The 72,089-nt window shown below is 38.8% G+C and overlaps 1 protein-coding gene across 1 annotated transcript; it reads left to right on the forward strand.

Moving 5' to 3' along the window:
- The first annotated feature begins 10,231 nt into the window (after positions 1–10,231).
- On the forward strand, positions 10,232–33,871 carry LOC126334717 (splicing factor U2AF 50 kDa subunit). The gene is made up of 11 exons (XM_049997231.1): positions 10,232–10,447; positions 17,386–17,530; positions 17,811–17,923; positions 17,999–18,126; positions 18,205–18,321; positions 18,483–18,621; positions 19,973–20,055; positions 22,600–22,722; positions 31,146–31,304; positions 32,978–33,142; positions 33,387–33,871. The coding sequence occupies exons 1-11, from the start codon at positions 10,426–10,428 to the stop codon at positions 33,516–33,518; spliced, it is 1,326 nt and encodes a 441-aa protein (XP_049853188.1). The 5' UTR covers positions 10,232–10,425; the 3' UTR covers positions 33,519–33,871.
- The last annotated feature ends 38,218 nt before the right edge of the window (positions 33,872–72,089 follow it).

Raw genomic sequence — 72,089 nt, forward strand, 5'->3', positions numbered from 1 at the left:
TGTCCTGTTGGAACAGCAAGTTCCCTTGCCGGTCTAGGAATGGTAGAACGATGGGTTCGATGACGGTTTGGATGTACCGTGCACTATTCAGTGTCCCCTCGACGATCCCCAGAGGTGTACGGCCAGTGTAGGAGATCGCTCCCCACACCATGATGCCGGGTGTTGGCCCTGTGTGCCTCGGTCGTATGCAGTCCTGATTGTGGCGCTCACCTGCACGGCGCCAAACATGCATACGACCATCATTGGCACCAAGGCAGAAGCGACTCTCATCGCTGAAGACGACACGTCTCCATTCATCCCTCCATTCACGCCTGTCGCGACACCACTGGAGGCGGGCTGCACGATGTTGGGGCGTGAGCGGAAGACGGCCTAACGGTGTGCGGGACCGTAGCCCAGCTTCATGGAGACGGTTGCGAATGGTCCTTGCCGATAACCCAGGAGCAACTGTGTCCCTAATTTGCTGGGAAGCGGCGGTGCGGTCCTCTACGGCACTGCGTAGGATCCTACGGTCTTGGCGTGCATCCGTGCGTCGCTGCGGTCCGGTCCCAGGTCGACGGGCACGTGCACCTTCCGCCGACCACTGGCGACAACATCGATGTACTGTGGAGACCTCATGCCCCACGTGTTGAGCAATTCGGCGGTACGTCCACCCGGCCTCCCGCATGCCCACTATACGCCCTCGCTCAAAGTCCGTCAACTGCACATACAGTTCACGTCCACGCTGTCGCGGCATGCTACCAGTGTTAAAGACTGCGATGGAGCTCCGTATGCCACGGCAAACTGGCTGACACTGACGGCGGCGGTGCACAAATGCTGCGCAGCTAGCGCCATTCAACGGCCTACACCGCGGTTCCTGGTGTGTCCGCTGTGCCGTGCGTGTGATCATTGCTTGTACAGCCCTCTCGCAGTGTCCGGAGCAAGTATGGTGGGTCTGACACACCGGTGTCAATGTGTTCTTTTTTCCATTTCCAGGAGTGTATTACCAGGCCCAATACTGTGTAGGGAAATAGCTCACCTTCGAAATAGCTTCCAGTTACCTTGTTGGAATTTATTCTGGCAAAATAGTGGCAAGTTCATGTAACGATAATGGAGATGAATAGCGATCAAGCACTCTTCTCTCAAAGTAGACCACAAACACTTAGTAATACTGAAATCTAGTGAGTGAGGTGAGTCAAGGGCCAAGCGACAGTACATCCTCACATTCACAAAACCAGCCCTGGACGATGTGAACTGTATTAACAGATATCCTCTCGCCTTGGAATACAGAATCAGAGTTGGGGAACAAATCTTCTACAATGTGGTGCACCTGATCAGCCAAAACAGTCGTCTAATCATTGGTAGCAATGTGATCTCGCAGAGTAACCATGAAGTTCATGGAATACAACGATATGGTTACCGAAATCATCACCAACACCTCGCAATATTTCACTTTTGGGGCATAAACTCTGTTAGAAGTGGGAACAATGTGAAACATTACTCATCTGACCAAATGATGTTTTTTCGTTGCCCTGTAGACCAGCTTTTATGCTTCTGACACCACGTCTTCATGTTTCAGGCATTTTCATCACTGATGAGTGGTTTTGGAATTCAAGCTCGCCCTGCAGTTCCCTGCTTATGGAGCTCCTTCATGTTGTTTTGGTGCTGACTGGGTTCAGAAGTGTGACATTCATTTCTACAGTGCATTTTTCAACTATCGTCCTGTCATTTTTCAGCACAATCCCCTGTATCCATTTGTCACGATCAATCAATACATAGTTTCGTCCATGTTTTGATATCATGTTTTTTTCCATTTTCCCTGTATGCAGTAGATAAATCTTCGATACGGCGCGTCTTGAAATACCAAACACTTCACCTCCCTTCATTACACAGGCAACCACCATAAGAACAACAACAATTTGCCAACATTTGAATTCACTTACTTCAAGTATAATGCTCTCCCACCTACAGCAAACTGTGTTCTGACCCAGCTGAAACTTGCAACATATAGACGAAATTGCAAAGGTGCTGTTTGCAGTCAAATACAACGCCACAACCAGCAGGCTTGGCTAGAATCTGTATTTATGTTCAGACAAGCATTTCTGGTCGTATTTTCATATTTTTGTCTCACCTCTGTGTGATGATGTATAATTGAGTAAAACGTCGCATTTACTTCATAAAACAAATACTAAAAGGCGTTGGTCTGTTTGAGATGTCACTTTGTGTCTGGGCTGAGTGGCGGGGTATGCTGAGGGCAAGCAGATAGGCTTGGGAGAAAGAGAAAATGCTGTGTTACTTTCGCTGTCTTTCTGTCCTTTTCCAGTCGAGTCGATTCAGGCACCTGCATTTGGAAGGTAAATGGAGGACAGTGTGATGTGTGATATGAGATTTTCAAACTGGGCTCCTGGCTACAGGACACCTGGAAGACTGTTGTCAGAGGTTGCCATCTCACCAAAATGTTTAATAGTGAAGAATACAGAGGGCAGAACTTTCAGTCACAATAAATTTGTTTCCAGCCTCGTGGACTTGCACTCATGTGGAGGAGGTAAAAAGGAACTGTGTGCATGTTTGTGTGTGAAGCTGGAAGTGTGGAAAATTTTGGGCACTTGTCCTGCCTTTTGGGAAGAGCGAGTCTGAATGACCCCTCTGTGTCAGCTACACTGGTGGGAGTTAAATGTTGTACTTGGCACTCTTATGGTTGAGGTAAAACGAAACTATGTGTGTTTGTGTGTGAGGTTGGAGGTGTGGAAAATTTCGGGAACTTTCCCTGCCTTTTGGTCACAGCGAGTCTGAATGGCCCTTCTATATTAGCCACACTGGTGGGAGATTAAATATTGCTACTAAGATTTTGATTCAGAGCTGTGTCTGCCATCTGCACAGCTGTTGGTTGTGGGTAGGTGGCAACATGGGCTACAGTTAACATTTTAGAAAACTTCAGAGTCATTATTTTGGAACATCTGGCTCGCTACTTCGATAGAGACACTTCCTATCATGATGCTGTTAGAGACTCTTTAACGATAACACTTCATGTTTGAGCGTCTCCTTGAATGGAGTAAGTTTCTGGTTAGCTGTAGCTTGCCAGATCTAAAATCGTCGTTTTCGCTGGACAGACTTCATGCAGCAGCAGCGATGATATGTAGAGGTGTACAGCATTAGGAAGCGATTTCCATATGTTGCTCGCTGACAAACTGAGGGCGCGGCTTATAGTCACAGTCTGTTGTCTGCTGCCACAGCTGCAGATCCAGCCACGGTAAAAATGATGTGCACTACAAAGCACCGAGTGTAGCTTTGCGCAGTGATAGGTGAATTTCAGGGTAGGTAATGTGGTGTTAAGCAGCCAGTAATATGCCTATAGCACAAGACAGAGCTCGATGTGGTGCTACAGAAGAATATTAGAGATTAGGTGGGTAGATCATGTAACCAGTGAGGAAACACTGAATGGAATGGAGGAGAAAATACATTTGTGGCATAACCTGAATAAAAGAAGGGATTGGTTAAGACACATTCTGAGACATCGACAGACCACCAGCTTAGTGCTGGAAGTAAGTGTAGGGGAAGAGAGAAATATAGAATAATGCAGAAAGCAGATTCTAATGAATATGGGTCACAGTAGCTATCTGGACATGATGAGTCTTACACAGAATAGAGTAGCGTGGAGAGGTGCACCAAACCAGTCTTTGGACTGAAGACCACAACAACAATGACAACAACAAAATCCATTTAGTTGTCAATAAGGTCACTGAAGTTATTGACATTAGTATGGTCCTACAACCACAACTTAGTACCATAGCCACTAGGGTTTGCACATCAGTTACTAATTCATGCAGGTTTAGTAATCATTAAAATTTGTGGAGCCCCTGCATAATAAGATCCAGAGTGTCAGGGGATTGATGCAAATGATAACCTGTGTACAGGTTTGAATGGATGTATTAACAATATAAACAGGTCTGTGTGGAGCACTTCACTGTTGCAATATTTGTACATATCTATACTACAGTCAAATGAACTGTTGGCAATCAATGCCAACACTGAAGTACTGTATTTTAAGATTGTGTGATTACTCCCACCCTCGCAAGTTTTGTCGTCACAATATAATCAGTATCTGTTTTTCATTTAACATTCATATTAACATTCTTTTGCAGAGTTTCCTTGTGTATTTTATGGGGTACTAAAGTAGAAACTAAATGTTGAATACATTTCTCTCCGTCTAACAATTATTCACGTATCAAAATTCGCTAAATGTATTTTTAATAGATTTGGTTTTCCCAGAAAGATTTTAGTTCAGTCTTAAACTGCACTACATTATGTTCATGACATTAATGTTCTTTTGATGATTGTAGAATACATTTCCACCTATGCATTTGACTGCTGTCTCTATTAACCTTAGTTCCTCAAAGTCTCTGTAAATTTATGGTTCAAGAGTTGTACTTCCCTCAAAATTAATTCCGTAACTTATTAGCTAATGAAAATATTCAGAGTAAAATATGAAGTTCTGATGAACACAGACACTTGATTAATTTTAAGCTGTTATTTATTAAGTTTGTCCCTTATTTGTAGTTCAAAAAAGTTAAGATTCTCTAATATTCATTTTTCATTGTTTGAAATTAGTTACTGTTTTCCTTTCTTCTGCATACTATGAGGCATATTGAATTGTGTGTACTGAGTCTTGTCAGATGACTTTTTTGATGGTTATCCTCTTACAAGAACTTAAAACTTTCTGCTTCGTTAGTTATTTATTCTTGGAACATTACAGTAATTGAAGGTGGATTAATTTGGACAATAAACCCGACTGTGTTTTTTCCAAAGTATAAATGAACCTATTTATTCAAAAACAGTTATACAATATTCAGAAATACATCGGTTACTATTTTTTTCTTTGACTTTTCTTTGTGCAGCTTGCATAGTGTACAAGAACCAATTTTTTAAAACTTGAACTAACTCTGATAAGACATGGTAATAATTCCATAATCGAAACGACACTGATAAAACATGATAATGGTACCATGATCGAAACCATTGGAATTCCTAATATAATTTCACCTTATGCTGATGATATAAAGCCAGATTCACACACTCAACTAATGTGGTGCCACAGCTTGTGATTTTCTGTTGTTTCATCATGAGTTACTGTTCAGACAGGACGCCATAAATTCCATGTAGCTGCACAGCTTTCAATATTGCGGGAACTGAAATTATTTGAGCACATATTAATGGTATAGTGCAGGTTGTGGCATTACAGCTGTGACATCAGTTAAATATGCAGAAGACAAAACCCAAATGTTGGATCCAAAAATAGATTTTGCACAGGTATAAGTCAAGGACCACAAATACATTTATAAAATAAATAAATCATGGAGACGAAAATGCCATCTGCAGTGGCAGACTAATGAACACCTTGCATGTAAATATTATCTGCAGACATGCCACTCTTCCAAAATTTTACAGTAGTATTTTATTCATTCATATAGGCATTTAGAATAAATAATTTTTAGTTTAACATCTGCCACATCAAATTCAGGAGTTATTTTCTGCACATAATCCACAATTTATGAAATGTTTCGTCCCGCAAAATTACGAAGATTATACGACACGCTTATTTTGCTACATATATAAAGTTTGTTTATTCATTCATCCGAAAATCTTAAGATTGTGGAATATCATTGGTACACACACACACACACACACACACACACACACACACACACACACACACACACACACACACTACTGCAAACATAGTTTGCTGTTCTTATTGTTCCAGAAGCAGTGAACGTGTGCCTGTCAACCGCTGTTTTCACTTTTTTAAGGAATACAATGAAAACATACTGAGATCGAATGGAGTACAGCAGCAATTACTGCACTATTAACACGACAGAATACTTGTGTTTTGAAATACTGCCACCAGAGAGCAGTAGTGCCAACGGTGTTGATGTAGTGGTAACATCAATTAGCGTCGGATCACCAAAGTGCTGTCAGGCTGAACTAGTACCTGGATGGGTGACCATGTGGTCTGCCAAGCGCTGTGGGTAAGCAGTGTGCACTCAGACATTGTGAGGCAAGCTGATGAGCTACTTCATTGAGGAGTAGTGGCTCCGGTCTCGTAAACTGGCGTGCATCCGGGACAGCAGTGTGCTGACCACATGCTCCTCCATATCAGCATCCAGTGATGCCTGTGGGCTGAGGATGATGCAGTGGCTGGTCAGTACCATTGGGCCTTCGTGGCCTCTTCGGGTGGAGTTCTAAGGAACAGTGGCGGAAGGAAAGTGGTGTAACAAAGTACAATGAAGTTGAACTTTTTGTGGTATGACAGAAGTGGCTTCTATTAAGTTTCGCCACAAAAAAAAAGGTGTTCACATGTGCAACTGAAATATGCCGCCACCCTTTTGTTGCGTGTGTGAACCTAGCTTAGTGTCCCTCTGTGTAGCTTCCTGCATGATATTTCTTAAATATAAACTATCCAAATCATGTGCTGAAGGCTGTATTACACATTAAATGTAGCAAGTAATTTTCTCATCTCAGATTTTTTGCGCGTATTGTAGTATAGTTGCAGTGTGATTTTTGAGGAAAATGGCAGAAATGGTTCCCTCATCGGCTTCCTGGTAATGTAACTCATAGGGCCAGCTTACAATCCCCGGTTAGAGTCGTTTAAGCTCTATTCCCAGAATAGTGCGAGAAACGCGTTGTATAGACGCAGAATAACTGCTAACCAGAGAATAAACTCTGGATAACTTAACCGACGATTTCTCGCGAATTAGCCAACTTAACTGCGATGTAAGTTTTCAAGATAGCAGGAATAGTGACATGCACTTGCAGACAGCAATGATGAGATTTTGCCAGAAGTATGAACAAGGGAACAAAGTGAAACAACGCCGATTCTGAATTTATATCCAGATTTTGCTTATCAAAAGAAGCTGTAGTTCATCTTCTCAACCTTGTAAGTGAGAAACTGTAACATATGGACAGGTGCGACTATTTCTCTGTTTTCTAAAGTAATACTGTTTATTTGTAACAATGAATTTGATTTCACTACTTCTTGAGATTCGTCATGCTATTTATGTAAACTACACACATTAAAATGACGATTGGTGCCAAAGTAGTCTTTATTTATATAGCTTGTGTTACAGCTCTTGCTGTAGTTGAAAAGACTGTTTCCTTTAATTTAGCAGTGCCAGAATGGACCAAATTAAAAACCACACCACTTATGGGTAATATATGTATTAACAGTTGTTTCAGTTTTAGAAATAACATTATGATATTTCATGTTGCAAAACGTTTTGACAAAATGGTAGTGTTCCATCCACTTACGTTATGTCAGAAAATACTGTTCCACTCTACTTTCGCCTTTTAGTGAAAATGTTAGGATTAAGACCCATTAATGTTTAGAGCAACAACATTGTCTTCCACCTACCAATATTCACGGAAGCCTGTGAACTATTTGTGCTTACTCAAGCTAAATTTAACACAGTAAGATTAACAGGAAAGTTGGTATTTAAAAGAAGGGTGGCGCCGCCTCAGCTACAGAATATAGCTGTTGTATTTCTCAACAATCAGTATTATTCACGTAAGACTATCCATATTTATCATAAAATAAAAGTTATATATGATAAGAGCAGAGCAGGGATCTAGATAATGAATCCACATAGTTGTAGTATGTGGAAGAAATGCCTGGAATGCTATGTTTTTATCTTTCTTTGAATATAAATGTATTTCCAGATCCGCTTTTATTTAAGACTGTAGCGAATTGAAGGTAACTTAAACAGAAATATGTTATATTGCAGTTATGTCAAGTACCATTTTTTTCTGAAATTGGTGGCTTATTGTAATCGTTTAACGAAACAAAAGATTTGATACGACTCTGATGTCTCGAGTTCACTCAGCCACATCTATAGCAGAAAATATTGTTCACTATTATCTCCGATTGGGACTACATGTAGATATTGAACTTTCCAACTTTTAATAAATGCTTCAGAGTAACAAAATTGTCCATCACCTAGCATTATTCCCATGAACATTTAAATTATTTTTGCTTACTCAAGCTAAGTTTAACACAGTAAATTAACAGGTATGGCTGTTGCAATTATTAGTATCATACACACAACTTCATCCATATTTATCGTAAAGGAAACGTTATCTATGTGTTATAAGACGATAAGTACTTTTCATTCACCTAACAGGAATCTTTAGTTATTGAATGTACATAATCATAACAGTGGCTGGCAAGTTATGTTTTTAAATTTCTTTTGAATTGTCACACAACTTATCTCATGCCATTCTTTTCTTTCTTTCAGAAATTACTCTGTTCCATCAATGAACCACCTACTATTCATACTCATATATAAAAGGATGTGTATGATACTGGAATACATGCATAAGAGAAAGTTTTATTAATTATTTCAGTTCTCTGATGAAATTAAATAAAAATGAAATGAACAAATGTATATTGATAAATATATTTTAATTCTGAAACAATTCTTTAAATTTTCATTTTCTGATCCTAATTTTGAGCTTTATGCTCTTCTTTTAACCAGTACAGTTCTTCCTCTCTTCTCTGGTTTCTGACATGCTATTTTTGAAGCACCACCATCTGCAATTCTGTTAATTGTTTCACATTTAAGAACAGGTATTTTTATTGTAAAAACAAAGTTAGCAGTTTTAAGCTGAGATGACTGTGGAAAAGGTAGAACACAGTGAAGGTGTCATGTGTCCAGTTACTTCCCCTTCCCTACCTGATTACAAACAGCTGCTTAAGTTCATTGCAGAAGCCAGAATTATGTATGAAAATAGTTACTGACCCTTAAACTAATGTGAGATACAGTAACAACAGCCTCCAGTATGGATACATGCCATATGTATATTTCTATTTCTACCCAGGATGATAAAAAAATTGCGGCTTTTATTGTAAATGTTGGTATCTTATTCTTCATACATGTGCTTATATAATTATTAATAATATCATGGAAGCATGGACACACTCACACACACACACACACACACACACACACACACACACACACACACATATATATATATATATATATATATATATATATATATATATATATGCCTGAAAACTGCAAAAGTGAATGCACAATGTTCGATAATTCAGCAAAGATACTTTTTGTTGATCACCCCTTGCTGCTATAATGTGTTATCATTCTAAGATATAGATACAACAGAAAGCTAGCCAGTAACACTTCATAAGATTGTCAATCAAATCAATCTCAATAGTGACTCAGTTGCCACTGTCTGTTGAAGACACTAAAAAGATCAATCATTTTACAAAGCAGATGGCATTTCACAGTTGCTTTTATATTATATCCTACTTGGACTGTGGTGCCCTTCCCTTGACAACTTTCATTGTACGCAATTTTGCAACTTACATTCCACATATGGGGTGCCACAGATCTGTAGCCTTTGCTACCTTTTCTATGCATAATATTTATGTGTTTCTTTCTTGCTAAAAAATCGTACTTGTGTTGTAGCTGCTTTATCGATCTATGTGAAGTTGTTTACCAATGCAAACTGTTGCATTTTTACTCAGTACTTTATTTGGAAACCTAGATAGATCTCTTGTTAGTGAAACAACAAATACCTGATCCTTTAATTAATTTTACGATAATCCTTGTACTGTTCTACATCCAAGTACTTTAAAAACATAGTTAAATGTTTGCACTAATGTTTTCATTGAATGAAACCGCAGCAGTTTTCTACTACACTCTTGAACTCGTCTACAGTATCCACCAGCCTCAAAATATTCTCAAACAAATAATTTTGGAAGTTGGAACGGTTATCACTCACCAATGAGTTCAATACTGATTGAGCTTATTGGTTAGATTAGCTATTCGCGCAGACGACGACTAATGTAAATATGAAATGTACGTGCACTTGCCCAGTGTGCTGTTCAGCTATTCCGAGAATAACTAACCAGGAATAAAATGGTGTCCGTACAACGCGCACTCCAAGTTAACTCGTGGTTAGTGTATTCCTCGGTTAGCTATCCCTGGATTTAGCCCTAGATTGTACAACAGGTCTATTGTCTTGTAGGCTAAATGATGTGCTACAAATTTAAAATGTCTTCACCGTAGCTCTCTTAAGGAATCTCTCAGTGTAGAATGGACAGAAACACTATATTCTAAACTGTTTTTATCGTACGATACAGGATTTCTACGTTAAATTTCGACGTTTATGTCATACGGCAATAGCGTGACTGGTTTGTTGAGCATCTGAGTGTTTCTGATTTCAGAGATAGCTGTTGAGAATACACAAGAAACAATTCGATCGAACTAGCCAAGTGGCGCCTCCAGCCATCTTATTTCCGGTTTCGTGCGTCCATTTGCCGGGTTGGAGGTCTTGGACGCTGAGGTAGCTCTTGTCGTTTGGATGTGTAGCATGATTTCCCGTAGTCACATTTGAGTATCAATCTCTTTATTTGAGTAACCGTTTTTGAAAATGGGCGAAGAAAATAAAGGCGGTAAGTTTCTACTATTAAATATGCTTTATCGTTTTTCAGTTATAAAGATGGCTACTTGTTCCATGAATTACGCGTAAATTATCTGCTTGCTTTGTAGCTATACTTTCAAGCAATAAGATTACGACTGCATACTGTCTTTTTTTAAAATCTGGACTGTTTACTTGAAATAGTATGTGAAGGAAAGCTAATATGAAATGCCGTCGAAATGTTTGGAGATGATTGTGTTAGTTTAACTACCGCCAATACATAAAATTTGTGAAGTTAATATTTTGGTATTTTGTAGACCCGTCCTGTTAAAATTGTATGTTGTGGAGGGTCCCGAAAATTTTGATAAGTTGCTGTGGAGACCTTGAGCTGGGGTTGTGCTGTAATAATCTAATATTAGATTCCTTAAAATTCAAAATATTATGTTGGGATAATACGGTAACACCTTTAAAGTTGCTCCTGCTGGTTTACCAAATCGTAGAAATCTTGCCTGTAGCATATAGTGTACCAAGAGAAAGGTTCTTGAAATTGTAAAAAGGTCTGTTTCACGTTTTGGTATTTGTAAGGAAGTAGATTTATGTATTATTGTGGCATTTGCTGTAAAGCTTAAAGAATTACTAGATGGTGACGGGGTTTTTCCATCCAGTTGAGTTTTATGGATTGCATCTCAATACTTCACTATTTCCCCAATCCACATTTTTTCCAGAATGTTGATTATAATAGAGGAAAAAGAACGTTGATGTATAGAAACATGTTATCTATCAGGCAACAAAGTAAGACCACGTTTGAATAGGTGGACAATTCTTTCTCTGTAAGAGGAGTTCTAGATGTACACTAATTCACATTTGTGGAGAGAGAAATCAGCAGGGCATAGACAAAGATGGGAAACTCCCGCCCCTCCCAAGCAGAAATATGCTGTCTAGTGATGAACGTTGGCACATGCGCGTCAACTGATCCATCATTGTTGTTTGGTGTTGGTTGCGTGTTCTACGTGACTTTTACCAAACATGGTGGAATGATCTTAAATGTGCATCTGATAAGACAGTAAGTTAGTGCCCCAAAATTAAACTGTGGAATGCTTAACTATCTTCATACTTTCAGTGTTATTGATGGCAAACTAATAGAAATGATGAGGGTATTTGAGATAGAATTCTGCTATTTAGTGATGAAAAACTTAGTGTAATATTGGACCCACTGAGAAACTTTAATGTGAGACTGAAGTGCATTGTAGCCCAATGTCTTGGTTCAGTTGAAAAATGTTCCATGTATCATTTTGGTTTGCTAGGGTTTGGATTTTCATGCACTATCAAATTGTAAACCATGTGCATTCATGCAGTACATCGGTGAACCCATGGAACGAGGCAGCAAAAACTATAAAAATTTGGCGTATCACAATTCAGTTATATATTTTCTTCGTAAACAATGCAAAACAACAGATTTCTCTAAACTTTCTTCCTTATTCATATGTTTATAAGGCAAGCCACGCTAATAACTCCAAAAGTGTCCACAACTCGAAACTTGAGGGGGGGGGGGAGGAGAGATTAGGTGGCAATAATTTAAGGGTTTGCAGCAGAAGGAAGTAAACAAATGTTAAACTTGTGTTAATTCATGATATTTTTTAACTCTAAAAGCTGGCAATATTGATCCAGGTATGCCAACTGGTTAAAATAGGTTGTCGTGGCAGAGCTACATATTTCAGGCTCTGTAAATGAGGAATCATGGGTGGATATTTCAAGAATACATACCAGTGATAGGAAAGGTAAGCATATGTTTATCAATATGCTGTTGAGCTATCAAACCCTTGGACTGAAGTTTACAATGGGCCACTCATATTCATATATTGACAAGTCCTGTATGTGTATGGTTGAGTGAACATTTATACTCTACCCTTCTTTATTTAAATTTATTGGTATGAAGTATATTGACTTTTACCTACATCTACTGAACTGAGCTAGGGTGCCTCAGCTAATATGTTTACGAACCAACAATTTGTGAAATTACTCATATTCAGCATGTCTGACGTAATTCCTATAATATAATAAAAGGTGCTCTCATGCAAATAATTGCACTGTATGTGCTGAAGCCAGAAATAGTTCTTTAAAATGTATGAATTAATTGTTACATTGATGAAATCAATGATATATGAAAGAGGTCATAGCATGCATTAGTGTGGAAATCAAAGTTAAGGGAATAATTTTAGTTGGTAAAGCAAATGAACTTGAATGTCTTTGGGGTTCGCTACTGGATCCCAAAATCAACTGAGTACTCTCCTGAAGATGGTGAACAGTGGGATCGCTGAAATATTGAATAGTTGATTTTAGGATCTAGCAGCAAACCCGAAGAGACTTAAGACTTATTACACCTTTGAAAGCCTGTGAAGAACTTGACTGCTACATATAGTGGTAACAGGTGTGTCTGCAGTATAGGCTTTGCTTATGTTCTTGCCATCTTTAATACACTTTCTGTCATAACTAGAAATGCGTTAAATTCGATAAACTTTCGTTACATAATATATTTGAGGATTTTGATATATCTTCTGTACAGAAAAAGGGTGATCCACTACAAAACTTTTCTCTAGTATAGGAAACCAGGACTCTAGTATAGCCTAAACAAAAACTTTTCTCTAGTATAGGAAACCAGGACTCTAGTATAGCCTATACAACTGGATAGCCAGATTCAGCTTGCTGTTAGGTTCAGTCTGGTCGTGGAAGGAATTTGTGGCACCCACGTTGTACTCCGCCTATAACATATTTTCCGACATTCACCATTCTGTTAATTTTATTCTGGTTTGGCTTTGTTTATAACAAATTTATAAGTTCAAGTAATTCATACTTTTAAACTTCATTTTAGTGTCACAGAAGCAACTCATGGCCTTGTGAGACATATTTCTGGACAAATATTTTAAAAAAAAAGTGCTGGTAGTGTCTGAACATTAACATACTAAATTTTGAATACACTAAGGACCTGCTTATGGCCAAAAATCACAAAGATACTCTTAAATTCCACGTCTATTGTGAATGTATTGTAACACTGCAACTGTTAATATTAAAGCTATTTTATGATGAAATTGCTGCAGTGAGTTACTTTTATTGTTTATTTTTCCATGACATTTAAAGATGCATGGCACCCAATTTTCACATGTTTACACTTAGTTTGTTTCTTTACTAATAGCATTGCAGAATTTTGTAGTGGAAGTTTTTAAGGCTGCAATTGTGAAACATAAGGCAGTTCACGACCCGGGAATTAATGTAAGTGTTGTCAGCTACTATGAGTTGGCTCCAATACAAACAAGGAAGGAGAGAAGTTATGATGACTGGTGGCAGGAATCCAAAATGAGTTGCACATAATACTTTAAAATTAAGACTACTTTATTTCCAAAAAAGAAAATATTAATATAGATTCCAAGACTTACAAAGCGGGAAAGCGCTGGTAGATAGGCACAATGAATAAAACACACAAACACAATTTTGAGCTTTCGCAACCGGCGGCTGCTTCGTCAGGAAAGAGGGAAGGAAAAGGAAAGATGAAAGGATGTGGGTTTTAAGGGAGAGGGTAAGGTGTCATACCAATCCCGGGAGCGGAAAGACTTACCTTAGGGGGGAAAAAGGATAGGTATATACTTGTGCGCGCGCGCGCACACACACACATATCCATCCATATATACACCATATATTTTTCCTATGTGGAAGTTTCTTTCTATTTTATTTACATCAAAAAAAATATTAACTTATCCTTGGGATGGTTTGATGTTCTCCTTTGTCTCGGACGTCCAATTACATTTATGCTTTGTTACTATGTATTGATGCTCTTGATGTCTGCAACCAAACTGGGCCCAACCAGTGATGGGTGGCTGGTTAACTCTGGTTAAGTCAGCTTTGGCATGGGTTGCTGACGAATCTTCCTGGAGGTATGGCACTGCCTGCTTTTTCCATTGGTGCACGGGTCAGCACCTTCTTGATTTCGTTCCATATCGCTGTGCTGGTTGGTGTGCAATCGATGCTTCATGACTGCACAGTAAACATTTTTTTGAAGATTTGGTGAACATAAAATGAAGTTTGAGACACAATTTGTTGGCATTGTGTATCAGGGAAGGGGTGTGATTTGCATGTTGTCACGGGCGCCATAGCTTTTACTTTGAGCTAGGAGCACTGCTGTCGTGTCACACTACGACCTGGCCCACAAACTCGAGTATGTGAATCAGACTTCGGGGTTCACCAAAGGTTGCCCATGCCTGCTTAATCCCTTGAAATTTTCTAAGATAGGGAGTTCTCTTTTAATGAAGTGTTGCAGAAGTGTAGTTTAACATTTTTTACATATTGATGAAATTTTGGAGTACCTCTTTATCGGCATTAGTTTAAGGGCATTTCTTGTTTCCAGTCATTGAAAGGCATATATTCAGATATCATCAAATACCTCTTGTAAAAAGACATCCTGTAAAATCTTTGGTGTTCTGGGTACTCAGATCACATCTTGTACAAAAGACAGTGTGGTGCTAGCCGTTATAAAAGATTAATCAGAGGACTTTAAAATTATGATATTGACAGATCACACAGACAGATTAACAATGTTGCTGGTCTTGGCTTACGGTGTCTCGTGCCAGGCCACTATACTAAGGCTACAGACAAATCTCCACAACATGCAAGTTGTATTTAGTATTAAATATGCCAGAATAAGAGGTTTCGTTATTTTGCAGTAGAAGTGCAAACAATTTTTAGTCTGGGAGAACATTCAGAATTTTTTGTTAAATATTTGCAGTAACTAATTCTAAAATTACAGGCTGGATGTCAGTGTGTTTACAGTTATCTGGAAAGTACTTGCAATGAGATGACTGTCAGTCTGCTTTCAAATAGTTTTCTTCTGCACTGCTTCCTGTCATGCGTATAATTAAATTTCCCGCTCATTCTCCCACAATGCCTGCATTTTCGGCTGCCTCAGTGATGAGTTTCAGGTCTCGCGGGTTACATTGACAGTTTCACAGTGGTATAACATTGACAAGTAATCCTTTTCATTTTTGTTTGGAATAACATTATTTGCATCCATACACCTTCAGTTGTTGGGGAAAAGTGAGATTCCATTCTTATGACTTTAGGGAACTCATCAATTATGTATGTTGAAGACCATAATTTTCGTGCCACCGTTTCGAGGAATTCAGCCTACAAATCTTCTGAGATCCACATCTACTTTTCAGCCGCTGTTTGTGCTTCCAAAGTTAGTGACCAGTTGTGAATAATGTGATACAGGGCATTATACTTAACAAGCACTGATCAACTTGTCAAACTTGTAATAAGCGATGTCTAACCACTTCTCAAAATCTATACTGCTCATATTGTCTTGGTCATCACCTGTCTTTTCCAAACAAATCATTAATGGGCCGTTTGGCACAAAACTCTCAAATGCACCTGCATGTAAAACCGTAATTTCCCCACCATTTCCAGCAGGCACTGCCATTGTTCCCATGGGTGCTCATCACTCCAGCCTCTACATAATGAATGGCTGGCATTTGGTATTATTCAGTCTCATCTAGCCACATTACACTTTTCAATGTCACACTCATGATCTTGCACAGAAAATCAGTCATGCGCCACCATCTGTCCTTTCAATTAACATTTTACGTCTACTAAACACTGGATACATGAAGCCTGTCTTCGAACGCAGTGAAAATTTGCTGCCTTTGAAAGATTCTTTCGGAAGTGATGAGCAATTTAGTGTGGTGTGCTCTCCTTTGTTATAGTACATGAATGGCAGTCTCTTCGGAAGTTGTTGAAAGCTGGCATCATCTTTGACTGCTTATTTCCTGGTGTTCTTGCTGTCAAAGCTTCCTCTGCAACCTAACAGGAAATAATGGCTCATCTTTTGTTCTTTCTCATAGTGGTCCCTTACTGAACACACACATTCACAAGTCTAGCTGTATTTTTCTTCTTCAGTTTCACTTCATCTCGGGTTTGCACAGATTGTTATACTGGATGAGGGTTGAAATGAAACAGTTAATAAACACCAAAAATGAAGTATACTACAAACTAGATGTCTAGTTAGACAAATGACAGCAGTGGTTACAAGCAAGACACTCATTAGTACATTTCAGGCAAGTGTGTCAGGTTTGCAGTGTGGCATTGTGGTTCGTGGTATCTGCTCAAGTGCTTTCAGCCATTGGCTGGCTTCCTGTGGTTGACAGACAACAAAACAATGTTGCTGAGCTGTTTGTCTTATTGCTACTAATTTTCTTTCTGCAGTCCAAAACAAGTCTTGTTCCAGACAGAATGTAGTGCATTTGCTTTAAAATTTGATGTCCCAGATTATTAGTGTTGCTCTAAGAACAATAGTAACTAGAGCATTCTCACTACTCATTTATGGTGACCTTGGTGTTTGGCTTCAGAATGGTGGATAATTTGAGATTATGATAGCCTGACTTAATAATTTGTCACAAGTACAGTGAACACAATTAAATTACTTATCACAATTTTTCAGAAGGTAATATTTACCTGAAATCAAAGAATTTGGAAGAAACTTGTAGAAACAACTTTTTTAAAAAACTATTTGCTTCTGTAGTCATGGCATTCTTTTCTTTCACAAAACCTATGTATGAGGCCTTCATTTGTTTAGTCAATCCTAACTACTTCAGTTACTATTGGATTAAATTTTATGTTTCACATAGGAAATGCTTACACACACACACACACACCACAGAGGTTTGAGTGTGCATATCAGGAATTAAAGCTTTTGTCAGCGTGAAATTGTCTTTATGATGATTATTCGCACATGCGCGTCATCTGATCCATCAGTATTGTTTGGTTTTGGGTGTGTGTTTTACATAACCATTACTAAATAAGATGGAATGATCTCATTGTGCATCTGATAAAGACACAAAATCAGTATAAGCATAAAAAGTGAAAACAAATTAAGTATATTTTTAAACTTTAAATAAAATAGTTAATGACTTGTGCTTTGTTTTTCAGAGAGAGATAGGGACAAAGACAGAGATAGAGATAAGGATAGACGAAGAAGATCAAGATCTAGAGAGCACCGAAAGAGGTCCCGCTCAAGAAGCCGTGGTAGACGGTCTCGTAGCAGAGATAAACGTGACAGGGATAGACGGAGCAGGTATGCACCTTCTGTTACTTTAGTACTACTCCCATAGCTCAAATAAAATATAAATAAAATTCCCATTGACTGTGGGGGAGGGGAAGTACAATTTTGCTTGTATGCAACCAGTCAGGCTTTAAAGGATGTGTATTCGCCTACAAAACACGTTAACTTGAGGACATAGTGTTCAAAACTGAAATTGCCTGGCCCAGACTAGTCCAATCATTGAAACATCTTATCAGTTATTTTAAGCAATGGGTATAGCTTAGCAGGTGATAATTAAATTGTTACTGCACAGGTCACCTAGCAAAAAAGAGAAACGGTCAAGACGGAGGAAACCATCTTTATATTGGGATGTACCTCCACCAGGCTTTGAGCACATTACACCCCTCCAATACAAGGCGATGCAAGGTAAGCTTGGCTTAAAAATTGGATCTGAAAGTATTATGTTAGCTCACTCTAAAAAATCTTAATTTTATTTTGTAGCTGCTGGCCAGATTCCAGCTAATATAGTAGCTGACACACCTCAAGCAGCAGTGCCTGTGGTTGGTTCAACAATTACTCGCCAAGCTCGTCGTCTGTATGTTGGCAATATTCCATTTGGGGTCACTGAGGTAATTTTAGTTGAAATTTCAAAATTTGGCATTGCAGTGTCTTTGGTATTGTTGATTAATGCTTTTTTATGTTTGTAGGAAGAAATGATGGAATTTTTTAACCAGCAGATGCACCTTTCTGGTCTTGCTCAAGCAGCAGGAAATCCAGTTTTAGCTTGTCAGATTAACTTGGACAAGAATTTTGCATTTTTAGAGGTGAGTACTACTGTAATCAAGTTGGGTTAATTTATATTTTAAGAAGATATAAATAGTAGTACTCTGTAGCAGATAGTAAATATTATATAACTGTATTAAATCATTTCCAAAATGATATAGTATTATATTAAGTATAATTTTTTGCAATTCTTTTTTTACAGTTTCGGTCAATAGATGAGACCACACAGGCAATGGCCTTTGATGGAATAAATTTCAAAGGTCAAAGTTTAAAGATTAGAAGGCCCCATGACTACCAACCAATGCCAGGGATGTCAGAGAATCCATCAGTTAACGTTCCTGGTATGCTTGAGTTCTATGCTAAAATACATCTTCAGAGCTCACTAGCATTTCCTTTTAATAGTTTACTTGTGCTTGAATACACAAGTATGTTTATATAGGGTAACCTCTTTGCCACTGTGATTTTTGAGGAGTCACCATTTTAATTCAAAAAGTGGTTTTGCTGTTCCTCACAGTTAGCAGTGGTACAGTGGTTAATAAAAGGACAGTGCTGTGAGCTGTACAGTAGGACAATCTGATTTGGATATAAAAATTCTGCTGATGGTGAAACAAAACAAAGATAGTCTAAAGTACATTAACTAATAATTGAGTGTTTGAAAGCTGAGAGGCTTACTTTGAGATTACATACACAACTGATGTCTTCGAACATCATCAGAACTTCATAAGTGTTTCATTTCATGTCCCTGCACTGCCTCCTCATAATATTTTTCTTCTGTACTGGATGTCCACAAATCTCTTATTTCAGTCATCAAATTGTTTTCCTTTACATTTGTCACTTCATCATATTCCTATTTAATAAAATTTCATCTGTGTTCTCTCACTTCAGTAGTCTTGTGTAATAGTGACTTGGATAAAATAGAAGTAAATATGAAAAAAAATTTTCTATTTCTTTTTGTGTCTTGTGAACATCCACTTTAATATATTGTAATCTGTATCCAAAAATAGAAAATTTCATAAATAGCAGTATCCATATTCCCAAGCATAAGGGTCGTTACAAATTTTACATTTTCCGGCCCTCACTTCATTATTTCTGTGTTCTCATTTGTTCATTTTTGAAGCGGTGTTTCAATCAATGTTAAGAAAATTGCAGCATATGTGATTTATGTATATTTTGGCAGAGGAAAGTCCTGTATGTTGTGTGATGTAATCTTTTTGTTTATTTACAGTACATGGTCATGCTGTACTGCATTTTAGATTCTACTTAAACGTAAGATCAGTTCCCAGAGTTTCATTTCATGTCGCTGCACTGCCACCTCATAATATTTAAAACATTGATTTGCTAAGTTGAAACTTGTTGGCACCATTTGTGACCTGAGGGTGAAATATATAATTTCGCAAGGCAGTCACAGTTCTTTTGCAAGGCAGTAAGCCTAGTCTGTGCAATGGAGGAAGCTTGTGATCCTTATTGCTGAAGTATATAGATGTATGAAATTGCTGTGTACTGTTAACTGGTATTATTAATGTGGTTTTTAAATTTTTGTAACTAGTAATATTAGGTTAATAATTGTACTTTGTTTCTGTTTCACCTGTCCCAAATAAGATTGTTCTATTGTCATACTATATTTAGTATAATCTCTTGGTCAGCTATGAAGCAGTGTTTTGCCACTAAGGGGTTGTCTTGTGTATTGCTTAGCAGGCGTGATTAGCACGGTAGTCCCGGATTCACCGCACAAGATCTTCATTGGTGGCCTTCCCAATTACTTAAATGAGGATCAGGTATGGACTGACATTTTTGCTTTCCTGATAAATGTATCAACAAATATTCTTAAATTAGCTGAGCTTGAAATGTTTCTTTAATTTTAGTTGAAACCATAAATGTTAAGCTAATGAAAGCATATATAACAAGATATTAATTTTGATTCTTGAGTCTTTATGAAGGTTGATGAAAACCATTTCATGTAAATGCTAGTGTAAAGTATTTTAGAATTGTTTCTTAAAATGTTTACTTTTACTTTGTTTATGAGAATTTGAACTGTTATCAACCTTGTTGGAAGAGATTGTTTAAATTGCTTGTCTGTACAGTTGTCAGTTTTCAGCAAAATGGTTTTCTCTAATCTTTTTGTAAGTAGTTGGTCCTCTTCGAGTGTCACACTTCATTGAATGTATAACATTTGGATACTGTTTTGACAAGGTTAAGTTTTAGACCCATGAAAGGACCATTGGAAGAGCAAACAGTTTTGCTGCAGAATTCTTGTTTGTACTTTTGATGATCTATGCCGAGAGATGTTGGGTCTTCATAGCGCAAAGTGCCTTAATGAAGTTGCGTGATGTATTAATTGATAGCTTGGGGCAGTGCATGTAATCTGGCGTTTTAAGATCATGTAGCTGCTAATTTCCTGTCTTCATGTGTGTAATTTTTTTCTACCATCATTGAGTACTGTGTTGTGATCCCTCACTGCCCCAAGTTCATATATCCCAGGTGAGTACAAATTTACAGTACAGAATCCATTTTGCTTGACGTCATTATTGCCCAGCGTTGGTGAGACTTTTGTTATGCTGCTGTCTGCATTTAGAGCAGTGTTGTGTACTGTTTCCATCACAATTCTTCGTGGGGAACCTTATCATTCGAAATCCATTTTGTTTGCTATTGAACTATGTAGTTGTGTATTGGTACATGGCAACACAGCAGCAGTTACTGGAGATAAGGAATGGAATAATATGGATTGCTGCTGGGCTCTTCATTCATTTTATCTATTTTATCATGCTGATACTTCAAGCCCCTCAGTCTTTAACCTTGATCTTGGTCAGAAAAACTGCATCTTTTGCACAAGATTCTCATTATTTTGCAGGTTGATGAAAAACTGAACGAGAGGCAAAATACTTTTTCAGCAAAATGATATTGTAGCTCTCCAGATTTGTTTCATTTTTTTTCCAGGCCAGTGATGTTAAACTTAACATTTTCTTTCAGAACTGTTTTGTGGCCTATTACATTAATGAAATATAGGCCTTCCAGGTAAACACCTGTGGCAGTTTTCAGGATACTTTATTATTTGTATAAAGTTTTATGAATTTCAGCAGTACTTTTCTTCCCATTTGACGTTGACACGTCTGCATTTTTTCCAGCAATTACATGTATGTGTTTGGTGCGTACTTAACAGTACAGTGATGTGGATGTTAAATTTTCCTGGTCTGTCAAGGATATAAATTTGTCACTTTCATAATGTAAATTTGTTTGATATTTTTTTCCTTCTGTATTAGGAATAATATTGAGGTTATATATTTCAGTTTAACAAACCTTGTATTATTCTTGGTACAAGAAAATTGGCCAGTATGTTACATCCATGTACCCATATGTCTAAGTAGCACTGAAACATTTACATGTATTAGTTCATATTATATAGATAATTATAATTTAAGAGTTTCGTCGATGTTTGAAGTTATTTTTGTAAAAAAAAAACTCGGATACTCATCTATGCCTCTGCTTTCTTCCCCCCTTCTGTCGTAGCTAAGGTTTCGCGGGTAGTAAGACCCATCCTTTGCTTGTCGATAATATGAGAGAGCTACAAACACGCACAAACACATTATGGGATCATGAAAGGCAAGTTTTCTAAAACATTTTATGTTTTGGGGGAACTAGAATTTTCCAGCCCCCATTGTGGAACTCATGACAACATTATGGTATGTATGTTTAGTTTTGTGTGTGGTTCATTGTGACAAGTGTTTAGGTAAAAAAAAGTGATTGGTTGGATAGTCACATGAAATGTGCCAGAAGTTTGTCATTTAGCAGCTAGTACTTCATATGAAACCCATGTGGGCTACTAATAAAACTTGTCACAATGCAACCTTAAAATTTTATCTTTCAGTCCATGGCTGCAGCTGGTACAGGTGGGTGGTTTAGTTACTAAGTTTTTGTTATTGATTGCATTGTGTTTTATGGGAACATAATTTTATATGAAGTAGTTTTAATGAGTGAAGATCAATAAAAAATAATAAAGCATGTTAACAGTTTGAGATTTACATTCATTTCTTATTCTTAAAATTTATTTTGATCATTTTACTATTTGCACTTCATGCAACTTTACTAAAAGCGATGGGGAAGGGATATCATTTTGAAAATTATTATTGCATTCAGTTCCAAATTATATAATTGTAATATAACAAACATCCATGATTTTGTTAACTGTGAATTTGTATTGCTATTTTCATTCAGAGGTCATTTGCTCAATATAGTGTTAATTCAGTATAAAATGTTTAATAATTCATGGGTGTTTAAAGTGTTGCAACAAATATTTTTGCTATTGTTAATATCTCCATTTTCAGGTTAAAGAGTTACTTATGTCCTTTGGACAGTTACGTGCTTTCAACCTTGTGAAGGACTCAGCCACAGGGTTAAGCAAAGGCTATGCCTTTTGTGAATATGCTGATGTGACAATGACTGACCAGGTACGTCTGCAGTGACATAGACATTTAATATCACTGTATCAAGTAATTGATAGGGATTTGCCGTTGTTGTTTCAGTTGGATTAAACTAATTGCATAATATATATTAGAAAAATGTGATGCTTCAGTGCCATGCTGAAATTAACCCTTTGCATCTAAACAAAAATAATTTTTTTATTAAAAGATGTTGTGTTGACATACAGACAAATCCAACAATTTTATTATGAAATTCTACTAAATTTTGTGATCTCCAAAATCATTAGGTTGCTAAGAGAATTGAGATTTATAATTAGCGGATTTGGTAATTCCTTAATTCTGTATTATATCATTATGCACTTGACTTGTGTGATTTATCACATGCTGAAATGTTATGAAGATAACACATAAATTTATCATGATCTACTCACATCTGCATCCAAGAAATATATCTAAACTGATCTTTGGCTACACATGTGGTGTGCATGTTGTCAAGACTGCTTTCCCACCTTTCATTAGGTCACTGCCTCTCTTCCCTTACTTTGGAACCCAGCTAGGGCTTCTTTAGCCCATATGTTATACATTTTTCTGGTATGAGGACTTTCCCATCTTACTATCAGTCATCTTCTACTCTGGTTATTTACTTGGAATGCCTGCCTATTTTCAACATTTGACTTGTACACTTACAAACTAATGTTTTTGAAGGGGAGCTGATATCACATTATTGAAGCACCAAAGACACATTTTTGAATATTTCCTCCATAATGGTGGTACACACTGATCGTAAACTTTACATTTCATACACTTTAAAAGCTTAGTTTGGAAAACTTATCAACACCACTCTGGGCCATCAGATATTTTACTTTTGCTGTCTATACAGTTCTCTGAAATACAAAACCTTAGTTGGTTCTGTAGTTTCATTGTCAAGATTCAGATAGGGTGAATGACATTTAATTCGTTTTAATAACATGTGTAAGTGTGCTTCCATTTTCTATTATTTGTAAGCATTTGAGCACACCTTAATGTAGCAGATCTAGGAAGCAGGGGAAGAGGGTGGGTGATTAAATGGGTTGAACTACAGTTGTGTAAGGTACCAGTACAAGTGGGCATGTGCTATCATGTTTTGACACTCCCAAATCTGGCAAGCAGTTGTGCAGTAGCTGTTGTAAAAGACTTTGAGTATTTTACTTCGCTGTGTGTCGCTTTTGTTTCTTATTTTGTAATGAGTAAAGACTAGTCCTGGTCCATCACTGGGCTCGTGTGTGTCTTACCAGAAGGGATTGACGACCATTTTGATGAATTGAAGACCATTGTGACCATATGTCTGCCTGCATTTGCAATATCCTCTCCCATTTAAACTAGTGGCCAACTGCCGCATCAGTGTTCGCATTTTACCAAATAATTTCTCTCTGATCAAGGAGCTCTTGAAATAGTTTGTTGCTAATATACATTTTTCTACAAAGCTATTCTGGTAATATTACCTGTTACCTAAAGAAAATACATAAAACACATGGGTGACCTATATTTTGTGCTCGATTGAAAGAATATTGTCCCACAAGATATCCTAAGAAAGACAAAATGTTACAGTAGCGCCACAACCTTCTGACTTGGATCCAAATAGGCCTTCAGCAAAGCAACTGTAGCTTTAAGAACATTGGATGCGGCATTCAGATATTGACCAACACAGTAAAACAGAGTTACCATCTGCAGGCATTGTCTTCACATAGGATGATTAAAATAAGCAGTTCTGTACATGGTTGATGGCATAATTGACTACTACTTGAAAAATTTATTACATCTGTTTTCAGTACAATGAAATATCAAAACCCTATGTGATTTAATGAACTTATAACACAGTTCGCTTCATTAACCAGTTGTATTGCTTGTTATTATAAAAGAAAGTTGCTCACTGGCTGTGTGCTACTTCTTGCATTTAAGTCTCTTTCTTTGTAGAGCATTTGTGTAACCTGAACAACTGCTTTTTATAGAGTTTTGAGAACCCTGAGCCTTTAAGATGGTATGAAGTACTGAGATTGTGGATTTATTATTAATGTTCTGCACTCTCAACAGTTGGCCTGCATGTGTCCCCTTGGTCACTAATTGCTTTATAATGTGACAAACTTTATAAGGGTACTACTCACCAAATCCAAGGTGTTCAATAAGTCGCTTGTACCCACTGGGTCATGCTAAATACCAAGAACCTCGGGGAGCTCATTTGTGTAAACACATGAGCTTGGTGAGTTTTCAGGAACTGGGGACTGGTCAGTGTTTCCAGACCTGTCACTGTGTGCTCTGGGAATGCTCCAACAACCACGATACAGTGCTGCAGTGGGATGTTGTGTGCCACAGGTATGGAGGATATTGGCTTAACTGCCTGGATCACAAGAATGATAAAAATCTCTCTATAAAACACTGCATGATCTCAAGGTGTGCTATGTGCTGATGAAGTGATGGCTCTTGAAGAGGGACAGTTATTGAGTGGTAACCTGTGAGCAATCTGCTACACCTAAGTTGTATAAGGCTTGCCCAGGCAGTTGGAACTCTATTGAGGTGGACCGTAGCTGCCTGTGGGAACACCAGGGCAAATATAATCGATACTTCCAGCCCCAACATGATGGCTGTGTTGTCTGGGAATTCTCGCAATTACTCACCCAAATGAATGATGGAGGCTAGTCGTGATAAATTGTACTTAGTACTGGGGCCCATGGAGTTGCAAATTTTGTGATAAAGAGGAAGGAGGGGACATTTGAAAAAGTGCCCCCCCCCTCCCCTCCTGTATTCATCAAGTATTGGAAGGACTTGCTGGTATCTTGGGGCATATTAAATGTTTGCAAATTGGTTCCTTATTGATTGAGGATAACAGGCAAAGCAGGTGCAACTTCTTAGGAAGTCATAAAAATTGGGTTACAGTGATATAATTGTCCAGTTGTCTAACTCCCAAGTCAAGCACGGGTGTGGTCACATGCTGTGATATTACGGACATAGACATCTCAGAACTCGATGCGGAGCAAATGATGGGAAGGCATAATGGCAAAATTGAGAAGGTCACCACCTTCGTGATCTTCAATTCACCAGCACTACCTAACACATAATGGCAGGGTTCCTCAGAGTTAAGGCTAAGTTTTATGTACCTAACCATAGACATACCAGCAATTTGACCCTAAAATGCCAAGTTGCTGAGGTTGAAGTGACCTTTAGAAAATGTGGAAGGGCAGCCCATGAATCTCTGTATCCAGCTGTGGGAGCCACCCTGCCTGGAACCAAGACTGCCCCATTTTTGCTGAGGAATGCAAAATTCAGGAAGGTGGATGACATAAGCAGAAGCCAAGCTTCTGTGGAACCTGTTGAAAAGATGGACATTAAATTGCAAATGACATCCAGCAGCAGCTCCTTTTGCATGCCAAAGCAAAGTGGGCATAGTGAACCATGCGATTATGACAGGTGAGACTGGTGACTTTTTCAGTGAGCATTGAGGAAACACCCCCCCCCCCCCCCCCCCCAGCAGCAAAGTACCTGTCAATGTCCCCCAACATATTCACAGAGAGTCACAACATTTGAGTCAAAAGCTGTCCCAGGCACCATTCTGACACATCTGACAGTTGAGGACATCATAGGAGGATACCTTGTCACCAGACCCAGGCAGCCACTCCTTTCCCCTTTACTCTAAATTCCTCACCACTCAAGCACCAGTATATCAAAGGCACTCTGCTGAAGTGGCTCTCTTACTCCAGTGGAAAATGAATGACTACAGAATTTGTGTGGAGGAATTGAAATTCCTTATACAGGGTAGACCTTTGTGTGTCTTGTCTAAGAGACTCATTGTAAACAGACTAACATGACTATGCTTGCAGGCTGTCCTCACGACAGAGAAGACTACCTTGCTGGTGACAGGGTGAAAGATGGGGTAGCAATGTTTGGCACATTTTGTTCCTTGCCTGTGCCTTTAACCACATCACAACCAATTTCTGTTTGTATAGTGGCCCATGTTACTGTTACTATGTAGTAAGAGTCTGTTAACAGTGAGACCCACATACACATTCTTTAACAACTGCCCTCTCCCATTCTCCTTGGAGGGTAGTGCACAGTGTGCTGTGGTGACTAACACATTTTGCCCCAGGTATTAAATACTTGAAATTCTGTCACAAACTAGACAACATATTGATGTATGTGGGTCGAGCTATACATTTTAGCACTGCTGTGTTCTCTCTACAACCATGGACCTCTCCTTCTGCTCACCTGCCTTTGCAGAAACTGCTCAATATGGAGTGGATGATGACCTTCATGGTAACAATCATTACCCTGTCTGGAGCCATCTGCCACATGGAGCAGATCCTGACAAGATGTTACTTAGGAAAGGCTGACTAGGTGCTGTACAAGCAGTTAGCTGTTTTCAAGCATTGTAGAGGTTTCTGGAATGGGTGGGTCAATTACAGGTTTGAATTGCCATACCACTGACACATCCATCCCAAAGCCCAAGGCGATATCTGGGAGGCAGCCTGTTGTTCGGTGGAATAATGAATGTCGTTTTGCAGTTGGGAGACAAGAGGGGGGGCTATACGAAGCTTAAATTAGTGGCCTACAGACACGAATTTTTCAACTTTTCAAATGGCGAGGGCAAAGGTAAGCAGAAGGATTAGAGTAAGCAGGTTTTTAGCAATAGTTCCTAAACTCGATCAGTAGGTACATACCCACAAGTAAAGTATAGTAAGCCATCAGGAGGATCTCAAGGTGGAACTCAGGTCTGCCAGTCCTGAGAGCAGGTGTGTCGTAACTTCAAGGAGTGTTGCTCAGACAATTGCTGAATCTTCTTATTAGAACCAATTCTACTCATGATCCAGCTTTTTGTCCTTGTCTGGAGATGCAGGAGAGGGTTGGCTGTCGTCTCCAACCCACCAAATTTAGGACTGTAGCCAGCCTCTCTCTTTGTGGGAACTGAATTTCCATAGTCAGTAGTTTGTGGTAATGGACCCGGTCATCAGCTGACAGTGTGCAGGACAGTGAAACAGTTTGACTCAGTTGGAGCAAATCCTCTTTCAGCTCTTTAATGGACTTTTCCAACTTGTGGAAAGTAACTTAATCCAAATATTAAAACCAGGGATCAGACTAACCCCTGTAGTGATCGTAGCATTAGTCTTCTAAGCTGCATAGGAAAGACTGGTCAATTGGTGCCGATTATGTGTTCTCAAAACTAAGTCCCTACTATGTAACCCTCAGTGTGGTTTCAGGTGGTGTCACTCCACACTTGACAAAGTGACACTGCTCAAAGCAGCAGTTCAATAAGCTTTCCTCTGTATGCAACACCTTATCAACGTCCAATTTAGTTTGAAAAAGGTTTATGATACAGCACTACCTGGAGGAAAATTTATTTGTTGCAGCTTTATCAATGTGTGTTCAGTGGATAACTACCCACTGTCATAAACTCATTCTTCTCGGACAGGTATTTTCCGTACAAAGTTGGGAATGTCCTACCTGACTGTTTTAAGCAAAATTGTTCCTAGTTTGTGGATGACTTCTCAGTCTTCTGTGCGTGCTCGAACCTTTCAAGCTACTCGGCAATTGCATTTGACAATAAAGTGGGTGGAGGAATGGTCTAACACTACAGGTTTTAAATTCCTGTTTGTTGTAATGGCTTCTGGAATTTTACCTCTTTTGAAACTGGGGATACTGTTCTCACTTTTAAGAAACAATGAAGTATTATCTTGGCATCACTTAAAATGAGAGGTTATTGTGGCTGCCACACAATAAAGAACTAACACTAAAATACTGTAAGGCTTTAAACATCTTAAAGGGGAGTGTGCAGAGCCTGTGCAGCTAAGTTTATGTATCTGTCTCTGGAGCCAGTGAAGATGTAAAATCATGTCCATGTTATTTGCTACTGAAACAGAATTATAGAGATGAGATACAAAAGAACAAGATATATAAATTTTCAGAAGTATGCAACTCTTGTCATGAAAACATGTACATATGTCCATAGATTCGTACCTATTCAAATTGCTACTGAGATTCTGCTTCAGTAGGTACAGTGTTATATAGTAAAATGGCCTGGAATGTTTTAATGAGGGGTAAAATTTTTAATTTGTTAAATTACTTAATTTTAATTTAATAAGGGGTAAAATTGTCCCCGTTTCCAACATTAAATGTTTATACGCAATCACTAACTCCCTCCTTCGGTGTATTTAACCCTACAAACACATTTTTGTGTCCAGATAATATTATCAGGATTCTGAGTCTGTCCATGTATAAAAATCAGAGGTGGTATGAGTGTATTAGGTTCCCATAAATTTCGAACAATGTAAAACTCAGGATGGAATGTAGCAATATTATGAGAAGGAAAGTTGCTGCTCGCCATATAGCAGGGTTGCTTCATCGCAGATAGGCACAAGTAAGACTCACAATTATAGTTTTCAGCCGTTGAAGGCCTTTGCAAACAACAGACAAAAATATGCACATACCCCGTACTCTCATGCAAACGCAACTCTCACAAGACTGCAGTCTCAGTCAACTGGCGCACAACGAAGTTCTGCAGGGAAGTAGTGGAAAAGGAGAAAAATTAAAAAAAACTGGATGTGGTGTTGAAATGACAGGGCGGAAACCGGGAAAGGGCTGGATGGGTGAACGACAGTGACTAACGAAGGTTAGTCATGTGTGTCGTGTTTAAGTGGGTGGGTATGTCTGTTTATTGTTGACCTTCGTTAGTCACTGTCATCAACCATCCAGCCCCCTTCCCTGTTCCCATCCAGCACTACCTCCCACCTTACTATCCCTCCCCCTCTCCACTCCAAACCACCTCTGTACCCCCACCCAGTTGTCACTCCCATCATGCACTGGTGCTGCTGCCTGCAGTCTGGTTTCAGTTGCCTTAGACTACAGTTGTGCTTGTGATTTGCGTGTGTGGGTGGGTGTGCGCATGTCTGTCTATTGTTGATGAAGGCCTTAATGGCTGAATGCTATAATGATGTCTTTTTGTTGTGCCTATCTGTGACTCAGCATCCCTGATACATGGTGTGTAGGAATATTGTGCCCATAAATTTGTTTGATGGCTTCCATAACAGCTTCAGGAATGGAGTGTTAATGTTCAACACACACTTCCTGGAACTTTAGCCTATTGGAATTTACACTGATTCGTGTCCAGATGGGGAAAGTGAATGTATCAGTTTTGTCGGTTGAGAGTTAGTGAAAGTATGAAGTCAAGACTGCTTTCTTCATGCTTTCCAAATCATTTACATTATTCCTGAAGGTTGTTCTATAATACTGCTGAAGCTGATGTATTTTGTCAGTTGACCCTCACTGACTTTTCCATCTGACAGTATGTTGGTGCAAAAAGTTTCTTTTAATTTTCTGAGGCCGGTTCCCATCCTCTTTTCTACAGGTCCAACTCTCTCCAGTTTCTTTATATTCACATTTTCATGCAGATTTGATTCAACTACAGTCTTACAGGCTTTAGAATTGCATTTAAAGAGAATTTCGCATGGATAGGTGTAAACAGGTGGATTTTATTGGCTGCTGTGTCATGTTCTTTAGTATTGCCCTCAGGGTAGTGCTCCCAGAGCAGTTTTCCATATATTATATGGAATTGTTTGCCATCCAGAGCAGATGAGATGATGCTGTAGCAAGAAATTCATCTGCTCAGATTCCTGAAGTGCCCTGCTTGCTATTCATCAGACCAGATGTTGCAAGAATTGCAGAACACTCATTTGCAAACATGGAAAAGAAAATAATTTTCTGCTGGGTCCAAGGCTTATAGGAATCCAAGGAAATGAATTCACTTATGTGACCACCTAGGAGCCTCACGGATTGTGCTGCAGGGTTTTATATCCTTTGTTATCCAAAAGACCCTGTGTTGATGGCAGGCTCAGTGGCTGGAAGTGTAGAATAAGAAGCTACTTCCAGTCAAACCTTAAGAGTAACCCTGGCTTATCACCTTCCTACCACAAAGAGCTGAAGTAGTCGCCCTTACTACATTTAAAGTAGCATATTGTTTTTGATAGTTAGCTTTCTTCTAAGTCGTGAGGAGCCATAATGTGTCAGTCACCCAGCTACAATTTTTTCCCTTTTGTCTTTCATGGCGTCTTAGCCTTAATTTTTATCTGGTTATTATGCGGTGTTTTGTATGACTTAGATTGCTCATTCTAACTCTGTAATGATTATGTTTTCACTGATTGTGTGTGGATACCACATGGATTTATATTTTTTCATTGGTTTTTCACCTGCCTCATTATTCTAACCAGGTGTGATTAAGATTTACCAATTTCATACATTTTTACAACTAGTTCGTTATTAAAATTATCAGTAACAATTGAATTTGAAAGCTGGTACTGTACTTGCACTGTTAAAATGCTTTCTTATACACTTGTTAGCAGTGTTGGATGCTACCATAAAAGTTAAAATGTTTCAAACACAGTTTTTACTTTTAATTCTAATGGGAAACAATGTTGTTTCTTGTATTCCAGGCTATAGCTGGACTAAATGGCATGCAGTTAGGTGATAAGAAATTGATTGTGCAACGAGCAAGTGTAGGTGCAAAGAATGCACAGATAGGACAGCAAGCCCCTGTTCAAATCCAAGTTCCAGGTTTGACAATGGTAGGAGGTGCTGGACCTGCTACCGAAGTGAGTATCCTTGAACATATTAGGAAATCCATTGTTGCTGTTGTAGAATAAAAAGTACAAATTAAAGGAAAGGAGCTTTGTATAAAAGTGGATTAAGCATATACTTAAGCAATAGATAAGAGGCAACACAGTAAAAAGATTTCAAGAGCTTGATCTATCTGTTGTATCACAAAGGCTTTGGTGTAAATCTTGTGTTGAACAGCAGTGGATAATCTGCCTGTGGTGAAATTGGCAACACTGTTAAACAGTTTTCTACACAAGTTGGTTTACAGCTCCCTAAGCAGAACCAAATACATCATTGTAATTATTGTTTCCAGTAGTAGTTGCTTTCATAGCAGATACCACTGGTACCAGTTTATGTATGAAGTCTTAACCTCTTAATTTTGAATATGATCTATTTGAAGATTCAGTGATTTTGAAACCTTGAAGTAGTTTACACTTATTTATAATTATTAATTCTAGATGTTCTCAAAAAATGTCAGTTGTAAGCTCGGCCAATTTATAATGTCTTGGAGTTGTAGTAATCAATATACATAGAATGGAAAAGTACATTGTTTGTCCAGAAAGTAATGCATCACATTTTTTAATTTATTGATTGGATAGATTCAACAATTTAAAATTCTTAAGAGTATGGCCCTTCTGCATCAATACCTTTTTGACAGCATGATTTTCATGCATCATAAGCTTTCTTTGACTCCTCAACCTATGCTCTTCAGGGAATCTGTCAAAGTTGCTTGCATGTTGTCCAACTTCATGCTTTCCTTTGAGGCAGAAGAAACAAAAGCCTGTTAAGGTTATGTTGGAACTGTAGGGTAGTTGCAGCACATTGTCCCACCAAGTACAGATGTGGTGTGAGCCGTCATATTGTTGTGGCGCAGATTTCATGAAGGACAGAATTCATTTTGAATGCAGGTGACCTTGTGATTCAGTCTCTGGAGCACTTCCTTGAAAATTTAAGTCTTTGTGGTTTGAACTCGTTAGTCACTATCATTATTGCATTAAAAAAAAACCTGATCATGAACTTCAGGATGTGCTCGTATTAGTCTTCTTCCAATGCAGTGCTGTTGTGTGCCATTCCACAATCTGCTTCTTTGACTCAAGATCATACTGAAAGATCCATGACTCTTCTCCAGTGATTACATTGTCCACGAAATTGGGATTCATCGTCTTCACAGATTGCATTTGACATCTGTGTTCAGTGACTGACATTCATGAGTCACACGGTTGTGTGTTCATGATGTTGGCATTTATCCTGAAGTAACCTCTTCCACACTTTCTCCAAACATTTTGTGCCATCTGCTCTACTGCAGTTTGGAGAGACAGTTATCCCTGAAGGCTTCCTTAATCATTCTGGAAGATTCCAGCAGTGTCCTGTTAAGCTTTACAGGAAACTATATTGCGTAGCATTGCTCTAAAGTTCTCCCTGTCGCAAGGTGACATGACCACGAAGTACAGGTTCACACCGTGTGTGTGTGTGTGTGTGTGTGTGTGTGTGTGTGTGTGTGTGTGTTCTAGATAGTTCCTTATAGCAAAGCGATTAAACTGCCTCGGAAATGTCAAGTATTGCCATAGAGTTCATTAAATAGTGGTTGGTGAAATACATTAATTACTGGAGTAAATAATACAGCTAGGTACATTATTTTCTGTAGCTAATGTTACATTTTGCTTTCTAGGTCCTTTGTCTGCTCAATATGGTCACTCCAGAAGAACTTCGGGACGAGGAAGAGTATGAAGATATTCTTGAGGATATAAAAGAAGAGTGTAACAAATATGGAGTTGTGAGATCGGTGGAAATTCCAAGGCCTATTGAAGGTGTAGATGTACCAGGATGTGGAAAGGTACGTGTAATTGTTAGCTTTGTGAAAACAGTGAAGCATAATGTGTTATTTATTGCATGTTGTGATGACAGATATTGACAGAAAACTTTTTGCTGATTTAATTGGCTTAATCTTTTCTGAACATGCATAATTCCATGTTTACATTACATTAAACATGAAAATTTGATAACTATATGCTTAATTAGTGTGAAACCAAATTCTGATGTTATACTAATATCCGTTGTTACTTTAATTCTTGTTGCAGGTTTTTGTGGAATTCAATTCAATTATAGATTGTCAAAAGGCCCAGCAGTCACTGACTGGCCGAAAGTTCAACAACCGTGTTGTGGTGACGTCTTACTTTGACCCAGATAAATATCATCGCAGAGAATTTTAATGTAAACAAAACTAAATAGCCTCTCTTGATGTGTATGGCATTGGCTAGGATGTCCACACGGAATATGGACAGCCACTGCACTTGGGTAATCATACTTGGCTGTTGAAGCATAGTATCATGTTCTGTAACCATTACTATTGGAACTTTTTAAAGGGCAGCCTTGATTTGATATGGGGAAGTTGCAGTTAATTTTTGAAATCTGAGACATGTACACCAGTATTTCATTTTTGTGCATCTTCAGTTAAGACTATATGCTAAAATGAAATCATTTTGTTCTTAATTTAGTAAGAACTGTCTGGCCTGCATTTTTTGTTACTTTCCCTTGTGTAAATAAAGAGTAATTTACCACCTCACTTTCTGTGTCTTTCTTATTTGTCTATCTACTAGGTTCTCAAATGTTAGATAGAAACCAAATACAGTTTAACCTCGCTTTTATGTTCCTGGAATCAATGTTTTCCCATTTTTACAACATTTTTTATCGTTCTCATCACATTTCTGATATCCACAATGTTAGTTTGCACCCAGTTTTGCATCAACATATTTATAATTTCCCGTGATTTACACCTTACGAAAAAATTTGTTGAGTAAAGAAATGTTGGCTGTGCCTCATCTCCTGCTACTGCCAAGCAGCTTGGCGTGATGACCTCTTGTTCGAATAGAGGTATCATAACCATTCGCAATCATTTCCAAACTCTGTACTGCACCAATGCAGTTTAGTGATTGTTGTGATCATCGTGACACCTTTGTTGGACCGTATTTAGCGTGTTTCTGCGTTTGGCCTCTTGTAGTGCTAGTTGATGCCGTCATTCACTGTGTGTTGCTCAAATGTTTTTAGTTTAAACACAATGCCGGTTACATATTTTTGTATGCTGAACACGAGGTCTTTAGAGAATTCCTCATTGTCAAGTGCAGTATTTTTATTTTTTATCTTACGTAAACCGTGTGAATGAAAGTTTGCGTGTGTGTGTGGTTTTCTACATAACTGAGGTGGCGCAGTACCTGATAATTTCAAAAAGATGACTCCAGCGCATGTACATATTTGCACTTAACAAGAAAAGTGTTTAGTTAAGCATGAAAAAATACGTAACTACTGCAGTATTTCATTATTTAAATAATAGACAGCTGCAGGCTTTCCAAAAACATTGTTTACGACGTTTGAAATTCTCAAATGTTTCTACTTTTCAGTTAGTTACCAATTCCAGTTACATCAGTGGTTTTTATTAGATAATAAGTCCCTGACAAGTCTTCTGATGCTTGTTATGTACATTTATCATACATAAAGTGTGAAAATGCAAGGGGAATCCAATACGTAACTTTTATAGTTTAAAATGTTATCTCCCATATTTTACATTTTCCCACATTTTACACAACTTTTTTGATGTCACTTGAAAAGTGTAAAAGTGGGCTTTAAATGTAGTACAAATGTGATTTAGTTCGACAATTCTTTCAAACTATGGGTGTGTGTTTGTTGACTATAGTTAACAATGCACCACCAATTACATGAAGCACTAATTTTAAACTGAACTTTTGACAGTTAAACACTGTATGGTACATATTGCTGTCTGGTTTTTCTGAAAAGTTTGTCAGCCATTTTGCAATGGGATTAAAAATGTTATGGGACTATGCACTGCTCGATGAAACCTGTGTAGCAACTGAACTGTAGTTTCATAGTCTTCGTTAAAGGTCTGTTTCAGCTACATAGTATTGGCTAGAAGTAAATCAATGAATAATTTACTTTTACAGTTTGAGGATTCTATTTCACTTTGCCATTCATGCTCAGAATATTGATGACAGTCCTAAAATTGAGCTCTGCCTGGGGCAGTTTCAACATTTCAGCTCTGCCATTTGCAGTCACAGGATAATAGGAATTTTTGTTGGCACAGTCAGCTTTGCCATATGTATGTACATTATTTCGTAGATATAATTCACTACCAATAGCTCTTGGCATTGGTCATGTTTGGTGATGTGGGATGCTAGATAGTCCCACTTCTCAGTGATTTACATTTCCTTGTACTGGGCTCTCATTACATTTGTGCCATTTTGAAAATATTGAGCCATTCACCTGTTGTAACATTGGTATTTATTGTAGATGTCACAGTAAGGGATGCTAGAATAGTGGATTCAGTGGGCTGGTCAACATGCTGTATTGTACTAGTGTTTTGTAAATGTGTGTGTGTGTGTGTGTGTGTGTGTGTGTGTGTGTGTGTGTGTGTGTGTGTGTGTGTGTGTGTGTCACTCATGAAGGTGAAAGTAAGACAGCAGTTGATTATCAAGACTGGTTCATGTTCACTGTAATTTGAATGAAAGTTCAAAAATTAATGGAAGAACCCCTGCCATCCAAACATCTTGCAACAATTGGGCACAAACTACACCCTCCAAACTGTATTACAAGTCTCATTGCTTCTGGGAGGGGGGGAGTCAAGTCCTGTGGTCTTGTATTCCCTGCAAACATTTCATCAGTGTGGTAACCTGCTGTAAAATCACTGTGGAGACATGGCAGAAAGACAGGACATTGTCATAAGCTGCAGTCTCAAAATATGTTGTTCTGTGGGTTAGGTTTTCAGTGTTACTTTCCTAATGAAAACTAGGCTGTTGGCATAGCTCTGTTGTCACTCATTACTATGATGTTTCTATTGAAATATGTTTACGATATTGGGGTAAAGGTAACTCTCTGTAAAGATGACCTTTTGAGCTGCAGACAGGCACAACAAAAAGGCTGTCACATATTACAACTTTTGGGCAAAGTCTTCTCCAGCAAAGAAAACATTCACACAAGCAAGCACACCTCATGCATGTGACCGGGTTCTTTGTAGGAGCTCACTATACTCTGAATAAAAAAACTTTGTAATTGATGTTTCAGTATGTCAAGTGGGGGGGGGGGGCAGTCACCAGCCAGTTGTATGTCTTTGAGTACCACATTCTCACTGTGTTGCTTGTTTTATTGGTTACGTCCTGTGCCACTGCAGTCTGTCAATCACAAAGTAACTGTAATCAGAGTATAATCATTGTGATGTCGAAATCAGCACATTGCCTGTTTCCAAGCTGCAAATGGGCTATGGGCCCTCACGTGAAGTATCACATGAGAGCTCTCTCAATTATCAAATTCATTTTATTGAAATTGAGTACATGCACCTCTAACTCTTAAGCTGCCTCATCCACATTTGGAGTGTTGAATTTAATGTCAAATGATACTCCTGTCTCATCAAATAATTGTATGCTTTGGGAGAAACCAATGCGAATTATGGAAATTCTCATTGCACTCAGGTATGCATCAATCAGGGTGCTAATTTAAAAAGTAATTTGTGTTATAATAATGCAAAAGGCAGAAATGAAGCTAACATGTTTCTAAATATTGCATTCAGTTGTTCAGCATGTCCCCATGAAGACGTTGCAATCAGTGTATTGAAATACCTGACAGGATGCAGTGCCTTCAAATGCTAGAACATTCCAAGTTCACGTGGAGGTCAGAAATGAAATTGTCAGCTAACTATAAAAGATATTGTGGATCATGACTACATTATTTTGATTTCCAAATCCTATCTCACATCCCCATCACTAGAATGGCAGATCAATTTGTAAACCAAACATATTTTAACACAGAAAGTAAGCAGCAGTAATTTGAAAATATATTGGTTGAAAGTTACAGTAATTATGATTGCACAAAAAATAGACATAGCCTCATCATGATCACCACTTAACTCATTGTGATTTCTTGGCAGTGATGTCAGAACACTGGCCATTGGCAGTGTCATTAGCTTGCAATAGCCTACTTATTTCTATCCACTGTAGCCTCAACAGCTTGTTGGTCTGGGTGTCCAGCATCCTGGAAAACTCGGAAATGTTTTGTTCTGGAAAACCCAGGCAATTTTTGTATTTTGCCTAAAAACCCTGGAAGAGCATGTTTCTTTCCCTTAATCTGCCTGTTATCTGGTGCTCTCTGGCAACTGCTGAAGTGAACCAATTTCAAACAGGTCATGGGAAAATATTGTGAATGGTGGTTTGAAAAGAGTTACTTTCAAAGTAAATTTCCTTATACACAAGATGAACTATGTCCGAGAATGTACAATGAATTCTTAAATCACAAGAACGTTTTACTCTCATTTAAAAATAAACTTTTTGAGGATGACCATCTAGAAGAATTTCGAGCCCAGAAGATCATTTACTTTGTTACTAAAATTTTACTATCACAGTTGTGTGATGTATCTTAAAGTGCAACATGCACAAATAGATTAACATTATATGTGGAAGCTTAGATTGTCTTGTAGCTTAGTAATTATAGAGATCAATATTATATGTTAAAACTTTTTTCTTGTAGCAACACCACGTGTATTAGTTTAAACCATTAACTTTTCGTATTTGTGTGTGCGCGTTACTTGAGACTGATCTTGCTATTTGTTGACTACATAAAGTGTCCTGTGCTGTCATCAGCTGGCGAGATCACGTGACATGAGCTATGACTGGCTTACAAAAGCGTGTCGCAATCTTGATTTCAATGTTTTGGAAATTAACATGCAATGTTTGGTGGAATTCGAATTTATATCTTCGTAACATGAAAAAATGCAGCATATATGATCTTTCCAAAACGTGTTTCTTCCCCGAGTTTTGTTTTCTCAAGTGCTGGGAAATTCTACGTCGATGTAGAAAACCCTAAACATTCTAAGGAGTGATAAGTTTTACAGTGCCGAGGAAAAGTACACTGTCACTTAACACGGAAAAAGTGTTTTTTCATGCGGGAAATCCGGGAATTTTTTCCCTTGTCCATATATACACCCTGTGTTGACATGGAACAACTTGCACGCCTGTTGCTGCGGTCTGGCTGTGCTTCCCTTAATTATTGTTGTGCCATGGCTTTGTGCCTTTATGCAGTGATGTGACAACCAAGGAGATGTGAAGAGTATTTAGTGTGATGTACATCTGTTCAGATGTAAATATTGCTTTGTTTACTAACAGGATGTGTCATTTTGGGGCATTTGGTGGGTCTTTGAATCTGGGATACTGGGCATAAAAGGTTTGCGTATGGTGTATTATTCTGGATGTATATAAAAAAAGTCCAGGCAGTGACATTGCCTCCAAAGTGCAGCTTCAGAAATCAAAAGTAAATTAAAACACTGTTTGGACTGGGCTACTTTTCACTAATCTACAGGATACTTATAACTGCATGTGACACTGTTCCAATTGGACTTGATGCAAATTTGGATAAGATTAGCTGAAAAAGCTGTAGGATCTGTTTGTACGTGTCCAAGGTAGTGTATTAGGCCTGGGTTTGAGCAGATACTTCATCAGTGTTTTTGAAAAAAGTGCTGCAAAAGATTTAGTTGAAGGATTTGAAGCAAGCAGAGCCCAGTCTAAGGTAAATCTGCAGTGGCTAGAGCCTAATGTTAATAAGGAGTTCCTAACTGAAAAAGCAGCTGAAAGTTGTGGGTAACTCAGAACACTGTGGGCTACAGATCATGTGGCTTACATAACAGTGCATGGCCCCGTTAAGATGGGTTTTACTAGTGTTTGTTGGAACCTTATTCAGTTTCTGAGAGGTTTATGTAATCTATTTAAAAATATTCCTTCACACCGAGGTGATATCACCAATATTACAGACGCCTCTGTTTTCCCACAGCAGTTTTGCACCGTTTGGTTGGCGGAAAATAAAATTGTGGCAGCCTCGGCACAGTAAATATTAACAGGGGTTGAAAAATAATGAAGAAAGTAGGGGGAAAAAGTGAAACTAGAGATTCTGTTCTTTCAATGCAGATGTTCTGTAGTAACAAACCAGATCTAAAATAGACCTGAGAGGCAACATAAATCTGTTGCTACCTCAAAAAGTGGAAATCTGTTACAGAACCAAAAAACAAGAGGTCATTGTGATGCATGAGAGAAAGATATAAAACTGATGTAGTATAGTCATTGTTTAAATTCGTTACTTCCGTGGTACTAACCCTGTTTGCAATAAAGTTCTGAGACAGTATTATGTGCATACGCCGCCAAATGCACCTACAAAATTATATCGTGGTCAAATGTAGTTCATGAAAGATGACGTAAACAATGAGATGTATGAAAAACTGCATCACGCACGATTTTTAAATTTCAAATGGTGCAAACAGTGTTATGAAAAGGAAAGCTGCCCCTCACCATGTAACGGAGATGCCAAGTCGCAGATAGGCGCAACAGAAAGACTGTTGCAAATATAAAGTTTTTGGCCAATAAGGCCTCCCTCAATTACTACTTTGCTACTAATTTAGTTCACAATATTATCGTAGGCAGTATCCACATATGCTGCTGAATTTACCTACACAGATACTGTATGAGAGACAGTCAAAGATGTCATAAACACTTGAGATGCATGAAAAAAAAAAAGCAGTGTCGTGCATGAAGTTTTAATACCTCTATTCCTTAGTACTAAGATACTATTGTTGAGTCAACTTTTGGCAGTGCTTTTAACAGTTTTCAACTGCAAAGGGCTGCAGGCAAAGACAATAGCTGTCTGTGTAGCTATGAAGAAGTGTTGACATAGACAAGTTTTCAAAATCACCTTGTAGGCTTGGAGCAGCTGTATTATCCAACCATGATATTATTGCATTTGGCCTCTTGTGGTGACATTACAGTAAACAGCAATCACATGAAATGTTTTGACTGTCGCATACACGGTGGAAAACTGTAGAGCTTCCAATGCAAGTTGTCTGGTTACTAGAACAGCAGAGCACATCCCGATCGGCATCAAGCACATAGGTTAGCACATGAGCCTACCAAAGGGCTCTCACCTTCAGGTGCAATAATATTACGGCTGACTAATACGTACATTTTGGATGTTATGCACATTTCTTTGTAGGACTGTTTCATAATTTCAAAGGTGTTTTCACAAGTACGTGGAAATTAATTTTTTTATATTACAGTACAAAAACACCAGTTTTTTTTTTTTTTTTTTTTTGTTTGTTTGTTTCTTACAGAAAATTGGCAAAATTAACACTTGGGCAGTGCCGGGTTTGTTGGTTAGTTCTGGATAAATTGCCTCTCTCATACTACTTCACATAGGATATCACATGTTTATGCCCATATATTGCAATTAATGCTAACCTCTTGAAAATTTGGTTAGCGTAGCATTGAGGCACGGCACAACCTTAAATCTATTTGGTGCTCATGAGGCTGACCCCATTACCCACAAGTTCGAAAACATTTGAGATTGGTTCAGTAATGGAAATTCTTCATTGATAGGACCAAGATACAAAGGCGTTTGGAGGATGGCCACTGAACATAAGAGCACTCTTGCAAATTGAGTTTTATTGTGCTTGCTTGAATCTCTTCTGTGGCAATGCCATTCTTGAAGCGATTTCTGTGACAACTCCTTTCCAGTCAAATATTTGAAGCCTCTCACAGTCCTTCATATTGTTCACAATACAGTCAACGTTGCCGGAGGCGTCGATATCTAACCACTGTGGAGCAGTTGATACACGTTTCTGAAATATATGCTGTAGGTACAGTGAAACAGTACCAAAGAAAAGGGCAACAGAGAAGTCCTCGAAAGCGAATGAGGGTGAGTAGAGGAGAGGAGAGCAGAGCTACAAAAGTAAGAAAACAAAACTCATGATAAGTGCTGGAAAAGGTAGAGGTGTGTGTGTGTGTGTGTGTGTGTGTGTGTGTGTGTGTGTGTGTGTTACTTCATAAATCTCCTGTAAAAAAATGTAATTCTTTACTCAAGTATAAAAAGTCGTAATTCGGTTTTGCAGTGTATTTCAACAAATACACTGTTAAAAGATCCCAAGAGGCAGTTGTGTATTTTGAAAATATCTGGAAGCACCGGATTACAACACGGTCACAGATTGCAAAATCATACATTGGATTGCAAGATGTACCTGCTAGCAGAGAGAGACTTGTGAGGAACCAGCAAATGGATTTTTGTAATTTTTGACATTTATGGTAAAGAAGTTAAGAACTCTATATCAAAACACCAAAGAAGATCAATGCAATTCAAAGAACCCATTGAAATGAAGGCATTTTTCGTGTCAGGCACCATGGCTGCCAGTATTGTTGGAAAATGATAGAGTAATCAAAGGACTGTTAGTTCGAATCTCACTGTGGTCTTATTTTCATTCATTCCGAATAACTACATCAATTAAAATAAAATAATTGCATATTGTAAACAAAACACCATTTTTCATTGCAAATATGCATTCTTAAGTATCAGCATATACAAAAGATTGTTCATAAAGATGTTTAAAACAATTTTTATAAAGAAATCTAAACTGAGGTGAAAGACCAGGGATAGCAATATGCACATATGCAGACGGTGGTAGAAGCATGTACATAAGGTATAGAAGGGCAGTACATTGGCAGAGCTGTCATTTCTATTCAGATGATATGTTAAAAAGTTTCCAGCATGATTATGGTTGCTTGATAGGAATAACAGACTTGTGAATGCAGAATGGTAGTTGGAGTTAGATGCATGGGATATTCTATTTTGGAAATCATTAGAGAATCAATACTTTTGAGAGCCACAGGTAAGGAGTGAGCCGAGAATGCCAAATTTCAAGCATTACCTCTCACCATAGACAATGTAGTGGCCAACAGCCTTCACTTAACAACTGAGAGCAGCGGACTTAGCTTGGAGTTATTAGTGTTACTGTAGGCCCCCGTGAGCACAAAAAAGTGCCGCAACGTGATGTGGCATCGACTCGACTGCTGTCTTTAGTAGTGCTGGAGGGAATTGCCCTGAAACCTGTAGGCCTGTCAATAAATCCTTGGGATTACAAGGGGGTGGAGATCTGCTTTGAACAGCACATTGCAAGGCATCCCATCTTGCTCAATGATCTTCTGGAGGTGTGGGGTATCTCATTGTCCTACTGGAATTGCACAATGGGCGTGAATGGATGCAGATCAGGCAGGATGCTTACGTATGTGTCACCTGTCAGATTCGTACCTAGATGTATCAGGGGTCCCATATCACTCCAACTGCACATGCCCCACACCATTAAAGAGCCTCCACCAGTAGGGTCCATGGATTCATGAGGCTGTCTCCATACCTGTACACATCCATCCAGTTGATACAATGAAACGAAATTTGTCCGACCAGGCAACATGTTTCCAGTCATCAACAGTCCAATGCCTGTGTTGACGGTCCCAGGCGATGCGTACAGTCATCAAAGGTACATGAGTGGGCCTTCAGCTCTGAAAGCCCACATAGATAATGTTTTCGTTGAATGGTCCACATGCTGACACTTCTTGATGGCCAAGCATTGGAATCTGCAGCAATTTGCGGAAGGGTTGCACTTCTGTCATGTTGAACAATTCTCTTCAGTCATTGGTCCCATTCTTGCAGGATCTTTTTCCGGCAACAGAGATGTTGGAGAGTTGATGTTTTACCGGATTCCTGATATTCACAATACACGCGTGACATGGCTGCATGAAAAAATCCCCACTTCATCGCTACCTTGGAAATGTTGCGTCCCATCGCACCTGTGCCGACTATAACACCACGTTCGAACTCACTTAAATCTTGATAACCTGCCATTGTAGCAGCAGTAACCAATGTAACAACTGCACCAGACACTTGTTGTCTTATGTAGGCGTTGCCGACTGCAGCACCGTTTTCTGCCCATTTACATATCTCTGTTTGAATACACATACCTATACCAGTTTCTTTGGCACTTCAGACTGCAACAAATGCATCCATTAAGACAGTGCAGCAAAATTTGGCATTAATGGGCTATGGCGGCAGATAACTGATGTGAGTGTCTTTGTTAACAGCACATTATCGCCTGCAGCACCTCTCTTAGGCTCGGGTGGACTCTAGATGATCAGATGAGTGCAGATTCCACGAAATAATGGACCCAAGTTATCAATAAGGCACTGTGCAAATTGGTGGTGGGTTAATAATGGCGTGAACTGTTTTTACATGGAATAGAATGGACTGGGTCTTCTAGTCAAAGTTTACCAATCATTGACTGGAAATGGTTATGTTCAGCTACTTGGAGACTATTTGCAGTCATTTATGGACTTAGTGCCCAAACAACAATGGAATATTTACAGATGACAATTGCACCACTCCACAACTGTTCATGATTGGTTTGAAGAACATTCTGGACAATTCAAGCGAGTGATTTTGCCACCCAGATCGCCTGACATGAATCCCATTGACATAATCAAGAGGTCAGTTTATGCATAAAATCCTGCACCGGCAACACTTTTGCAATTACAGAGGGCTTTAGAAGCAGCGTTACTCAATATTCCTACATTGGACTTCCACTGACTTGTTGAATCCATGCCACATTGAGTTGTTGCACTTCACAGGGCAAAAAGAGGTCCGTCACGATATTAGAAGGTATTAAGAAGTTATATTTACAATGAAAACTTGAAATTTGCTTTTGATATGTAATTAGAAACAAGAGGACGTCTGTCATAAACATAAAAATGAACTTTATATTGAAATGTGTAGGTATTCCAACTAAACGAAAAAAATAAAATAGAAAAGGCACACAGCAAGATCCCAACCAGTGATACATTGATGACCTGATTACTGTTCTCAAAAACTAACGAGTGAGCCATACTACCTGTCATAAACAATAAACTCCATTTTAGAGACTTAAAGTTTGTCAGAGCACTTGAAAGTCGATTTCCAAGAGTTGCTTTGGTATTTTGAAATTTGAGTTCTGAAAGTTATGAAACAGAAACATAAAAAAATTACAAAAATTTGATTGCTGGGTGGTCTCCTTGTCAGCTCATAGTTTGGCAATGATAATAGTAGGCAGAAGCTTAAGACAAATGTCAGGAGTAATCAGAACAAAGATTGAGACTTTCTTTTTAAATGTTTATTACTCCATTTCAATGTTTACATGATCTATTTCCAAGTACTGCCCTCCTACTTGAATGAACTTTTTATAGCATGACTGCCACTCCTCAAACACATGGTGCAGGCCAATCTTCATGAGGGCCTTGAGAATCACTTCACTTCTGTTAAGCACTGCTTCAGAGTTCTTAAATTGAATGCCCCAAAGCTTTGCCTTTAATTATGGGAAAAACACAGACTGCAGAATGATGCTATGAGGCAGATGTGCTACACAGGTAATGTTAAATTGTGACAGAAACTGCAGGATTCGATTTGTGATGTGAGGCCATGCATTGTCATGATGAAGTTGCCACCTAGTTCGAGAAAGTTGTGGTCATTTCCTTGGAATGTGCTTCCTCAGTTTAGCCAGTCTGACATGTAGTATGCTGCTGTAACAGTAGCAGGAAGTGGTACTGCATGTTGGTAAGTCAAAAAATATGATCACAATCACTTTCATTGCAGGTGGAACAATTTTTGCCTTTTTTGGTGTTTGAGAACCGGACAATTTCAACAATGGGCTGGCTCTCTTTCCCGCAGAATCACCATACGCTTGCTGCAGCTTTTTGTAATTTCAGTGGCTGTATGGTTTAAGATCACAGAATTTCATTGCACTGTACTGCTCCTCTCACGTCACCTACATTGTTTGGTAATCGAAATGCAAAGAGCTTCTACAAAATAGAGCATTGCTACCGACCTACCAATATGAGAGTGCTGCCATCTATGGACATTATACAGAGAAACCCATTATTTGCAAATATTCATGCTACTGGTAGGAAACAGTAACAAAAGTTAGAGGAAAAGATCAGACTGTCATCATTGATCAGCCCGCATATATGTACTATGACAGTAAACATCAGAATCGGCAGTTCATCAGAAAAGGATTGGGCATCTTTAATAAGGGCAGTCACTGATGAATAAAAGTACAAGAGAGGTAATTGCAAAGAAACTTTGAATGATATACCATCAAACTTGGGAAGAATATAGACACAATCCCAAAGTTAGCAATGACAAATATGTGTCAGGAATATTGCCATCGTGCATCCAAGTTGCTGACAAGAATAATGTACCAGAAAATGGAAACGAAGACTGAGGACATGTTAGACAACAATCTGTTTGGGTTTAAGAAAGGTGTAGGGAGCAAAGACACGTTCATAGGATTTGTCGATCTAGCAAAAGCATTCAGCAATCTAAATAGATGTAAAATGTTTGAAATTCACAGGAAAAAGGGTGTAAGCTATAGGAAAAGATTGGGAATTTATATTAAGTTCAAGAATCTATAAGGAAAAGTAAGAAGACTGAATGAAATGCAACTTCCTGGAAGATTAAAACTGTGTGCCGGACCGAGACTCGAACATGGGAACTTTTGCAGGTCCCGAGTTCAAGTCTTGGTCCGGCACACAGTTTTAATCTGCCAGGAAGTTTCATATCAGCGCACACTTTGCTGCAGAGTGAAAATCTCATTCTTGAATGAAGTGCTTGAGTTAGAAAGTGTTTAAGACAGGGGTGTAGTCATTCACCCTTATTGCTGAATCTACATCTACTTCTATGTGATTACTCTGCTATTCACAAGAAAGTGCCTGCCAGAGGGTTCAATGAACCACCTTCATTCTGTCTCTCTACTGTTCCTCTCTCGAATGGTGCGCAGGAAAAACAAGCACTTAAATTTTTCTGTGTGAGCCCTGATTTCTCTTATTTTATCTTGATGACCATTTCTCCCTATGTAGGTGGGTGCCAACAGAATGTTTTCACAGTCTGAAGAGGAAACTGCTGATTGAAATTTCATGAGGAGATCTCGTCACAACAAAAAATGCCTTTGTTTTAATGATTGCCACTCCAATTCACACATCATGTCTCCCCTATTTCACGATAATTCAAAACTTACTGCCCTTCTTTGAACTTTTTCGATGTCATCCTTCAGTTTCATCTGATGCAGATCCCACACTATACTTCAGGACAGGGTGGACAAGCGTGGTGCAAGCAGTCTCTTAAGTAAACCTGTTGAACCTTCTAAGTGTCCTGCCAATGAATCGGAGTCTTTCGTTTGCTCTACCCACAACATTATGTGATGGTTCCAGTTTATGTTATTTGTAATTGTAATCCCTAAGTATTTATTTGAATTTACAGTCTTCAGATTTGTGTGACTTATTGTGTAATCAAAATTTAGCAGACTTCTTTTAGCACTCATGTGAATAACTTCACAGTTTTCTTTATTCAGTGTCAATTGCCACTTTTCACACCATACAGATATCTTATCTTAAAACATTTTGCAATTCGTTTTGATCATCTGATGACTTTACAAGACAATAAATGATGGCATCATCTGCAGACAATTTAAGAGGGCTATTTAGATTGTCTCCTATGCCCTTAATATAGATCACGAAAAATAGAGGGCCTACAACACTTCCTTGGGGAACATCGGATACTACTTCTGTTTTACTCGACGACTTTCTGTCTAAATACAAAAACAATAACTGAAATGAAAAGAAGATGAAAGAATATCAGTGATAAGATTTGATAATAACATTACTATCCTCAGAGAAAGTGAAGAAGAGTGCAGGACCTGTTTAATGGAATGAAGTGTGATGAGCATTTATTATAGATTCAGAGTAAACCAAAGAAGATGAAAATAATGAGGATAGGCAGAAATGAGACTAGCAGTAAGCTTAGCATATAACATGGAAACTACAGAGTAGATGAAGTAAAAAAATTCTGATACCTTGGAGGCAAAATAACACATGATAGATAAAGAAAGGAGGAGATAAAAAGCAGATTAGTACAGGCAGAAATGTACTTGTATTGAACATTGTGTTTAATTTGAAAAAGAAATTTCTGAGAATGTGTGTTGTGGGCACAACATTGTATGAAAGTGACTCATGTACTGGGAAAACCAAAAAAGCAAGGGATTAAAGCATTTTGAGATGTGTAGCTGCAGAAAGGTGTTGAAAAATCTGTTATACAGATAAGATAAGAAATGAGGAAGTTCTTCACAGAATTGGCAAGGAGGGTAAAATGCAGTAACATTCGCAAGAAGAAGGGACAAGGTGATAGGACATGTGTGCAGACATCAAGGAATAGTATTCATGGTATTTGAGGAAGCTGTAGGGGGTAAATACTGTAGAAGATAAGATTTGGAATATCTTATATATAAAAACTCAGCCTGGGTATGTTGTGCTCTCATAACTCAAAAAGTAGTTGGATCAGCTACTTGAAATTTTGACACAATGTTGCTTTCGAATAAGTGCATGGACCTTGTCGTTGGTGGGGAGGATTACGTGCCTCAGTGACACAGATAGCCGTACCGTAGGTGCAACCACACGGACGGGTATCTGTTGAGAGGCCAGACAAAGGATAGAAAATTTAAAAAGGGAAATGGATAGGTTAAACTTAGGTATAGTGGGAATTAGTGAAGTTCAGTGAAAGCAGGAACAAGACTTTTGGTCAGGTGAATACAGAGTTATAAATATAAAATCAAATAGAGGTATTGCTGGAGTAGGTTTGATAATGAATAAAAACATACGAGTGCGGGTAAGCTACTACAAACAGCATAGTGCATGCATTATTGTGGCCAAGATAGAAACGAAGCCCACACCTACTACAGTGGTACAAGTTTATATGCCAACTAGCTCTGCAGATGACAAAGAGATTGATGGAATGTATGATGACATAAAATAAATGATTCAGATAGTGAAGGGATACGAAAATTTAATAGTCATGGGTGACTGGGATTCGACAGTAGGAAAAGGAAGAGAAGGAAACGTAGTAGGTGAATATGGATTGGGAGTAAGAAATGAAAGAGGAAGCCACCTGATAGAATTTTGCACAGAGCATAACTTAATCATAGCTAACACTTGGTTCAAGAATCATGAAAGAAGGTTGTAAACATGGAAGAATCCTGGATATACTAAAAGGTTTCAGATAGATTATATAATGGTAAGACAGAGATTTAGGAACCAGATTTTAAATTGTAAGACATTTCCAGGGGCAGATGTGGACTCTGACCACAATCTATTGGTTATGAACTGTAGATTAAAACTGAAGAAATTGCAAAAAGGTGGGAATTTAAGTAGATGGGACCTGGATAAACTGAGAAAACCAGAGGTTGTACAGTGTTTCAGGGAGAGCATAAAGGAACAATTGGCAGGAATGGGGGAAAGAAATAAAGTAGAAGAAGAATGAGTAGCTTTGAGGGGGTGAAGTAGTGAAGGCACCAGAGGATCAAATAGGTAAAAAGATGAGGACTAGTAGAAATCCTTGGGTAACAGAAGAAATATTGAATTTAATTGATGAAAGGAGAAAATATAAAAATGCAGTAAATGAAGCAGGCAAAAAGGAATACAAACGTCTCAAAAATGAGATCGACAGGAAATGGAAAATGGCTAAGCAGGGATGGCTAGAGGACAAACGTAAAGATGTAGAGGCATATATCACTAGGGGTAAGATAGATACTGCCTACAGGAAAATTAAAGAGACCTTTGGAGGAAAGAGAACCACTTGTATGAACACCAAGAGCTCAGATGGAAACCCAGTTCTAAGCAAAGAGGGGAAAGCAGAAAGGTGGAAGGAGTATACAGAGGGTCTATACAAGGGCGATGTACTTGAGGACAATATTATCAAAATGGAAGAGGATGTAGATGACGATGAAATGGGAGATATGATACTGCATGAAGAGTTTGACAGAGCACTGAAAGACCTAAGTCGAAACAAGGCCCCGGGAGTAGACAACATTCCATTAGAACTACTGACAGCCATTGGAGAACCAGCCCTGACAAAACTCTACCATCTGGTGAGCAAGATGTATGAGACAGGCGAAATTCCTTCAGACTTCAAGAATAATGTAATAATTCCAATCCCAAAGAAAGCAGGTATTGATAGATGTGAAAATTACTGAACTATCGGTTTAATAAGTCACAGCTGCAAAACACTAACACGAATTCTTTACAGACGAATGGCAAACTGGTAGAAGCCGACCTCTGGGAAGATCAGTTTGGATTCCATATAAATGTTGGAACACATGAGGCAATTCTCACCCTACGACTTATCTTAGAAGATACACTACTGGCCATTAAAATTGCCACACCACGAAGATGCCGTGCTACAGATGCAAAATTTAACCGACAGGAAGATGATGCTGTGATTTGCAAATGATTATCTTTTCAGAGCATTCACACAAGGTTGGCGGCAGTGGCGACACCTACAACGTGCTGACATGAGGAAAGTTTCCAACCGGTTCCTCATACAGAAACAGAAATTGACTGGCATTGCCTGGTGATACGTTCTTTTGATGCCTCATGTAAGCAGAAGAAATGCATACCATCACAACTTGGTCAGATTGTAGCCTATCACGAGTGTGGTTTATCGTATCGCGACATTGCTGCTCGCGTTGTTCGAGATCCAATGACTGTTAGCAGAATGTGGAATCGGTGGGTTCAGGAGGGTAATATGAAAAGCCGTCCGGGATCCCAACTGTCTCATATCACTAGCAGTTGAGATGACAGGCATCTCATCCGCATGGCTGTCACGGATCGTGCAGCCATGATCCCTGAGTCAACAGATGGGGTTGATTGCAAGACAACAACCATCGGCACGAACGGTTCGACAACGTTTGCAGCAGCATGGTCTATCAGCTCGGCGACAATGGATGCGGTTACCCTTGACGCTGCATCACAGACAGGAGTGCCTGCGATGGTGTAGTCAACAACAAACCTGGCTGCACGAATGGCAAAACATCATTTTTTCAGACGTATCCAGGTTCTGTTTACAGCATCATGATGGTCGCACCTGTGTTTGGCGACATCGTGGTGAACGCACGTTGGAAGCATGTATTCGTCATAATCATACTGGCATATCACCCAGCGTGATGATACAGGGTGCCATTAGTTACACATCTCAGTCACCTCTTGTTCGCATTGATGGCACTTTGAGTAGTGGAAGTTACATTTCAGATGTGTTATGACTTGTGGCTCTACCCTTCATTTGATCCCTCGAAACCCAACATTTCAGCAGGATAATGCACGACCGCATGTTGCAGGTCCTGTACGGCCTTTCTGGATACAGAAAATGTTCGACTGCTGCCCTGGCCAGCACATTCTCCAGATCTCTCACCAATTGAAAATTTCTGGTCAATGGTGGCCGAGAAACTGGCTCGTCACAATACACCAGTCACTACTCTTGATGAACTGTGGTATCGTGTTGAAGCTGCATGGGCAGCTGTACCTGTACACGCCATCCAAGTTCTGTTTAACTCAATGCCCAGGCGCATCAAGGCCATTATTGCGGCCAGAGGTGGTTGTTCAGAGTACTGATTTCTCAGGATCTATGCACCCGAATTGCATGAAAATGTAATCACATGTCATTTCTAGTATAATATATTTGTCCAGTGAATACCCATTTATCATCTGCATTTCTTCGTGGTGTAGCAATGTTAATGGCCAGTAGTGTAGATTAAGGAATGGCAAACCTACGTTTCTAGCATTTGCAGACTTAGAGAAATTCTAAGGATGGCAGGGGTAAAATTTAGGAAGCGAAAGGTTATTTACAATTTGTACAGAAACCAGATAGCAGTCGAGGGACATGAAAGGGAAGCAGTAGTTGGTAAGGGAGTGAGACAGGGTTGTAGCCTATCCTCGATGTTATTCAATCTGTATGTTGAGCAAGCAGTAAAGGAAACAAAAGAAAAATTTGGAGTAGGTATCAAAATCCATGGAGAAGAAATAAAAACTTTGAGGTTCGCCGATGACATTGTAATTCTGTCAGAGACAGCAAAGGACCTGGAAGAGCAGTTGAATGGAATGGACAGTGTCTTGAAAGGAGGATATAAGATAAACATCAACAAAAGCAAAATGAGGATAATGGAATGTAGTTGAATTAAGTCATGCAATGCTGAGGGAATTAGATTAGGAAATGAGACACTTAAAGTTTAGATTAGATTAGATTTACTTTCAATTGATTTGTAGTGAGGAGGTCCTCCAGGATGTAGAACATGTCAGAAAAATGATACATGACAAATATTTACAACTCAAACAAATAAGCTAATGTACCATTCCACAGGTCCCTAGTGGCATGGTCATCATTTTTTACTGAATGCTATATGAAAGAATCATTTTACAAATACTAATGCAATGAATTTAAAATAAAAAAGTTTTTTATTTATTTATAAGGTAATAAACGTGTAATACAACTACTAAATACTTCACATTACTGCACTGAAATTGTGCAGAAGTTATATGGTACTTATAGAAAGAAACTTCCACATGGGAAAAATATATTAAAAACAAAGATTCCAAGACTTACCAAGCGGGAAAGCGCCGGCAGACAGGCACATGAACAAAACACACAAACACACACACAGAATTACGAGCTTTCGCAACTGGCAGTTGCTTCGTCAGGAAAGAGGGAAGGAGAGGGAAAAATGAAAGGATGTGGGTTTTAAGGGAGAGGGTAAGGAGTCATTCCAATCCCGGGAGCGGAAAGACTTCTCTTAGGGGAAAAAAAGGACAGGTGTACACTCGCACACACACACCCACACTCATATCCATCCGCACATACACAGACACAAGCAGACATATTTAAAGGCAAAGAGTAAGGGCAGAGATGTCAGTCGAGGCGGAAGTACAGAGGCAAAGAAGTTGTTGAAAGACAGGTGAGGTATGAGCGGCGGCAACTTGAAATTAGCGGAGGTTGAGGCCTGGCGGATATCGAGAAGAGAGGATATACTGAAGGGCGAGTTCCCATCTCCGGAGTTCGGATAGGTTGGTGTTGGTGGGAAGTATCCAGATAACTCAGACGGTGTAACACTGTGCCAAGATGTGCTGGCCATGCATCAAGGCATGTTTAGCCACAGGGTGATCCTCATTACCAACAAACACTGTCTGCCTGTGTCCATTCATGCAAATGGACAGTTTGTTGCTGGTCATCCCCACATAGAAAGCGTCACAGTGCAGGCAGGTCAGTTGGTAAATCACGTGGGTGCTTTCACATGTGGCTCTCCCTTTGATCGTGTACACCTTCCGGGTTACAGGACTGGAGTAGGTGGTGGTGGGAGGGTGCATAGGACAGGTTTTACACCGGGGGCGGTTGCAAGGGTAGGAGCCAGAGGGTAGGGAAGGTGATTTGGGGATTTCATAGGGATGAACCAAGAGGTTATGAAGGTTAGGTGGACGGCGGAAAGACACTCTTGGTGGAGTGGGGAGGATTTCATGAAGGATGGATCTCATTTCGGGGCAGGATTTTAGGAAGTCGTATCCCTGCTGGAGAGCCACATTCAAGGTCTGATCCAGTCCCGGGAAGTATTCTGTCACAAGTGGGGCACTTTTGGGGTTCTTCTGTGAGAGGTTCTGGGTTTGAGGGGATGAGGAAATGGCTCTGGTTATCTGCTTCTGTACCAGGTTGGGAGGGTAGTTGCGGGATGCGAAAGCTGTTTTCAGGTTGTTGGTGTAATGGTCGAGGGATTCAGGACTGGAGCAGATTCGTTTGCCACGAAGGCCTAGGCTGTAGGGAAGGGACCGTTTGATATGGAATGGGTGGCAGCTGTCATAATGGAGGTACTGTTGCTTGTTGGTGGGTTTGATGTGGACGGATGTGTGCAGCTGGAGGTCAACGTCTAGGAAAGTGGCATGGGATTTGGAGTAGGACCAGGTGAATCTGATGGAACCAAAGGAGTTGAGGTTGGAGAGGAAATTCTGGAGTTGTTCTTCACTGTGAGTCCAGATCATGAAGATGTCATGAATAAATCTGTACCAAACTTTGGGTTAGCAGGCTTGGGTAACCAAGAAGGCTTCCTCTAAGCGGCCCATAAATAGGTTGGCATACGAGGGGGGCATCCTGGTACCCATGGCTGTTCCCTTTAATTGTTGGTATGTCTGGCCTTCAAAAGTGAAGAAGTTATGGGTCAGGATGAAGCTGGCTAAGGTGACGAGGAAAGAGGTTTTAGGTAGAGTGGCAGGTGCCCAAGGTGCCCAAGAGGACACCATCATCATTTAACCATACAGTAAAGCTGCATGCCCTTGGGAAAAATTACGGCTGTAGTTTCCCCTTGCTTTCAGCCGATCGCAGTACCAGCACATCAAGGCCGTTTCGGTTAGTGTTACAAGGCCAGATCAGTCAATCATCCAGACTGCTGCCCCTGCAACTACTGAAAAGGCTGCTGCCCCTCTTCAGGAGCCACATGTTTGTCTGGCCTCTCAACAGATACCCCTCCGTTGTGGTTGCACATACGGTACGGCTATCTGTATCACTGAGGCACGCAAGCCTCCCAACCAACGGCAAGGTTCATGGTTCTTGGGGGGGCTTGTCATCGTATGTTAGGCATATACTCATGGGACACCCCTTAGAAGTTCTGAACTGCATGTAGTGTTTTTTTTTTTTTTTTCAAAGTTTAGTGACTAAGAATTGGCTAGGAACCAGTGATTAATGTCCACAAATATTTTATTAGCTGACCTTTCACTGACTACACTTGATTTGCTATTAATTGCAATGTTTGTATCATCAGCAAACAAAATGAACTTGGCTTCTGGTAATGTTACTGATGAGAGGTTATTGATGTACACAAGAAAAAGTAAGGGCCCTAAAATGGAACCTTGTGTAATCCCAAATGTAATAAGTTCCCAGTTGGATGATGCCTGATAGCTTGATACATGCCTTTTTCCCAATAACACTCTTTGTTTCCTGCCAGAGATATAAGATTTGAACCATTTTGCAGCATTTCCTGTTACACTATAATAGTCTAATTTACTTAAAAGGATATTGTGATTTACACAGTCAAATGCCTTTGACAGATCACAAAATATGCCAGTTGCTTGCAATTTTTTGTCTAATGAATTAAGCACATTTTCACTGTAGGTATAGATAACCTTCTCAATATCAGAACCCTTTAGAAATCGGAACTGTGACTTTGAAAGTATGTTATTTGAGATAAGGTTGTTATAAAGCTGATTGTACATAGCTTTTTCTAAAATTTTTGAGAATACTGGCAAAAGTGAAATTGGACGGAAATTTGATGCTATTTCTTTATCTTCCTTCTTAAACAGTGGCTTAACTTCAGCATATTTCAGCCATTCAGAAAATATTCCACTGATAAATGACTGGTTACACAGATAGCTTAATATGTTACTTAACTCAGAATCACATTTTTTAATTAACTTTGTTGATATTTCATCATACCCACTAGATGTTTTTGATTTTAAAGATTTTATGGTAGACATTACTTCTGCTGGGGTAGTGAGGGTCAAATTCATATTATGGAAGTTACTTGAAATGTCTGGTCTGAGGTATTCAATAGCAGCATCTACAGAACCTGACAACCCCATCTTGTCAATAACAGTTATAAAATATTTGTTAAAAAGTTCTGAAACACTATACACATCTGCCACCAATGTATCATTTACTCTTAATGCTATATGCCCCTCTTCATGTTTGGTTCTACTGGTCTCCTCCTTCACTATATCCCATATAGTCTTTATTTTGTTATCTGATATGACTATCTTTTCCTTATAATATATTTGCTTTGATGTCCATATTACAGTCTTTAATATTTTGCAGTATTTCTTGTAATGTGCTATAGCATCAACAGTGGAACTGTTTTGGATTGACAGATCTAGTTTTCTTTTTGTTTTACAAGATACCCCTGTTCCTTGAGTAATCCATGGCTTCTTTGTAGATGTTGCTCTAACCTTGGTACGTTTGGGGGGAAAACAGTGTTCGAATAAGGTAAGCACTTTATTAGCAAAAGTGTTATATTTTTCATTCATGCCATGAGCACTGTAGCAAAGGAGTTTTGCTATTTGGGGAGCAAAATAACTAATGATGGTCAAAGTAGAGAGGATATAAAATGTAGACCGGAAATGGCAAGGAAATCATTTCTGAAGAACAGAAATTTGTTAACATCGAATATAGATTTAAGTGTCAGGAAGTCGTTTCTGAAAGTATTTGTATTGGACAAGAACAGAATAGGCACTTTCAAAATGTGGTGCTACAGACGAATGCTGAAGATTAGATGTGTAGATCACATAACTAATGATGGGGTATTGACTAGAATTGGGGAGAAGAAAAGGTTGTGGCACAACTTGACTAGAAGAAGGGATCAGTTGGTAGGACATGTTCTGAGACATCAAACCAGTCTCTGGACTGAAGACCACAACAACAACATGTAAAGGGAAAATGTTGTTACCAAAAATTTGATTTACTTCAAATTTTAAAGGATACTCAGTAGGTTTTCTGCTAAAGCTGACTCAAAAAAAGAAAATGCTCTGTGCACTTTTGTTTCCTTAGTCATAGGCAGTTTTAACTACGGGAGTGGGGCAATGAAACCACCACAGAAATCATTTCTCCCATATGTATTCTTTCTCATTATAAAAGGTGTCCCTGGAATGTTGTGTCAAACTTTGAGGGGTTGTAGAGGTGTCTTGAGGAACAAATTGAGGATACGAACCCATCTCTGTAAATGTCATCGAAAAGGCTACAGAGTGTTGAAGTTATAGTCCCCAGCACCTGCCATTAGGCCAACTCTTTGGCAACAAACATGAGTTCGTACATGAAGGACTGTAGGTGGAACATTTCGTGATGTTGTTTGTTATTCAGTGATTGCCACAGTCACCAGTGGAGAAGAAGGAGCTAGCTGCTGTGTAGAAGGCCATGCATCCTATGAATGAGGTGTTTGTGGCCTCAAAGGATGACTGTTTCGGACATGGTTTTCCATCTGCAGTTTATTTTTCTCCAGGGACCTTCTAAAATCTCCAATGTTTTTCAGAATACAGGAGAAAAATAAACTGCAGATGGAAACATGTCTGAAACCATTATCACCGAGGTAACAGAGCATCGTATTCATAGGAGACAAGGCTTGTCTACAGACAGCTAGCTTCATCTTCTGCGCAAGATGTTCTGCCTACAATGTGTCAGCATACAAAGTTACATTTGCTGCTGAAGGGGTGGCCTAGTGGCAGGCTGGCACCTGTAAGTTTGACAGCCTGTAGCATCATTGGATATTGATTTCTTTACATGGGTTCCTAACCTTGATTTGTTGCTCTAGATATCCTCCACAACACAGCAACATTTCTGGGATACCTGGTGCATATTTTTAAACATAAATCGTATACAAAACAATGTACCATTTTGTTTTCATTCTCACAGACCTTTTCACAGAAAACAGGAAAGTTATATTTATGGCTTATTGACATGTGAATGGAGTACTACTGTACAGTCTGAATTTGGAATAACAATAAACAATGCTCAAGGTCAGATGGGGAGGGAGGGGGTGAGATGAGTGAGAGGAAATGGACACAGAGAGTAGAAAGGAGGAGATGGACATAGAGAGGGCAGGATGCCACATGTTCTGGAACTCAGAGAATTTCAAACACGTCAGGGAAATATCAGTGAAATTTGAAAAAAAAAAAAAAAAAAAAAAAAAAAAAAAAAAAAAAATGGAAAAATCTCATTTTCATCTCAGTAGATGAAATGGTTTCTTTACTTAGGTGTCATGCATTATTGCTGGCTGGGTGCAACTGAGTACATGCGCTGCTTCCCTAATCCCTCCTTGCCATTGCTTCTGCCGAGGAGAGGCAATGAGGCGTGAGGAGTGGTTTGTTTGGATATGATTCTCAGAGGCTTAGGGACAGTGGTCATGTGTGCATGATTGTGTCTGAGTGATTGTGTGAATGTGTGTGTGCTCTCGTTTTCTGACAAAAGCTGTGGCTGAAGCTTCAGTTGTGAGTGCGACTGTCTCTTCAATATGCCTGTTTGGGGCTCAGCAATAATCATTGTGGTGAGTTGATACCTATTCTCATTATTGTTGATTCTCAAAGTATTTGAAAAAATTATCTGTTGCATGGACTGGTCACTGTGGTCTCATTTCATCAACATACTGTCTGTGGCTCATGAATAAGTGGCCACACAGGTGGATTTCCATGACATGCCAAAGCCGATATGAAGCCATTCGGTTCCCATCATCATCTTGCACAGTCTTGCCCGTCGGATGTAGTCTCACTGATCTGCCTGCAGGAAAGGTCTGTTTGTGCATGGTGTTATGCAGCTGATTTCTCCATGGACCCAGGGCTGCAGTGCTCCTCAACAGGCCAGAGACCATGGGCGATGGGTTTCAGGAATTGCAACTGTCTCACGGCAAGCGCAATTTACAGTGTGGCATTTTATTGACATTTTATTTGTTCTAGTACATTTTAGCACTTCAAAACTAGTTTGTATGTTAGAAAGTATGGACCATAAGAGGAAGAAAATTGTTCAGTCATTGGCAGTTGGTATGCTATGTACTTATACATTTCACGAAAGAAAAATTACACAGTACCTTTAAAATAATAGATACAACACAGTGGATAATAACCAACAACAATGAACATAGTAGAACCAATAACACAGAGGGTAATAACTGGTTATAACAGAGTAGAACCAAACTTTTGTTGGCAGTTGTCTACAATGTCGGTTTACACAATTCTTCCTCACCTTATACACTTCTTTCAAGTGGCCTACTTTTTTCTGAGGTTAATTCTGAAGTCAGTGAAGGTATTTTAAATCCATTTTGTGACTCCAAGGAAATTTATATTTTTGTTACCAAATGTATTTCATCTTATTGAAATAAAATAACGTCAGTGATTGTAATGAAACATATGTACCACTTAGTTTGCTTTCTCCACCTATAAACAGTTCATTACAAAAGATGTTGATGTTAGTACTAAAGATTTTTGCTCACATCAGGAAACGCCATCTGCTTGCAAGGTCTTTTTTTAAGGTATTTCCTCGTTTGCACTATTGCTATTGTACTGTAGCTTCAAAGACAGCTTGTCAATTTATGTCTTAATTTGCCCTTGAGATCTCAAAATTTGTCAGGGAAAAATGCTAAAACTTGTTTGGAAATCAAAGAATTTCACTTGTGGCAACCCTGGAGAGGCAGGAGGAGAGGGGGGAAGTAGAAAATAGTGAGAAGGTGTTGGACGCAGATAGGGGGAAGGAGGAGGAGACGTTCAGGGATAGGGGAGAGAAGGAGATTAGGACATGTATCCAAGTCTGATACATATTAGAAATGTGTACTTTCTCTCTTTTCTGTTTAACCAGACTGAACCACAGCAACACATAGCTGGGCACAGCTAATATGCAATGAATGATTGAGGCCATTGGATGCAAGTGAGATGAAGAGCTAGGCACAGGTAAGGAATTTGTGGCAGGCCTCCACATCATACCAGTCAGGAGACTGATAAGGAAGTTTTTTTATTGTACACATACAGGAAACTAAAAGTACAAGCATCAAAACTAGTTGAACACCAGTAACACATACTGTAATATCAGCCTGTTACCTTCATTCACAGCCATTTGTGCTGTGTTTTTAAAATGAATAGATAAAGGCAATTAAGAGCTAAACAATATCTAATGAGTACAAGTAATATGCTGTGTGATTTATGAAACAGCAGTTACCTTTTTCCAGATTTTGCAAGATTTTCTGTGAGGAAAATGTGTGTATAGATAGGGCACCATTGTGTGGAATGAAATAAGGTTGGCAGCAATGCTTCATTGCCTTGGTCACTTTAGGTTGCTATGAACAGTTTAAGTTACTCCAAAGAGTATTTCTCTGCCTTCCTGAAGTTGAAGAACATAACTGATGGTCTTAGTGACTCGAGGTTAGTTGATGCTTATTACACTTAATATGCTGATGTGCTTTTGTATATTTAGTTGAAAAGTACAGAGTAATAGAATAAAATTTTTATGTTTTTTGTTCATACTCTCCATGAAATGAGTGTTGTGTCTTTCAGCATCAAGACAGACATTATTTTTCAACATATTTCCCCACTGTTGCTGTTAAACATTCAACTTTTGTATTGCAAATGTTTTGATTGCTAAATTTTTTGGCTGAAAAGTCCTAGAATCCTGAATATTCATTTATTGTTTATAAATTATTAGCTCCACTGTATTAGTTCAGATATCTTTCTTAATTCGTTTTCTTCCCTTTTGTTGACTCAACGGGTGCAGCACAAACAACCATTTCTGGAATCATCCTTTCTTGTGTACCTCTTACTGCTTCCACTTGCATGCTAATTAATATTGTGTAATGTTCCAGCTTCCAATGTTTGTACTGGAGAGCTGTCAAAATTTAGTGCCCGGAGACAAATGGAAGCACTTTACAGTTGTACTTGATGACAGTTATTCATTTACTTATTGTAGAATGCGATGCAAGATAAAATTTCCAACATATTGTTCAAAAATACTGTGTTCAGAAAAAAAAATTATCAATTTTTTTTAGGTAGAGCTGTTCTTACTATATGTTCTGTTGGCACGACCCTATTATTCCAAAATGTAATGAAACTGTTTGGTGTTGGTCTGGGAAAAGGTGTACCAAACGAGTACAATTAAGACATAACAGAGTTTGTCAGTTTAGAGAAATGCTTAAAGTTTAATGATATCTGTGTTTGGGATTTTTATACACTTACGAAACAAATCGCAAGACCTAAATGGAGTTGTGCTAACAAAAGTTGCTAGGTGTGTTTCTACATTTGAAAGATTATCCCTATTCACGTTTTGCACCAGTCACATAAGAGTGGTACTGGTAGCACCACTATGAGGATGTGAATCATGTTTGCTTTAAATACACGATGTAATGGTCATGAGTTTTAGTTACATCTGAGATTAGATGTAGTGAGTTGATATTACTCAAGAACGCCATATGGTGACAAAGATGCTGAGTTTGAATGCAGGGCTACGGGAAGCTGCATGTTCCATCTGCAATATTGCAGAAAGACTTGGTAGGAATGTAGTCACTGCACATGACTGCTGGCAACAGTGGTCACAAGAAGACTGGGATCCAGAGGGCGATGTGGCACTACCATGAAGGAATACCATCATGTTTGGCATATAGCTCTGATGCATCATACTGCATCTTCAGCAACAATTTGAGCAGTAGTTGGCACCACTGTAAGACAATGAACTGTTACAAATTGGTTACTTGAAGAACAGCTCCAAGCCAGATGCCCTGTAGTGTGCAGTTCACTGACCCTAAACAACCACCATTGGTGCAGTAGTGTCATGCGAGAGTTCATGGATGGAGGTCTGTTGTGTTTTCTGACAAAAGCTGGTTCTGCTTCAGTGCCAGTGATGGCTATGTGTTGGTTAGGAGGAGGCCAGTCGAGGGCCTCAACCAATGCCTCTGCATGCTAGACATACTAGAGCTGTGACCTGGGGAGTGATTTTGCATTTTAGCAGGACAGCTCTTGTGGTCATCCCACACATACTAACTGCAAATTTGTATGTCAATCAGGTGACTTGACTTGTTGTGCTGCCATTCGTGTACAGCACTCCAGGGTTGTTTTCCAACAGGATAACACAACATCCTCTACATAGTGTGGTCATGTTGCCTTGTTCTGCTCGATCACCAGATCTGTCGCCATTCAAGCACATAGTGGACATCATCAGGCAACTCCAGTGTCATCCACAAAAAACATTAACTGCCCCTGTATTCACTGACCAAGTGCAGCTGGCATGGAACTTTATCCCATAAACTGACATCCAGAATCTGTACAATACAATGCATGTATGTCTGCATGCACAAGAAGAAGGGACCGGTTGGTAGGACATGTTCTGAGGCATCAGGGGATCACAAATTTAGCATTGGAGGGCAGTGTGGAGGATAAAAATCGTAGAGGGAGACCAAGAGATGAATACACTAAGCAGATTCAGAAGGATGTAGGTTTCTGTAGGTACCGGGAGATGAAGACGCTTGCACAGGATAGGGTAGCATGGAGAACTGCATCAAACCAGTCCCAGGACTGAAGACTACAACAACAACAACAATACATTAAGTATTTTTTTGATGTTGTGCTTTTTTTCCAGTCAGTGTAGAAACTATGAAACAAAGAAGTGGAAAATGTTATTGGTGTGGATTTGCATTTATTTGTATAATTTTATTTACAGGTAATCAGCGTGTAGGAATATTTATGCTCCCTTCATCTTACTAGATACTGAGTGCAGTAGGTATAGGATCATAGAGAAACAGAACTATATGTGGATTAGGAAAGGAAAGTGATTGACAGTCAAGCATAGGTGTTTCCTGTGTTATCTGCACACACACCATATTGCTGTGGCATCAATAGCTGTGCTATTCAGTCTACTTACGTATTTCCCATTCATGTACATTACTGAGTTCATCTTGCAGCATCATAACAGATTTTTCAATTTTGAGTGCAGTTTTACTGCCAGTTTCAGGCATTCTGTTTTGTCAAATGAAAACTCTGCTGAGAGGTACCATGTCAAAAATGACAGCAGAGCAAAACAGGTACATTATTGGTGGCAAGTGTCTGCATCTGACTGTTAATGGGACCTGAAGAAACAGAGTGATATGATAAAGGCTTAACCAGACACATTCTCTGGCTGGCTGCAGGTAATTGTTGCCATGGTAGCAGTGACCAAAGCAACTAGCAGTCAAATCAGTTTGTTATTTTGATGAGGGTATAGATCTGATGCCTGTATGAGATACTCCTCCAAAATTTCCAGCTAATGTCAAAAAAATCAAACATGTTTTAAGAAGGGGTTGGTTCAGATCATAATTGGAAAGGTCTTTCTTCATGCACAGTGGCACCTTTCCTGAGAGCTGTGTCTCAAATTTATTTGTTCAAAGTAAGTGACTGCAATAAGTGTGTGGAGTTTTCATGCCATGTTTGTGTTGTTGAATGATGAGAGTAGGGAGAAGGCTAAATTACCTGTGTCAATGTCCCCATTCAACAGATGGATCACTATCAACTCGCTTAACCAGCCTTGTCACACTCTGAACCCCAGGGTGGGACAAATCATGCAATGACAAGACTGTCTGCTGACAAAACTTCCTTTTCAGAAATGGGAATGTGTTATGTATGAACATCAGAATATGACATTACATTTTAGTGAGGCATCTAAAACCAGATGGACATATTAGTCAACCACAACATTATTACACCTGGGGGTGAGGGCGCTTAAGCCGGCCGGAGTGGCTGTGCGGTTCTGGGCGCTACAGTCTGGAGCCAAGCGACCGCTATGGTCGCAGGTTCGAATCCTGCCTCGGTCATGGATGTGTGTGATGTCCTTAGGTTAGTTAGCTTTAATTAGTTTTACGTTCTAGGTGACTGATGGCCTCAGAAGTTAAGTCGCATAGTGCTCAGAGCCATTTTTGAGGGTACTTATTGTGAATTTTTGTTAGCTGTCTATCCTGAGAGCTGTACATCACTGAAAGATCTCATGTGACTTTGTTCTTAAAACACTGGAAGGCTTATGAAGCATTGCATAATCCAAAAGGTATTGTAGTGAACTGAAATAGGATGAATGGAGTACATGTGGCAGTTTTAGGTATGTCTTCCAAAACAATGAGTATTTGGTAGAAAGCATGTACCAACTCTGTTGTTGAGAGGACATGTTTACCCTGCATACAGAATGATAAATATCCAACATACGGAACAGGATATTAATCGGAGAGCACCATCTGTTGATCTTCTTTGGAACTGCACGGGCAGGCAATGTTCAACAGTTGAGATCCCTCTTCCAAGCTTTAAAGGAAATTTAATCTTTGATTTATTAGGTGGCAGTCAAAGAGGTTAAACATGAATCGGTGGTTAGAATACAATGTATTATTCAGTTCTGCACAGGCGCTAGTATGGGTAGCTGCTGAATGGCCTTTGGCAACTGTTTAAGGAGTTTTAAATGCAAAGAAACACCAATGATCATGCTTACAGCAGTGTTATCTACACAACATAAATGTCCACAAATAAATAAGTTATTAGTTGTATGAATACTTCGGCGGTGGCAGCAAATGTCTTGTAGCAGGCTATAAAATGATAAAGATGGGGTATATTATATGTGCCACAGTGAATTACAACATAAAGTCACAACGAATGCTTAAGTACTGTGAGAGTGTAACATGCCCATTTGTCTTAATTATGGAACCATTGGCAGTCACTACTGCGGTGAGGTAGTTGAGAAAACTGGTACCCCAGCACCTGAGTCCACTAAAAACTGCATTTTTTTACACCGTTACGTGACACTCAACAGCTGCTACCTGGCAAGCCAGTTGCTGTTATTACTGACTTATAGGCACATTTTCCAGCTCAGATGGGGAACAGCAATTTTGAGCTTGAGAGTCAGGTCATCTGTGGTACCAGATTACCTTAGCAGCTGGAGGTGAATGGCAGTGACTCCATCGTAAGTGTTGATGCTATGGCTGGCAAATGGAATATTGTGTTTGAAGAGTGGTGACTTGTACACTATGTCCAGCAATTTGTGCTTGAAATGAGTTGAGGGAATTGTCTGATTGTGATCATATGCCTGCAACACATGTGGACAGATACATCTCAACAATACAGTTGTTTGTGCTACGGCATGAAGATCACTGGCATGTTCCATTTTTTCTGTGTGTCTGTTGGTGGGCATAACAGCTAGATGTTTTGTGAATCTCTTTATCAACTGCATTGATTGCCAGGGTCTGTAAGCAAGACAGCAATGGTGAAAGGGGGTGATCCTCAAACTCTTCTGTCCAGAGTTACTTTTCTAATCATTTGGCTAGAAATTGAAACAGGCAGCTGATTAGAGCATTTTTAATGGGAGGTGGAGGAGGAGTAGGAGGCTAGTGTTTGACATCCCATTGACAAGGAGGTCATTAGAGATGGAGCTCAAGCTCAGAGGAGGGAATGGTGGGGAACTAAATCAGCTGTGTCCTTCCAAAGGAACCATTGCAGCATTTGCCTGAAGCAATTTTAGGAAAATCACAGAAAACCAAAATCAGGATGATTGGATGTGGGTTTTAATGGGAGTGCCTTGGTCAGTGTTTCATGGTGAGGCCAAAATATCCTGAACATTCATGGACATGTCCTCGTTCAGTGCAGTGACAATGTAACTGTGCTTGTTTTTTTGGAGATTATGTGGGCTAACACTGACTGGCCTTCAAACTGTGTAAATCATAGAACAGGATTTTGTTTGCCAGAATGGTAGTGGTTTAATTGTGATATGGGTGAATAGTACATTTGTTTGCACCTAAATAGTTGGCAGTGGATCTCACATGGTTGATGTGCAGTTGTTATATTTGTATATATGATGTGGCATTGGCTTGAAGCATTGGCAGTCACCAAAAATGTTGCAGTTTTAGTATGAATGTGTTATTAATATTTAATGCATACACACACACTTGAATACAGTACTTTTAGTGCATATTGATTGCTACCATATGGAAAATGTAGTTATCTGCAAGGAAGCTACAAAGAACTCGAGACATACTGTTTATACTAAAAGCTGCACTTATAATGTACACATCATATTATTCATCTTTTTTTACGTAGTAATGAACAGTTGGAAAATGGGAAATGTAGAGTATCACAGCATTTGAGATATAGTGCCATACAAAGACATTGAAAATGAAACGGATGGGTAAGGCAATAAACAAGGACTTTCTACATAGTATGTGTGAAGAAAGGAACATATGAAGAACACTGACAAGAAGGCATGGAATGATAGGACGTGTGTTAAGATATCTGAGAGCTGTAGAAAGTAAAAACTGTAGGTGATGGGAGAAATCTGAATACATCGCACAAATAACCGAAGATATTGGGTCAAACTGCTGCTCTGAAATAAGGAAGTTGGCACATTAGAGGAAGTTCTGATTTGTGTCAAACCAGTCAGAAGACTGGTAAAAAAAAAAAAAATGTAAACTTGAAGTTTTGAATGGAGGAGGGAAAATAGGATAGTTCAAGGGAGAACTGACACACAGTTTTGCAATTTTATGGAAGTCCTCCTCTCTTCCACTCCTCTCCTCCTCCTACTCATTCATTGTGACAAAACCCCTCACCACAGGACAATATAGAGTGTGTATTTGTGTTTATTAAGTTAGTCAGTTCTGAGAAGGGAAATTTTCTGACAGCTTAGCAATGATTTCAATATTGTTTATGTGTAGCTAAAGATACATTAACTGGAATTGCCTTCATGTCATTTCTTTTTCTAAACAAACAATTATTAATGATGAAGTCAAAGGAGATGTTCTGTGCTATGGTAGATAAATGGAAAATGTACTTTGTTTGAAGCAGCCCACCTGATGTGCTCCATTAGAATATTTCATACACGTTAAGTGCACTGAATTCATGGAATGTCCTCAAGCACTATCCTCTTTCAAGAACACCTTACACCTTGAATATTATAAAGTAAGTGCTATAGGTTTCACCTCTTCCTGTGAGATGGAAAATTTGCCAGTAAGACATGTCAGCAGCTATTGCTTTGAGGAAGAGAGCATTTTTATGTAATCTTATATAGCGGTCAGCAGATCATGTCGGCTGTGAATAAATCAGAGTTTCCAGCTGGCTGACAGCCAGTTGTCTTCAGTACTACTGTAAGAAACCACAAGCAATTTGAATAAAACCAGCCAGTGGATGTAAAGTTACTGATAATGTTCTCTGAAGAGAGATTTGTAGTACTGTCATGGGATGCTATAAGAAAATGGAAACATTCTTTTAATGAAAAAGAGTGACTGGGTTTTCCCACTGTCATTTATCACCTCTGGAAATGATTTTTTAATATGCAGAGTTCTGCTATGGTATAAAATCAATGTTAACCCTTTCGTGAGTCATGGGAAACATGCTTCCCACTACAATGAACTCACTCCTAGTCCCATGGGATTCACAGTTCCCACCTATGTATGGAACTGCCACCTAGCGAACAGTATAGGGTACTACTTCCAACTGGAAGTTCCCGCCATTTTTGCTGTACCGTTGCGAAGAGGCTTTGTATGGCTGAGAGTTGCTCAGTGGAGGAGCTGTTTGTATGACATTTTGTGATTTTTTCCTCAAAGTTATAGTATAAGGTAAATACTTCTTGTTTTTGCTACGGTTTATTATTTGGTGTTCCTTGATTGTTGTAAAATGTGTTTTACTTACATTCCTTGTGAACTTTATTTGTAGTATTTGATTTTGTTGGTGGTAAGAATCCTTCCCACCACCTCTTTGGTAGCCCGTTGTTTTACATCTCTAGAACCAATATTTCTATATTTTGCCACATTTATTTGACATTTTTGACTTAGTGGGTTTCAGAAATAATGCACAGATCATTATGTTACTAAATAATGTCAAGTTTACCATACCAAACCAAGTGCCTGCTTCCATTGAATCTGTCATAGTATTTTTTACACTCTCCAGTTCTCTATTTCTTTAAATTGCTTACCTTTCAGATGTCCCATTCCCTAGACCTCAGCAATCCTAAACATGTTGATGAAATTTACAACATATTATTTTCATTACCTGATGAAAGTGATTCAGAAACTGAAGGAGGTGAAGGTGCTGCAGATGAACTGAATGTTCTAGATGACACAGTCAGCAGTGATTCAAGGCGTGTTTCTGTGGAACTAGACATTTATGGTGATGAACATGACAGTGAATCATTCATGCTTCTGAGTGTTGCCAGTAGTGATACGTTGGAATAGTGAAAGTGAAGAAGACTGGTATGGTGACTGTTCTTACTTCGACAATGTAAAGAACAACTTCGAAACACAAATGTAAGAAAAACCAAAATTTCTCTGTAGTGCCAATGATCAGGAGCTCACTTATTTTTCTACGTTCTTTGATGATGATGTTTTCACTCTCCTTGTAAATGAAACAAACTTGTATGCAAAACAAAATCATGGTAGTAGATGTCCATCAAAAATCTGGGTGGACACAAATAGTCAAGAAATAAGAGCTTATATAGGATGTATCTGCATTTGACAGGTTCGTCACCACCGTGAAATTGATGTCAACACTTTAGAAGATTGGTGTGTATGGATGTAGAACAGTGAAGACCAACAGGAAAGATTTACCCAAATTTATGAAGGAAAACGTAAAATTGGAATGAGGAGAATTCCAGTTTGAAACAAAAGGAGCAATTTCTGCAGTATAATTGATGGATAACTGTCCAGTCAGTTCCCTGTCCTCAATTCATGACCCAAGAGAAACAACCACAGTGAAGAGGAAAAACAAGGATGGTACTAGTACAGAGATTTCTTGTCCTGAAGTTGTGGCAGAATACAACAAAATAATGGGGTGGTGTCGATAAGTTTGATCAATTGCGAAAAAGGTATGCTATTGTCAGATGTTCTGTAAAATGGTGCCGGCCGGTGTGGCCGAGCAGTTCTAGGTGCTTCAGTCTTGAACCACGCGACTGCTATGGTCGCAGGTTCGAATCCTGCCTCAGGCATTGATGTGTGTGATGTCCTTACGTTAGTTAAGTTTAAGTAGTTCTAAGATCTAGGAGACTGATGACCTCCGATGTTAAGTCCCATTGTGTTTAGAGTCATTTAGTAAAATGGTGGCACAGAATACTTTATTTCCTGGTGGACGTTGCTATAGTGAACAGTTTTATCCTGTGGAAAACAAGTAAAACAGAAAGTGGACAGCTCACATAGAGGATCCATCTAGCCAGACAACTGATCACTGGCCTCTCGTCCCGAAAAAGGCATGGACAATAACCTGTCTTCCTGGCAAAAAGGGATAAAGTACCTGAAGATGTTCGTCATGTGGCTGTAGGGGATCATCAAACCATTTGAGGAGAATCCTACAGGAGGTGTCATCATTGTAGTACCAAAGCTGCAGAAAAGTGCACTTGTTGTGTTTGTACATATTGTCAAATACCACTTTGCATAGACCCATGTTTCAAAAAATTTCATGGCAAGTAATTGAGAACAATCATTGTAACAAAAGAAGTAAATTTATCAAATAAATATGACATATATTGAAAAACTTGTTTTTGTCATTTAACTCCAAGGAAGGGCAGTGGGAAGAATACTTCCCACCTTGTGGTGTGACCTCACCTTCACAGTTGTAGCAAATTTGACATTCTGTATGATAAATATACCTACCTGTTAACTACTATCTGCTCTCCATTCAATTTAAAAAAAAAAAAAAAAAAAAAAAAAAAAAAAAAAAAAAAAAAAAAAAAAAAAATGCTCAATAATTTTGCCCACAAAAGGGTTAATCAGTAGGTCTCCCTGCAAATGGCTGAGTAAGTCAGCTCTAAGGCTAGAGGAAGGGAAGGGTGTCCCACCTCTTATACACTACAAAGGTCACATGTAAGAGATGGCCGATGCATGTCTTCTACAGCACCTTGGAAAACCTGCAGTAAATGTCTAGGTCACCTACAAAACTCATAACACACAAGAAAATGGAAAGGAAAAAGTTCAGCTGGAGAATGAACTCAAGGGAATGAAAGTGGAAGAACAGGAAGAAGTACAGACAAAAAAAGAAGATAGGGAACCAAAAACATCTAAAAAGCAGTAGAAGCACCAAATGAGCCTTTGTAGAGCAACAAGACCAGCGAGAGCTACATAAACTACCACAGAGCTGTCTGCAGAAAATGTGATCCTATAACAGAAATCACGTATACTAAACGTGCCCAGCAGATTCCCATTACTTGAATAAAAGCCTGTGTATAGAACACATGCAAGTATAATATGAAGCATATATACTAAAAGTGTCAAGAAGGTTCTAAAGATAGTTAATATACAAGTATGAAAGTCTACAGTTTAAGAAACTTGTTAGCATGAGCAACAATAAACCAGTAACATTTCTTGTTGAAATAAGTAAATAGTATATTAATTACCAAGATAAATAATTATTGATGCTACTTGCAAAAAGGTAGGGATTAAGATACACTGAAATAAAGTACCTGTTTAAGCCAAATATTAAAATATTTTATGTTTGGTCAAAATGACACCTTTCCATCATTTTAGGAATGTCAGAAATTCCACCATTCTGGCATTAAGTATCTTGAATGTAGTGGTTTCGATTGCCTGCTACATCCTCATGCCTTTGATTGTTGATGATTCTTCCACTTTTTCGGGACTTTTCCCACTGCAAGGACAAGAGAGTGCCCTGAACGTCTGTCCATCCCTCCTGCCTCTTTGACAAGGCCATTGTTAGAACTAGGGTGGCTCCTTATGCCAGAAGTCTTTGGCCACCATTGCTGATGTCTCTCTTTTTTCTTACAATATTTTGATTTCGTGTCTAAGATGCTACCCCCCAGACCATGGTGACCATCAATCCTCTTGGATAAAAAACTCTGAAGGTAAAGAAGCCCCCATTTTAATCTCTAGATGGCAACTGCTCAAGAGGATGTTGTCATCAGAAGAGCCAGAACTAACATTCTGTGAGTGTTCCATCATGTGAAACATTAAATCTCTTAATTGGGTTGGTAGGTTTGAGGGTTTAAAAATGGAAATGGTTAGATTGAAATTAGATATAAATTGCCGGATCAAAAGTATCCAAACACCTTCTAGTGGACATTAATCTGGTGTGTGTCCATCCTTTGCCTTTATGACAGCTTGAAATCTGCTGGGGACAGTTTCAGTGAGGTGTCTTCATGTCTTTGGCAAAATGGCAGTCCATTCTTCCTCAAGAGCAAAAACCAGAGAACGTATTTCACCTACATCTACATGATTATTTTGCAGTTCACAATTATTTGCTTTTCAGAGGCTTCATCAAACCACCTTCAAGTTATTTATCTACAGTTTAACTCCCGATCAGTGCTTGGGAAAAATGAACACCAAAATCTTTCCATCCAAGCTCTGATATCTCTTATTTTATTATGATGGTCATTTCTCCCTCTATAGGTAGGTACAAACAAAATATTTTCACATTCAGAGGAGAAAGTTGGTGATGGAAATTTCATGAGAAGATTCTACAACAGCAAAAAATGCCTCTGTTTTAATGATTTCCGTTGCAATACATATATTGTATCCATGGCATTATCTCCCTTAATTCTCAATAATACAGAATTAACTGATCTTTGAATTTTTTCTATGTGCTCAATTAATCTTTTTTGATGCAGATTCCTCACTGTGTAACAATACTTCAGAAAAATATGGACTAATGTAGTGAAGTCAGTCTCTGTACTAGAACTGATGCATTTTCTAAGTATTCTGCTTACAAATCATAGACTTTGCTTCACTTTCCCCACAGGTTACGTTATTCGTAAGTGTAATCCCTAGGTATTTGGTTGAATTCACAGCCTTTAGATTTGTGTGATTTATTATGTAATGAAATTTAATGGATTCCTTTTAGTACTGTTGTAGATGAATTAACACTTTTCATTATTTGGAGTCAATTGCGATCTTTCACACCATACAAAGGCTCTGAGAACTATGGGACTTAACATTTCAAACCATACAGATATCTCATTTGAATCATTTTGCAGGTGTTTTTATCATCTGATGAATTGATAAGATGGTAAATGACAGCATCATCTGCAAACAATATAAGAGAGCTGCTCAGATTGTCTGCTAAGTCATTTATATAGATCAGGAACAGCAGATGACCCAAAACACATCATTGGGGAATCTCAGATTACTTTTGTTTTACTAATTGACTTTCCACAGTTACTAAGAACCTTGACTTCTCTGATACAAAATCATGAATCCAGTTGCACAATTGAGATGATACTCTGCAGGCACACAATTTGATTAAAAGTCACTTGTGAGAAATGGTGTCAAAATCCTTCTGGAAATCTAAAAATATGGAATCAATTTTATGTCCCCTGGTGATAGCATTAATTATGTCATGAGAATAAAGAGTTAGGTGTATTTCACAAGAATGATATTTTCTGAATCAGTGTTGACTATTAGTCAATAAATCATTTTCTTCAAAGTAATTCATAAAGTTTGAACACAGTGCATGTTCCAAAATTCTACTGCAAATCCTTTCATTGGTGTTCGTGTGACCTGTGCCATTTTCCAGTCTGTAGGTACTTGTCTTTTGATGAATGAGTGGTTTTATGTGACTGCTAAGTACAGAGCTACTGTATCAGCATGCTCAGAAAGAACTGATATACAATCCAGACTGGAGGCCTTGCCTTCATTAAATGATTTAAACTGCTTCATTAGACCAAGGATATCTGCATCTAAGATGGCAGTTGCTCTTGATATGAATTCTGGAATTTTTACTTCATTTTTTTTGGTGAAGGAATTTCATAAAACTGTGTTTAGTAACTCTGCTTTAGTGAAACTGTCATCAGTAGCATTATCATTGTTATCATATGGTGTGATTGCTTCTTGCCGCTAGTGTATTTTACATATGATCAGATCTTTCATTGACATCCACACTAAATTTCAAGCTTCTGTAAAACTTCACCAGTCTTGAAGATTTTGTGTTCTTTTAAATTTGGATGCTTTATTTGTTGCTTCTCAACAGTGTTCTGGCATGTTTTGTATGCCATGGGGGATCAGTACCATTTCTTATTAATGTATTTGGTATATCTCTCTAAATTGCTGTTGATACCATTTCCTTAAGTGTAAACCAAATCTGGCGCATGCTTACACAGTCAGATTTAAAAGAAAGAAGACTGTCTCCTAGGAAGGTGTCAAGTGAATTTTCTTCCTTTCTCTCTTTTTTTATTTTATTTTTAACTGATATATCTTGCATTTATTCCTGGTGGATTTGGATGTTACAATATTCAGTCTTTCTACAATGAACTTTTAGTCACAAAAATTTCTGTATCCATTTTGATGCTCCTCATTTGCTCAGAATTACTTTTCGCTCAGAGGTCAAGTATGTTTTCACAATGATCTGCAATTTGAATGGACTCCTAAACTAACTGTTCGGAATAATTTTCAGAGAAATAATAATTCTTAACAACGTTTTATGTCTACTACCATATTTTAACACATATTTTTAACGTATTGAGGGTAGATTGAAATCACCACCAACTATAGTTGTATGAGTTGGGCACCTATTTCAATTAAGATTCAAGTTTTCTTTGAACTATTCAGCAACTGTATCATTTGAGTCAGCAGGTAGCAAAGAAGCTCA

The sequence above is a fragment of the Schistocerca gregaria genome, chromosome 2 (genome assembly GCF_023897955.1).
Source record: "Schistocerca gregaria isolate iqSchGreg1 chromosome 2, iqSchGreg1.2, whole genome shotgun sequence".
Lineage (NCBI taxonomy): Eukaryota > Metazoa > Arthropoda > Insecta > Orthoptera > Acrididae > Schistocerca > Schistocerca gregaria.

Coding starts and splice junctions, on each gene's coding strand:
- LOC126334717 (XM_049997231.1), top strand. CDS start 10,426: ATGGGCGAAGAAAATAAAGGCG. Junction 17,924..17,998: donor CCAATACAAGGCGATGCAAG/GTAAGCTTGGCT, acceptor TTTATTTTGTAG/CTGCTGGCCAGATTCCAGCT. Junction 18,322..18,482: donor AGAATTTTGCATTTTTAGAG/GTGAGTACTACT, acceptor CTTTTTTTACAG/TTTCGGTCAATAGATGAGAC.